Source organism: Nelumbo nucifera, chromosome 1 (assembly GCF_055504915.1).
Source record: "Nelumbo nucifera cultivar China Antique chromosome 1, China Antique-T2T, whole genome shotgun sequence".
Taxonomy (NCBI): domain Eukaryota; kingdom Viridiplantae; phylum Streptophyta; class Magnoliopsida; order Proteales; family Nelumbonaceae; genus Nelumbo; species Nelumbo nucifera.
The window spans coordinates 109,491,231-109,563,319 of NC_142649.1; the positions used below are offsets into that span (position 1 = coordinate 109,491,231).

Sequence of the window (72,089 nt, forward strand, 5' to 3'; positions counted from 1 at the left end):
TTGTGGATATATTTTGTTTGACGATGCTTTAATTGCTGACGAGCTTTGCTGGGTTTTCTCTGTAAAGATCGGAAAACTGGGTACTGAATGACAATATATTATCGGAAGGAGAGGCTTTGAAGATATTTCATACAAGGATTTTCAATAGAAATAGTTTTCTTATTCTTCATTTTCTAACAAAATTTTGCGAGGTTTATTTAGGAATTGAGTGATGCCAACCGCTAGAGCTCTGGTTCGACCTGGGTTCTATCTGGTTTGACAGTCAAGGTGAAAATGATGCAGCAAAAAGGCCTTCTAGTGAACTTCTTCTGAAAAGGATTCCTGATGGAAACTCTCTGAATATATATATCGTAGAACTTGGTTTTGGAGTGTGAGAACCATGGAAAACTGAAATTTCAAGGTGTTGTACTTCACAAGTGGCTATTCAATGGCTTCAGACGAATTGGTTGAGCTCAAATTGAGGCTTTGCAATGGCACTGACATTGGGCCCAACAAGTATAATCCTTCTACCACTGTAGGATCTCTGAAGGAAATTATACTTGCTCAATGGCCTCAAGGTTCGAGATGTTTTCTTCCACTCACTTCATATTATAGGTCCTGATTTAAATTACAACCCTCCGTTTGTTTATTGGAGAGTTACAGGGTTTGGTTCAAGGTTTCAGAACTTTCCATAGCTGAAATTAGGCATCTCGTGTTCATATCTTGGAAAGAATCTTAAGATGGAGTTCTTGTAAGCTGTGATCTTCTGCCTATAAGACAGTAGATGGTTGTTTACTTGTATTGTATAAATTAATTACTTCTCTTGGTGTTTTGCAACAAAAACAGATGTTTTTGTTTTCAGTTCTCTCTTACTTTTGATGGTCGCAACCATGTTCTTTTTTTGTTTCTTTTCTTAAACCTGTGTATGGTTACTAACTCCGTCTACCACCAATGGTTTGTCATTGACATCTATAGATTAAACATAAATATCAAATTCATCATCTAGAAACCAGACCAGTTGATCAATTATTCTGAATTTCCTTTACTGTTATTTAGTCAATAAGATGGGCTATAACCATCTGAATCAAATACTTGGTAACCAAACTTTTCTTGAACAGATTCTTGGAAAGTTAAGTTGCCAATGGGGTTTGCCATTTTAATTCGGCCGGTTGGAACTCTTGTGTTGACAATGCTCTAACTACCATAAACATGCATCAACCCGTCTCAAAATGTTTGGTCGCTTACACTGCTGGGTGTCTGCATAATACTGCTGTTTTCCACGTTCTAGTGCTTGATATGCTATCTAACCACAAAATTAACCGAGCAAAGTTGGTAGGTTCATTTGTGGAATAGGATTCAGGTGTCTGATCCTGATATTCAAGACAAGGCTTAGATGGTGATTATGATTCTAGATTTTAATCTATGTTTAGAAGGAATTTTGTTTCAGACTGTTTGGAGATGAAATTACACTGGTGAAAGCCGCAAATGAGGGAAGTAATCTTCATTTGTTATTATGTCAATTACACTTATCTGTTACTCATGTATAAATGAAGATTCTTGAACTGGTCGTGTGGTTTGTGACACTCATCTATTGTGTTTAGTTTTCCATTTACTTGGTCATTTCATACTCTAACCAAACTCTCTCTGTTTCATAGACAAAGCAAATGGGCCAAAGACAATAAATGATGTGAAGCTCATCAATGCAGGAAGGATACTGGAAAATAGCAAGACCCTTGCTGAGTCTAGGGTACCATTCAGTGGACTTCACGGTGGGATCATCACTATGCATGTTGTTGTGCAGACTCCCTTAACCAAGAAGAAAAATGGTACTTCACAAAATGCAATATGTTTTGTGTTGGCTTAGTTGCATGCATAACATGTGAGGAGACAGATCCACCATAAGAGATCTCCTGGTTTATCATCTGTTGGTGATTATAATACTTAATAAATAATAACCATTCAATCTATTTCATCCTCTTGGATTGCTTTAGCTGATCCAAAAAAAAAAATATGGTAAATTTTGATAAGATGTTCCACAGTTTGCATCTGATAATTGTCAAATCTTGGTATTTTTATTTCAAAATCCCCTGGGTTGAACCCATTTGATCCCTTTGTACAACAAGACTTATGCTCTGCTGTACAGTGACAGTACACAATACAGACTTCTACCAATTCTTATATAATATAATTAGAGTTCTATCCCTTTATTCCAGTTATATTTAATTTGAATATGTTTCTTTGGTTTATATGTAGTATCCTTTTTCTAATATGACTAGGTTTTTTCATAGTTCAATCTACATCATTTTCCCATCTTTTTTCCCCATCATAAAGTACTGGAAGAAAACATCTGATTATCAATTTATACTCACTCAGTTTGGCTTCACATATCAGAGAGGCAAGAAGAATGAAATTGGGAGGTTTAGCCTTGTTTAACATCATTTCACTATTTTGATACATCCTTTTAAGAATATCATTGTACATGTCATGAAACAAATCCTGTAACTGATCTTTTAGCCCTTTTTTGTCATTTGAATAAATGAGCAAAATTTGTTTCCTCATTGAGTTCCTCAAAAAGCTAAAATACATCATTCCTTAGGATCAAATAGGCTGTAAACGTTAAAAATTTACATGTTTCTTCTTTTCACTGATACTCCAAACCATATCCTGATTATTAAAACAAGTTCACTTGGTCAGTTGTTTGACTGACCTCTATTTGTCATCTCGGGAGGCAGACAGACGGAAAATAATCATTCATAGCAAATCAAATATTAGACACATCATGTTTGTCATCATCATCATCATCTGAAACTTGTGACATTTGCTGTAGAGACAACCATTTTCCATCATTCTAGAGAATCACTTGCCACCCTTCAATACTAGCAGGCAGATAATATGTTGGCAAATACACACACAAATTTGTGGAGATCAAATGGGGAATGGAAAGCAGATAGTACCACTGAATAAATACTAGTTGTTTCATGTTGCAGCATTGCAATGCATTTTGACTGTTAAAATTATTTTGTTATATTGGATGATTTTGGGTCATCCAATCTCAGCAATTAAGAATCAACATATCCAATAGAAGGGCCATCTAATACGTATTGGAAACAATATCACATACTAGTGGCATGAAACAGGTTCAAAAGATAAAAATAACTAGATACTTGGATATGCGCTCAAAACTGAAAGCCAGATGCAAAGTCCAACCTAAACTCTCTGTAATACTAACACGGTTTTTTTCTTTGGTACAGAGAGTCTGCTGGTCGATTCCCCAAAGAACAGGTGTTCATGCTCAATACTGTGACTGTTATTACCACGGCAAACTCGTCTTAAGTTGGTTCTTTTATGCATCTGCAGACGTTTCCAGTGGCCTAACTGCTGAGTAATGAGTAGGTGAAGTGGCTCTTCTGAGCATGGGAGAGGGAGATCTCTTTAAAGTTTAAAACTGTGCACAGCCTTGGCTATGAGCTTGTGGTTGCTTAAATTGTGCATGGTGTTCATTCACGTTTGAGATGGAAGTGGAATTTGTTTTATAGATTTAGAATCTAGCTAGGTCAATCAAATGATATCCGCAGAGGAGAATGACAACAAGACGGAATCAAAAGAAAAACATTGTTGGGTGGGGAATCGTTGCAACTTCTGAATACCCTTTAAATGATAGATGAATAAATGATAATTCCTTATTATAACTTTTGTGAGCACATCTATGTTACATTCAGATTATCTTACATGGTAAAAGAGTTAGATTGTAAGTTTTACTTTGCAGCCAGGGGATTGATTGATAGTACATTGTTTTCGGGTTCAACTATGCTATTGGAAAAACTTATAACCAATCAATGATAATCAATCAGTAGTATTCATCAAAATTCATGGGGGGATTTTGATTGGTCAAAGCTGTTTTGCCGGCATCATAGATTTATCCCATTGTTCTACACCGAGTATTATAGGCCCATGTATATTGTATGATTTTTTTTCTATGAAAATCTCACATCTCATTTTATGGAGACGGATTCTCTGAGTGCAATAGCTATTTAGGGGGCGTTCATTTTTTGGGTTTGGAGATGGGGGAAAGTTGATCAAAGGGATTTTGGTTCCCATTGATCAAGAATCATATGTTCTTTTTTCAGCTTTATGTGGGGATCAAGGAAAGTTTACTTTCTTGGGTATCAGTTACCCAGGAAAGTGATACCCATCTCCTAGTTGGATAAATAACTTTCCCACATAGGGGGAAAGTTGCCAACACTTGACTGGGACAAAAATGACTCTTTTAATAATGGATTTCTATGGTTAAAATGGTCATTGCCTTATTTACGTGAGAAATAAAAGAGCATGGGTAGATGCACTTACCTAGGTAAGTGTTTCCCAAGAAAAACTTACCCAAGTAATTGCATTTACCCAGGTAAGTAACTTACCAAAAAGCGAACAGGGCCACAGTGGATTGTGGAACCAATGATAACACCCCACATCAGTGAGAAAATATATAGGGCCTACAATGAGAAATAAATTTTATGGTGAAAATTCAGCTAATCCGATTTCCATTTTACGCGGCTGTAATACACATTAATTCACAATAGATTCCCCATTCATACACAAAAATTGCGTATTGTCTGATTCTGAACTTTGGTATTCTCTGAATATGAAAATATTTCAGAGTAAGTTTTAAGAATCTTCATTCTCCTTAAGAAGATCAAGCTTTGAGTATTTCGTTTTCCTAAATTTGCTGTTTTTCTATGTATAATCCACCCTAAAACCTGTTACGTATTGTATGATAAGGTATGATACATCGATGCTTATTTAAGTTGGATGCATTATGTACATTAATCTGTAATTACAAGCATGTTGACATACTGGCATGTTGCCTTTTAAAATTGTCTTTCCTAACAGTACTGGTATAATAATAATAAAGGGTAAAACCCTGAGTTTTTTAAATGGACTTAAAAGATACTTTTTTTACATTGGTTGTAGAAGTGTTGGGGAGACTAATTTTCAAAGCAGATTCTAGCGATTTAATAAGAGATTGGAGAGTTGGAAGAGAAAACATACCACTCACACACATACAATTTGCAGATGACACTGTAAAGAGACTGGGCCGAATGGGCCCTAACAGCTACTTGTGTGATATCCTTTATTTTTATCATTTATTTTATGTTGATGGACCTCACTTAATGGGCCTGTTATTTGTTCTTTTTTTATTTTTTTTCATGTAATTGCCAAGCTGGCCGCCCACTTAAGGGCATACTTGTCATCATTACTTTTTTAGAGATTAATAAAATAGGGTTAGAGGAGAATGGTGAATTATTTGACTTCTTCTCTTACCTCTTCTCTTCGACATACACAACTCTTGCACTATTATTCAGATCTGATTTGCACTATTAATTACTAATTTTAAACCTAATATTAGAAGATTGATTCACATCTTGGTATCAGAGCGGATTCAGTTCCTCTTTCTTTCTTTTTCTTCGTTCTTGTACACTCTAAAATCAAGAGAGTGTATGGAGAGATAGGTTCTCTATAGTATAGAGAATCACTTGCCTAGTTGGTAGAAGGGTTTGGAGATTTAAGTTCTGGCCGAATTTTGCCAAGAAGTGATGTTGTTTTGCTGTTGCCCGAAACCCTAGCCAACTAGAGATTTTCGAGGTTACTAGGAAAGGTGAAGCTTGGGTGTGGCGCTTTGTGCTTGGAAGGTGTCTTGTGACTGCTAAAGGAGGGCGGTTCAGGTTAAGAAGAGTTTGGGTCAGTCTAGTTGGTGCGGCACCATCTTCTCTCTTCCTCCCATCTGTTGGACGGAGCAAAACCCTAGTTTTTCAAGCACCCTATTTCTGGTTTGACTTCAAGTAAGTTTGCATAGTTAAAATTTCAGTTCTTTGATTTTCGTTTGATTAATGGAGACATACGAAAGTGAGTTCAAGCAGGTGCCAGTTTCTAGACCTGCTCCAGTAGATTCCGTTTTGACTGGTGTTACCATGATTAAGCTAGATGGGACGAACTATCTTGCCTGGGCACAGTCTATAAAAATTTATGTTTGTAGTAGAGGAAAACTCGGGTATCTCATAGGCAGTAAGGTGAAACCCGAAGAGACAGATCCTGAATTTGAGAGATGGATGCAAGAGAACTATACCGTTATAGGATGGTTAGTTAACTCTATGCAACCTCATATAAGCCAGCACTATCTCCGGATGTCGTCTGCTAAGGAGATATGGGACAGTGTAACTGAGACTTATTCACAGAAACTGAATGTAGCCCGAGCGTACAAATTGAAAAGTGATGTGAAGAACCTGAGACAGGGGGAGAATAGTGTAGCAATCTACTACTCTATACTAAAATCCCTATGGCAGGAAATTGATGTTATAGAAACTATGGTATGGGAGAGTAAAAAAGATGCTGAAATGTACAGAAAACTGGTAAAGAGAAATAGGGTGTTCGAGTTTCTCACTGGACTCAACCCTGAGTTTGATATTATCAGACAGAATATTTTGGCCAGAGATGAGGTTACTCTATCACAGGCATATGCCATGATAAGTAGTGAGGAAAGTAGACGACAAGTTCAGTTGCAAAGTCCACCTACATAACACTTTTCACATGCGGGAATGAAATCTAAGGAGCCTACTGAAAAGGGGGAGCAGGTGTGTGAATATTGCAAGAAACCACGGCATACCAAGGACACCTGCTGGAAACTTCACCCTGGACTACTCCCTGAGAGGTTTAAGAACAATCCTAAGAAGGGCAGTCAAGCGGGAAAACTCAAGACTGCTAATGCTGCTACAGTACCTGAAGGGGGAAATAAGGAGTGAGAAAACATCAACCATTGAGCAGTTGGCTACAATGAAATTAGACTTTGAGAAGTATGAGAGGCTCCTAAATCACCTGGAAGCTGTAGTTTCTTCAGCCCACCCTTCCAACAGTACATCCTCTTCATCGGCTTTTGCTCACTTAGGTACATATGCCTCAGCAAATCATGCTTCAGTTTCAGGTAATCATAAACTCCCTTGGATTATAGATTCCGGTGCATCAAACCATATGACCAGCCTATCTAACCTTTTTTGTTCATATCATCTCCTCTCTGGGAAAGAAAAATATCCCTTGCCGATGGGACACTTTCCCCCATCTTTGGTAAAGGAGATATAAAGACCTCTGACACCCTGTTCTTATCTTTTGTTCTCCATGTTCCTAAGCTTAACACAAACCTTTTATCTGTTAGTAGCTTAACAAAGTCCATGAACTGCAGCATAACATTCTTTCCCACTCATTGTGTTTTTCAGGACTTGCAGTCTCTGAGGACGATTGAGAGTGGCCATGAGGCGAACGGAATATACCTGCTGGACACACCAGATCAAGCCTTGGAACCACCTCATGGAGTTGCTTTAGAGTCAGTTGTATCAGAGTCTGTTAACAAAATTTTGTTATGTCATTTTCGGTTTGGTCATTTGTCTTTTTCCACTTTAAGTCATCTGTTCCCAGATATGTTTAAAGGAGTATCTTTATCTAGTCTTCATTGTGAGTCATGTAAGCTAGCAAAACATTGTAGACATTCCTATTCAATCAGTAATAAAAGATCTGTTTCTCCTTTCCATATTGTTCACTCTGATGTGTGGGGGGCCATATCGCATGCCAACCATGGGGGGCTACATGTATTTTATCATTTTTATTGATGATTATTCTCAATATACTTGGATTTATCTCATGAAATCCCGGGATGAAGTACCAATCATTGTGAAAATTTTTCATGAACTCATCCTCACCCAGTTTAATACCCATATCAAAATATTCCACTCTGACAATGATAAGGAGTATTTTGAGAAAACCCTCTCCACCTATCTTGAAACTTTTGGGGTTATTCATCAAAGTTATTGTTCCTACACTCCACAACAAAACGGGGTGGCGAAAAGAAAGAACAGACATGTGGTTGAGGTTGTCAGATCCCTTTTATTTGCATCCCATGTTCCTGTAAGGTTTTGGGGAGATGTTGTTCATACTGCTACCTACCTAATCAACCATATGCCCTCCAGGGTCCTTGGCTTTAAAACCCCCTTTAGTCTTCTCTTCCCGGATGAGGATCTCTTTTCTCTCCCTCTCTGTGTATTTAGGAGTACTTGTTATGTGCATATTCATAGTCACCAAAGACATAAATTTGAACCTAAGACTCATAAGTGTGTGTTTCTGGGATATGCATCTACACAAAAGGGTTATTGTTGTTTTGATCAGTTCGTGGCACTCGCTTTGTATCTCGGGATGTCACCTTTGCCGAGTTGACTCCTTTCTTTAGTATTCCTCCTGAAGGGGAGACATCTGATGAACCCTTTGCTATGTCTCTAGCTGTTCCTCTTCCCATCCCTTGTGAATCTGATCATGGGGTGTCCACCTCTTCCACTGGACCCATCCCTGATCCTCCTCTTGCTTCTGCTCCTACTCTCCAGAGGTGTTACCAAAGGCAGAGATTCAGACATATGCAGGTTGTTTCCACTCCTTCAGAAGAGCATCTTGCCACTCCCATAGTTCCTGAGGAAACAGGTTTGCCCTCTATCGACCCAGCTTCGACCGTCCCTGACCTTGACCTTCCTATTGCTCTTCGCAAGGGCAAACGGAAGTGTACAGCCCATTGCATCTCCAAACATTTATCTTACAACCTTCTCTCTCCTTCCTACTACTCCTTTCTTGCTTCTATTTCTTCACATGTGATACCCAGGTCTGTACCGGAAGCATTATCTCAACCTGAATGGAGGGATGCTATGATGACTGAACTTGAAGCATTATATAAGAACCATACCTGGGATATTGTGGACTTGCCGGAAGGAAGGGAACCAGTGGGGTGTAAATGGGTGTTTACCATTAAATATTACTCTGATGGCTAGGTTGGTTGCCAAGGGTTACACCCAAACGTATGACATTGACTATCTTGAGACCTTTGCTCCTGTAGCTAAGATAACTTCAATTAGGGTCTTGCTTTCTTTAGCAACTACCTTTGACTGATCCCTACACCAGTTTGATGTTAAAAATGCTTTTTTGAATGAAGATTTGCATGAAGAAGTCTATATGTCTCTACCTCCAGGGGTGTATGGGAAAGAAATGAAAGGCAAGGTGTGTAAACTACACAAATCCATTTATGGTCTCAAACAATCTCCTTGGGCTTGGTTTGAGAGATTTTGGGCTGCTCTTGTCTCCTTTGGCTACATTCAAACACAATCTGATCATACATTGTTCTTAAAGAGAAATAACACTCTGGTGACCTTCTTGATTGTTTATGTTGATGATATTGTGGTCACGGGTAATGACATTGAAGAGGCCAGTAAACTAAAAGAATTTCTCAACGCTAAATTTGAAATCAAAGACTTGGGAGATCTTCGGTATTTCTTGGGTATTGAAGTTGCTTGGTCTAATGATGGTATCTTCATATCTCAGCGCAAATATGTCCTTGATCTTCTTACTGAAACTGGTAAACTTGGAGCTAAGCCTATCTCCACTCCCATTGATCCTAATCATAAGCTTTCTGCCACAGATGGTGAACCTTTGTCTGATAAGGGAGTGTTTCAGAGACTGCTTGGGAGGTTGTTATACCTTTGCATGACTCAGCCAGATATTTCCTATGCAGTAAGTGTTATTAGTCAGTTTATGCATTCTCCTAGAGATACTCATCAAGCTGCTGCAGAAAGGGTTTTGTGCTACTTGAAAGGTACTCCAGGGAAATGTATTCTATTTGCTAAGCATGGTCACATGAAGCTGGAAGCCTTTACTGATGCAGATTGGGCAGGATGTATTGATGACAGAAGGTCCACCTCTGGTTATTGTGCTCTGGTTGCTGGGAATATTGTGTCTTGGAGAAGTAAGAAACAATCAGTAGTTGCTAGATCCTCAACTGAAGTAGAATACAAGGCAATGGCTCATGGTGTGTCAGAACTACTATGGCTACGATCCCTTCTAGAGGAATTGGGGGTGGACTACGAGAAACCAATGATGCTCTATTGTGACAACCAAGCTACTATCAACATTGCACATAATCCTGTTCAACATGACAGAACTAAGCACATTGAGGTTGATAGGCATTTCATAAGGGAAAGATTCTCTTCAAGAGAAGTTTGTTTGCCATTTATCACATTAGAAGAGCAACTGGCTAATATCTTGACCAAGGGAGTTCCCAAAGGGAAATTGACACACTATATAAGCAAGCTGGGCATGATTGACATATATGCTCAGCTTGAGGGGGAGTGTAAAGAGATTAGGCCGAGTGAGCCCTAACAGCTGCTTGCGTGATATCCTTTATTTTTATCTTTTATTTTATGTTGATGGGCCTCACTTAATGGGCCTGTTATTTGTTCTTTTTTTTTATTTTCTTTATGTAATTGCCAAGTTGGCCGCCCACTTAAGGGCATACTTGTCATCATTATTTTTTTAGAGATTAATAAAATATGGTTAGAGGAGAAGGGTGAATTATTCGACTTCTTCTTCTCTTACTTCTTCTTTTCGACATACACAGCTCTTGCACTATTATTCAGATCTGATTTGCACTATTAATTACTGATTTTAAACCTGATATTAGAAGACTGATTCACATCTGACACAATTCTGTTTTGTGAAGGAGGGGATATCAATAAGATTAGAAACCTGAAGCTCACTATACAACTTTTTGAGCAAATGTCAAACCTTAGAGTGAACTTTAAGAAAAGTTGTATAGTTGGAATTAATATAGGGGAAGGGGAGGTTAGTGAGTGTGCAGATATTTTGGGGTGTGTAGTATCTAATTGACCCTTAAACTACCTTGGTCTACCATTGGGAGATAATCCTCAGAAAAGTGATTTTCGGGCTTTTGTGGTGGAGAGGTTTGAAAAAAGACTTGCCAATTGGAAGAAAAATTATGTCTCTTGAAGGGAGAATCACTTTGATTAGGTCTATTCTTGCTAACCTTTCTGTCTATTTTTTATCAATCTTTAAGATTCCGGCTAAGATGGCTAGAAGGCTAGAAAAACTAATGAAAGACTTCCTTTGGGAGCCTAGGGAGGAGAAGGTCCATAGGGTAAGGTGGGAGGTGGTGTGTAGGAGCAAGGAGGGAGGCTTGGGAATTGGGAACATAAGAATTAGGAACTTAGCACTACTAGGGAAATGGTTGTGGAGATATACTTTGGAGAAAAAAAGATTGTGGGTTAAGATAGTGGGAAGTATTCATAGGCTGACAGACAATGGATGGGACTCTAGGATCCTAGCATGGGCTACAAGAGCATCTCCATGGAAAGCTATTCAAGCTATCTTGCCCTTGTTCTCCCCATGGATCAGGTATGATTTGCACTCAGGTAATCTTATTAATTTTTTGGAACATGTTTGTGAAGGGATGAGAGATCCATCGTATGCACGCCCAAATCTTGCGGAATAAGGTGGGCGAATTTCAAAAATTTCTCTCCCTTCAACTGGGAATCGCATTCCCTAAATTTAGATAAATCAAAATTTTCAAGGATCAATCTTGAACCATATATCGAACCAGATCTGAACAAAAGCAGTAGGAGAGGATTATACCTGATACGAAGAAATAATATCTCCCAACGAAGGTGTTCATGCCCAAGGAAGGATCCAAAGACTGCTCCTACTGAAGATGGTGCAGTGTAGGATGGAGCAGAATCAACAGTGTTCTCTCCAAGAACCTAATCCTTCGCAAGAAGTAGCAGGATGGCACGTGAGCACAACTTCCTATCAGTCCCTTCACAAGGAATTGATGTCAAGAACGAATCTTGATTTCTCCCACTAAACTGGAGATCGAACTGGCAGGTGAAGCGGCAAGAAAGAATTTCGCAGGGTTGCTTAATTCTTCCTTCTGTGATTTCAACTCTGAAGAGGATGTGAATATGTGTCTTCTAAAGGCTGTCGCCCCCTCCTTCTTTTGTAACCTTAAAGGGATCAGCTCCTAATCACATTAGGAATTGATGATCCAAATCATATTTGGATCAGACATCCCTTTAAGTGATAAGGGTAAACCCTTATCTTATCTGCAGATTGGATCAACCTTTTCCTAATCTCATTAGGAGGTTTCCAGATCACATTCAAATCTGGACTCTCTGAGTGGATAGGGTTACGACCCTATCCTATCTGCCTATCCAATCCTAGAATTCGCCCTTTATTTAACTGATCAAATCAGCCCAGTTCGAAATGGGCTTTAGGCCCATTAAGGTTATGTGTTCACTTAGCCTTCCTAACTGCTGCCCAGTTGGGCTTCCTTGTATGGTGTGGGACCCAAACATTAATCTACACATCAGTCACATGGGTTCAGCCCAGCCTTTGTTACAAGGCCTGGCCGAATACACTGTTATGGACAGTGCACCCCCTAAAGCCCATCGCATGGGCTCTATGGGCCCAACACTTACCCTAAGTGGTCTCTGGGCCAAGCCACCTTGTAACACCCAGGGACTGTGGGCAGATGCAAGATTAGTCCATCAGGTATTATCCTCAATGGTCTTACACTTAACCTCTCAGCCCATAATGATCAAACACTGCCCGACAAGAGAGGACCTCTCCCTCGGCTGCAAGGAACAGTGTTGCACTCTCTTCTTTTATGGATTTCAGGAATTAAAACCTTTTGCAAACATTTTAGAAACCGTAATATATATACTTTTATATCTTATATAAAATATATTTTGCAAAACAAATCTCAACGATTGAAATCGATTGCCAGCAGTCTTGGTTTCCATCAGAGAGTGTGCATCCCCGATCATTACCTTTGTCTGACAAAGGGGCTGATCCTGTCACTATGATCACCCACTCAGATGAATTCTCAGACTGTCCCAATATACCCAGGTTTTGACCCCTGCTAAGGATCTCACTGATTGGTACATCAAAGACAGCCCAATCCGACACCTAGTGCAGTATCATAATCGAATCTAGGGGTCGGGTGTAAATTTCCAGTTTTGCCCATTAATCTCCAAGGTCCAGGGCAATACTGAAAATCTGGTCCGGTTCAAAGATTCAATTAATCCTACACTGCATGTGCCTTGGGTCTCACCTTGGCAGTTGAGACAGGCCACCCCAACCGACTTGGTGGCACATCAATGTCAGCCTTATCAGGATAGGTCTCCCCAGACTAACCCACTGGCTGTGAACATTCTAAACTAACACAAGTCTCATTAAGTGTCCAGTTTAAGGGTATTGCACAGAAACACACCACAGGAACATGAATCAAATATGTACTTTATTCATTTACAATAAACTCATAATGTACATCATTCTGATTGAAGCTAAGGGCATACAAAAACTGTCTAACAGTTTAGGTTGGGGATTCCTCTTTGAAAGATCAATTTCTAGGCATCTTTGCTATTTCTACCCTTAAAAATGAACCAGTTTCCTCTTTCCTTGTATCTTCTAATTCACCTTCTGGTTTCAGCTAGAACCTGGGTTTGAAAAGGGATGTCAAAGATACAGAGTTAGACTGTATTTTAGCCTTATTATCCTTTCTTGAAAGGGTTTTCATTGAGCCATCAAAGACAGACAATAGAATTTGGACACTCACTCCCTCGGGTTCTTACACTTGTGGCTCTTTCTTTAAGGCCTTCTTACCTCCTTCTCCTGTTGGATTGTCATTCCCTGTTAAAGAAGTGTGGTGTCAACCTATACTTCCAAGGGTTGGGAGTTTCTATTGGGAAGCCTTTCTGGAAAGAATTAATACAAGGAATCTACTTCAAAGAAAAGACCAAATAGTTGTTTGTCTCATCACTGGTGTGTCCTCTACAAATCTGATGATGAGTCTAGATACCATTTACTAATTTCTTGTCAATTTGTTAAAGTTATTTGGGAATGGTTTACTTCTTGTTTGGGTGCAGGTGGATTCTCCCTTTAAATGTGCAAAGCTTATTCACTTCCATGCCTAATTGGCCAACCAAAAGGGCCAAGATCATGTGGAGATGTGCAAGGGCTACAATGTGTTGGATTGCTTGGAAGGAGAGAAACTCAAAGACATTCTCAAATAAGGAGAGAAGCATGAAAGTAATCTTGAAGACTATCCAAATAAGGGTGATACATTGGTTGAAAACTTTGGAATTGTTTATAATGTTCTTAATTGATGAGATGATAAGACATTGGAAGGAGATTGCAGGTCCAATTCCAATTAAGAAGACTTTAAGTTCTTGTTGGACACCTCCACCTCATTGGTTTACCAAACTGAACTTTGATAGCAACAACATGGACAATCCAAGGCCTCCGGAGTAGGGGGAGTGATAATAGACGAAAAAGGAAATTTGTTAGCTATGTATTATGGTCCAATTGGGGTGGATGATTCCCCGAGGGCTGAGATTCTAGGAGTTCTTGAAGGGATACAAAAGGTCAAGGAAATGCATGTTAAAAATTTGATCATAGAAGGTGATTCTAAAATTGTGGTGAATTGGCTAAAAGATGACAACTTTATGCTTTGGAAATACAGAAATGAAAAAAGGAAATTCAAGTGGCTCACTAAGGACATGGAAATTTAGTGTACATGGATAAAGAAAAGTGCAAATGCATTGGCAAATGGTCTAACTAGGCAGGGGTGAATAGAAACTCTATCTTTTGAGCTATTTTGTAATGGTTTCATGGTTTGGGTGTACATTGGATAGTAGGGAGTTAAGATTCTTTAGCTCATTCCCTTGTAATTCTGAATTTCTCAATTATTAATAAAATTCATTGTTATTGATAAAAAAAATGATATTCTTTTACCCTTCATTTTCTCTCAAATTTTCAAAAAGAACCAAAAGTATTATAAATCTAAATACGAATGAAGACAATACAGAATATCACTTTTCCCCCTCCAATCATTAGCAAGAATGTAGGTGAGGCTTTAATACAGATCTAAAGATTGCTTAATGAGCCCCACTCAGTTCAAGTTGAATTTTTTCTATACAAATTCCAACGTTGGATGTTTTAAGAAGTGTAGATATTGGCTATACAAATACAAAGCTAAAAAAGATTTGAAATGACAAATCCATATAGTACCAAGGAATGAGAAGCAGATGTATCTTCAAAAGAATAAGATTTAATAATTCAAAGGTTTTGGTCCTATATGAGCTAGAATGTTTAAAGAGCAGCTGCACCGATGTGAGAAAAATGGAGTCTGTTTATGCAGAGACTTCATGACCTGTTCCTCCAACAAATACCATAATATACAATGGATATGCATTGGTTTGCCAGGCTAAGTGTTGACCACTAATTTTTCAAATAAAATAGTGAAGGCCATCCTTATTATAATTCAAATAATAGAATGGGTGAACAGGCAACAAGGTTCATTTGTTAAAGGGAAAAATAGGATTTAAATGAACTTAACATTTCATTGATGGAGGGTATGTTTAAGTCAATTAATGAAAACTCAGGGTATGTTTAAGTCTTTTACCCTAATAATAAAAATAATAACAACAACAAACAACAATCTATTGAGACCCTGCTTGTCATCTTCCCTTTAAATGAAAAAAGATTTGGACATGGCTGAAAGAATTTGATTTACTATACATCAGAATGAATTACACACCCAGTTATGAACAAGTAAGCATGTTACAGGGATCTTAAAACTGATTTTGAAACCAACCATGAAAATTGGTTTTTTTTGGCGGCATTTATTATTTACATAATGAAATTATGAAAGATTGTAACTCTACCTTGACATCTAGAGGTGTGATGTCCTATTTACAGGCGCTCAGAAGCACATTGGTGTATCTCAGAAAAGCAGGGAACATGTGAATATCTCTAGCCAGAAAAAAAGGCAACTTCTGGGGCAAAAGCCAGGAAAAGTGTATACATTGCTAGTACTGGTGTTCCTCAAGACTAGCTGACGTGGAACGGATTAATGGCAATTTCTTCCTGGGAACTCTGTTCTTGAGGGTCATCAATAGTTTTTGTCTCTCTCCTTCCACTTCTGCAAACTGAAGGCTTAGTTGAGAGTAACGGCCATGCATTTCTTTCAATTCAGACTCCACAGATGTGTACCTCCCTTTCAGTTCCAGCATGTCTTTGATCAGCTCGTTTATATCTCTGAAGCTTTTAAATATGGCTTCCTCGTCCCTGTGTTGTTTCAGGAAGGAGCTGAACCACCCAAAATAGGAAATATGTTATCCTCTTTTTCCGTTGCAATGTAAAGGAGTTTCTGTTAGGACTGATAAATATTTAAAGATAAAAAAGAGGTTTAAAATTGGTACTAGTTTGTTGACAAGGACATAAAACTTCAGCTAACTGGATCCATTTAGAAATGGAAACACCAAAGCTCTCTCTTTAGTACCACATTTCTGCAGGCACATATTCAAAGTTCCTGTTGGACTGAAAATAAGGGTTTGTACCACTACTACCACTAGAACTCTCTCATTATACCTTTGCATCTTGAGTTGCCATCATCACATGCCACATCTGGTAAACCAAAGTGATTGCTAACACACCAGGTGGTACAATCATATAATGTGTATGTGTGTGCGTATATGTAACAAGGACCTTACAATTTGCTTTCAAATTGCATGGAAACTATTGGAATTTGCTTTCAATTTCAGATCAATTTTAGTTATTGTAAGTAAAAAATTTTGTTGGCATACATGTAATGGGAACCTTACAATATCAGAAGCCTGACAAAACATATACTAACATATGAAAGAAAAGGATAAGGATTTATTTTATTTTATTTTATTTTTTGCAAGGGCAACAAATACACTTTGAAGCACACATCTGAAACATTGGTCAGTCAAGGCAGGTCCCCTGTCTATGGGTCCTGTACCCAATATTCCAGATGTGTGCTGTAAGATGGATTGCAGGATTTGTATACTTTACAATTTCTTTTTCATATCCTTACCACTTCTCTACATGAAAATACCTAGGACACTTGCTGGAAAGAGAGGGAGGTAACTCGAAACCTCTTCAAATCTTTACATTCCAAATAATTAATTGCCATGGTCTAGAATCACATCTTTCAGAGAACACTTGTAGCATAATTTCACATAGTAAAACCATTGCAATGTTGATCCCTAATAACTACTTTTCTATTCCTACCAAATTAAGCATAACTAGCTAAGGTTTCCACTCACAAGAAAACATTGATAGTCTATTGAACAAGACAAGAAAAGAGAAACCATTAAGTATCAAAAGCTGTAAATTGTGAGCATGCCAAAAAAAGTTCAAGTTCTCTCCCCTGTAGAGATTACTTACCTCTGAAAATGGAGGTTTGATTTCTTCTTTGCCTGTAATGCTTCTGCAAGCTCAATTTCCAGTGCAAGTACTCTTTCTAATGCATTCCCACTGCCGGAAATTTCATTAAATAAAGGGAACATGCTCCCTAATTGTTCATTTGCCTGTGGAAAAACAAGGGGTGTGAATTGCAAGTTTCAATGAAGCACTTAAGCCAAGAAAGTGGTACGAGGCTGGGGAGCATATACTTCTTGTAGTTGCAGTAGTTCTCTTTGTAACCCCTGAAAATCTGGGTCAATATGATCATCTTTTGATAAAGGAGCTAAGTTCTCATTCCTCATCCTTTCCAGCTGCATGAAAACAACATGGCTTTAGACTGGATCTCCCTCTCAAATATGAAAAGAGAATTAATGTTTCTTCCTTATTCATAAATCATGCTTGTAATGGTGAAATCTCTGGCTGGCAAGTGTGAGAAATGGATTGTTGTCTGGGAGCAGTCACTTTGTGCCAAAATTTGCCAAAGATTAGGACCATATCCAGTATGCCCCTCCCAAGACCCCAGATAGCTGGGGCCAAAATTGGGTAATGGCCTTTCTCCTTACTCATAAATCATCCTACATTATATGAAGGAAACCTAGGAAGAAAATGATTTAAAGAGAATATCTCCATTGCATTAACAACACCAAAAAAAAATTACCTCTTTATGTAGGAGATCCATGGTAGACTTTAAACTTTTGGCTTTGAAATGATCGTTTAGAATAGCCAAACCCATTGCACTATTTTGAATCAGGTCCTCTTCATTTACAATTACTTTCCTTGAATGCCCAATCATACTTTTGGAGCCATCCTGTCAAGCAGTAACACATAAATATTTTGGGAGGTGAACTCATTTTATACACAGAAAGAATGATTCAATCATGTTTTAATAGATTCTCAAAATGGTAAATAATATAGAGAAGACTACCTTAATATTTAAATCTCCACTAACAATGGGGGAAACACAGAGAAATCATGCTGGCCTTTATCGAAAGCAGATATCACAAAATCCAGAAGATAATACGACTGGTGGCTAGAATTTCTGAACCTATGGATGGTGCAAACCAATAGGTATGAAGCAGTTCTACAACTATATCTAACAGCTGCAATTGCTAGAAACATGCACGTGTTAAATCACCTTGTATGAAAATTGTTCACTAATGACCAAATGCTTCTTTAATAAACAGTATATCAAATGATTCATTATATCAGGTATATCTATTAATACATAATCATCTTCTTCTTTCTTTTTTGATCAATAACAGTAGCTTTCCATTAATAATAAACAGAATTAATTACAAGGGAGGGGAGATAAACTTTCCATAATCATCTTCTTCTTTCCTTTCTCTCTTTTGTTTTTGATAGATCAGTAAGTGTTGGTTTCTCATAAAAGAGCAAAAGTTGACTAACAAAAAATTGGACAATAAGTGAACCTTTGGAAGATGGACATTTTTTGTAGGTGATACATTTTCTACATGTCTGAAGAAATGATGTTTTTCACTGAGTGGATCTCATACTTCATAGAATTTTCAGGACATGTGTATCTAGGAAATAATATATAAAGTAATTCCACCTTTATACTACCATAAGTTTGTTGTTCTACTTCAAGGTTTTAGATGATCCATTGTTTCCAAACTTTTAACTAATAACAACTAACATGAAAATAACATCCATTAGACCCTAAAGACTTTCATGTAGAATTCAGGGATTATCATCCCTACCCACCTAGGAGATCTCCCATATCATATATTAACCCAAATTGGTTGATCATTATCGTTACATATATTTATCCATCTTGCTCACAAATAAAAGTGTTGAAGCACACAGTTGAAGACAATGTCTGCAAACAAGATGCTTTCATCATATGATTGGACTGTGAGATCACCCAGGTTGGACCAAAAACAAAAGGTTTCTTGGTATCACAGTGGTGTTGTTTACCAGGGGTAACCAAGGCTACCCTTGTTGTACCTGTTCACTTTTCAATTAATTAATAAATTTTATGTTACTGATCAAATAAAAAAAAACAAACAAACAATGTGACAACCCATGAGGCTATAAACCAATTTTCCATGATTCGCAACAATGCTGCCTTAGATGTCCTTAAAGAGGAAGAAGTAAAAAATTTAAAAAAAAAGTAAATAAATACTTAAAAGAACCATCCAAGGCTAGCCAAGGCAATTCATCAACCAAAGAGCCATCATGAAAAATAAGTATTTACCTGAACAGTTGGCAATTTCATCTGCTCACTTGAATGATTACTTTCATCACTGGGAACCGTACATGAATCTTCTACTTGTTCACAAGGAAACAGGCTATTTTTGTCTGAGGATTTTGGGTGATGGCTCCTGGTTTTCTCATTTGCAGGAAACATGTCTATTGCATCCCTCTCATAGCTCAGAATACCTGCAACTGGTGGTTCTTGTTGAAACTTTTCTGTAACTTGCTCAGTGATCATGTGTCTTGGAGTACCTAAACCAAAATTTCCTTCTTGAGCATTTATACAAGAAACAGAATTCTCCATCTGTTCTTTCATTAATCTAAGCTCAACAGCAATTCTAGTTCTTTCCTCGTTACATTCTTGTAAAGAAGCTTCAACCTTTTCTTTTTCTTCTTTGCAACAGTCAAGGCTTATTAATGAGCATTCTAGTTCAGCCTTCATTTCGTCATAAGCCTTGACTTTTTCTCGCTTATCAGAGATTACTATCTTCAACTCAGTCTCCAATTCCAAGATCTTCAGTGACAGCTCCTCATTTCTCTTTATATGAAAGACTTCACTTTTCTTCCGAGTCTCCACCTCATCAAGAGCATCCTGCAATTTCAACAGCATCTCCTCCCCATGCTTTTTGGAAATATAAAGCTGGCTTTTCAGTTCTTGCAGCTTTGTCTCACATTGTTCTCTAATAAAAGCAATTCTCAAGGACTCTTGTGCAGCAATTGAAGATGCTTCAGTTTCTCTTTTTTCACGAGCTTGGAGAGACTCTGTGTCAACCTGATCTTTAAGCTCTTTCAAATGAATTGACAGGTTCTTGAACTCTTCTGCCCTCAAAATTTGTTCAGAGAGCTTATGTGCAAGCTCATTGCATTTGTTCCGTAGCATTGTCACTTCATTACCATATTCCTCAAGTAAGGATATCTGACCATGTTGCTCATCTAATTTGGCTCTAAGTGCAATAATTGCAATTTCGAGTTCATACCTTGAGGCAGTTAGATTATCAATCTCTTCTTCAGAATTCACCAGCATGCATTTCAACTGTTCAACCTCAATCTTATACCAATGGATATCTTCAATATCACTAATTTTTGCAATTGCTGCCTCAGTCTTACACTTCTCAAGTTCAATAAGCAAAGCTCTGTTTTCATCCTTAAGTGTCCTTTTCTCAAAAGCAGAGTCTTCCAACTCAGATTTCATTGAGTTGACAGTTGTCAGCAATCTTGCATTTTCTTCAACACATTGTGCTTCACTAGCAACATGTTTATTCAGAGCAGCAAGCACATCAAAGTGCTTCATAAAAAGCTCCTCATGGCAAGCATCCAAAGACAGAACTTGTTGAGCAAGCTCCTCCATCCTAGTTTGGAACTGATTTCTTGTGAAAATGGATTTGAGATCTGCAGCTAATAAACATTCATGCATCTCTGTCAAGTGGTTTTCCAAATCTATAACTTGGAGTTGAAGCGATGAAGCAAATTCCTCGCTGGTAAATAAACGATGGCAGACTCTTGATTTTTCTAGTTCCAGATCTGATACTAGTTGCTTGATTTGGATCAGCTCAGCTTTCTGCTCATTAAATGAGAACAGCTGGTCATGGTTCTCTTTCAACTGGGAGGTAAGATCCATAACTGTAGCCTCCAATTCAGCTCTGAGGCCTCTCTCAACATGCAATTTATCTTGTACACTTCTTAAACTTTCTTTTACAGTACTAAGCTCAACACCCAGCTTGACACAATCCTCGTTACTAGACTGTAAAGACATGATCAAAGTTTGGTTTTCCTGCTTCAGTTCAGTGATAATCAATTTAGTCCTTTCAAGTTCCTCATTTATGCTCTCCAAAACCAACGCCCTTTGAACAATGCTTCTGTAGTCAGCAGTAACCTGTTGCAGCTCCACTTCCATCATTGCAAATTTTGATAGGAGCTCATTATTCTGTTCCGCAAACTTTTCATCAGCTATTGAGCTAACCTTAAGTTTCTTGGAAATATCTTCTAGTGCTAGCTGAAGCTTTTCTAAATGAGCATCAGACAAACCTAGTTTAGTGACCATATCTTGTACATCAGCTTCAAACTTTTGTCTCATCATAAAAATTTCAGACTCTGCAGTGCTCTCAAAGACCAGGATCTTTCTTGCAAGATTCCTATTTTCACTAGCAACATGTTCCAGCTGAATTTCCAAATCTGCAAATTTTGATAAGAGTTCTCTGCTCTGCTCTGAATATTTTTCTTCCGCTCCTGAATTAATGTTTAGTTTATTAGCAATATGTTCTAGTTGAAGCTGCAGATTTTCAACATGGGCATTAAACATATCTAATTTTGATACCATGTCTTGTACATCAGATTCAAACTTCTGTTTTATTATCAGAATTTCTGAATCTTTGCAGCTTAACAACCCTCGAACAATGTCTCTCTCTTCCTCTGCATCCTTCTCTTGGTTGAGCTGAAAAATCTTTGTTACAAGATTCCTGTTTTCACTTTTAACACATTCCAGCTGAATTTCCAAATCTTCAATTTTTGATACGAGTCCTCTGTTCTGCTCTGCATATTTTTCTTCAGCCACTGAATTGACTTTGAGTTGTCTAGAAGTATCAAGTTCAAGCTGAAGCTCTTCTGCAAGGGCATTAGATAAATGTAGTTTTGATAACATATCTTGTACTTCAAACTCTAACTTCTTTCTCATAATCATAAGTTCAGAATCTTTGGCACTTAGTGACCTTTGAGCAATGTCTCTTCCTTCCTCAGCATCCTTCTTCTCTTGGCTTACCTGAAGAATTTTAGTTTCAAGGTTCCCGTTTTCAGTACTGACATGTTCTAACTGAATTTCCAAACTTTCAATTTTTGATACGAGTCCTCTGTTCTGCTCTGCATATTTTTCTTCAGCCTGAGAACTAATATTGAGTTTGTTAATGGTATCTTCAAGTTCAAGCTGAAGCTTGTCCACATGAGCATTGGACAAATGTAGTTTCATCACCATGTCTTGTACATCAGATCCAAACTTCTTTTTCATATTCAGAATTTCTGACTCTTTGCTGCCTAGTGACTCTCGAGTAATGTCTTTTTCTGCTTCTGCATCTTGCTTCTCTTGGCTAAGCTTAAGAATCTTTGTCACAAGATTCTTGTTTTCAGTAGTAACATGTTCCAGCTGAATTTCCAAATCAGCAATTTTTGATGAAAGGTCCCTGTTCTCTGCAGCATATTTTTCTTCAGATCCTGAACTAACCTCAAGTTTATTAGCAATATCTTTGAATTGAAGCTGAAGATTTTCAACATTGAGATTGGACAAATCTAATTTCGTCACCATGTCCTGGATATCTAATTCAAATTTCTGTTTCATGATCAGGATATCTGAATCTTTCTGGTTTAGTGACCTTTGAGCAATGTCTCTTTCTTCCTCTAGATCCTTCTTATCTTGGATGAGCTGAAGAATTGTTTCGTATGTTTTCTTTTGAAGCTCGTCCAAATGCAAGATAATATTGATGAAGTCATTGTTCTCCAACTCTTGTTGCAGTGATTTACCTTGAATAGTCTGTCCATTAAGCTGTTCATTGTAAGATAACATGGTTGACATCAAACTTCTCAACTTATCTTGCAGAAAATTGATGGTTATCTCCAGATTATCCCTCTCAGAGCCCAGTTTATCAAATTTGGACTTTATGGTTTTCAACTCTGCATGCACAGTGCTAACTTCATTCTGAAGATTATACTTTTCCACGGTTTCCTGTTTCAGTAAATTAGCAAGTTCTGTTTTTTCTGCAGAGCAAGTGATATATTTGTTCTTGTAGCTTCCGTATTCCACCATTAACTTTTCACATTCTGCAATCTTTTCAGAAAGAAGAAAGTTCTCATTGGAAATAGATTCCAGTTTTGCTTCAAGAATGTTATTTTGCAAGCCTAAGTCATCACACTTGGCAATGCAATTTAGCTTGCACTCATTCAGTGATTTCACATCATCCAATGCACTCTGCAGTCTAAGCATCAATAACTCCTTTGATTGAGTTGATTTGTCAAGCTGTTCTGCCAATGCATCCATTCTCTCTTTCATGAGTGTAATGCCACTACATGCTTCATGCAATGCTTCTTGCAGAACTTTTGAGTAGACATCCAAATGTATGTTTGCAACATGCATTTCGTAAAGTTCAAACTCAGCCTTCCGATAGAGCTCTTCTTGCAAGTGAAGTGACCTTCTCAAGTCCTTGAAAAGAATCTCTCCATCCAAGAGTTGTTTCTCTAGCTCTGCATTCTGGTTCTGGCACTGAAAAAGTTCAGCAGAATAAGATTCCTCACAACTAAGCTTGGTCAGAGGATGTTCAGTCTTTGGACAACTGAAGGAATCCAGAGCATCTGAGCTTCTCTGCACCTCTCCAACTATATTAGCATGTAATGAAAAACTCTTCTCGTCTTCCACAAGAACATTGTGAAATGGAGGCACTTGACCCAAAGCCAACTCTTTCTCAGCTTTCTGAGATATATGTACCATTCCTTGACTTCGTTGCACACCTGTTTTATACTGCTCCTGCAATAATGCATTGGCCCGCTGCCCAGTTTCCAGAAACTCCTCAAAACATGGTTGGGAAGATTCTGCAAAAGCTTGACTAATCAGGTTCTCATTAGTCTCAAACATGGATAACACTTGGTAAGAAAGAAGCTCAAGGTCCTTCTGCAATTGATCCACTGCAGTAGAATAACTCCAACGAGCTCTTTTCAGTGCTGTTTCTGAGGTGATAGCCCTTCTCTCAAGTTCCTTATTCAGGGATTCTAAGTTATGCCTGTCCTCAGCAGATCTTAAGAACTGTTCATTCATGTCTTGGTGCATCACTTCCATCTGAGCTTTGCAAGAAGAAATTGTATACAAGCAACTGGCATGCTCATTCCTGAGGCTCTGCAGCTCTCCCAGCATCTGCTTCTGACTCTCCTCAAGCTCCTGGACTAGAGCTTCATAGTAGCATTCCATCTGGTCCATTTTTGTTGTGAGGTTTTCTCTTTCAGCCTTGGATTCTTCCAACTCCCTAAGAAGATCAGAAATTTTGCCTTTCAACACAGGGATGGAATCAATGGTATCATGCTCCTCAGGAAACTCCATTGGCCTTCTTAGGCAACAAGGTATATCTTCAGAACGATACTGATCTAAACCAAAGCCATCCAACTTTTCCCCCGGAACAGATTGTTCATGTTTCTGTATGCTTATTGGTTCAATCTCCTTTACATCAGCTCTTTCACCTGGTACTATACCCAATACAGAAATTACCTCTGTTGTTCCTTGTCTAAGGTCCTGCAAGATGCATTGAAGTGCCTGAAAATCAGAGTGAAGGAACCTGAAGTCCCTCTCATGACATCTGAGGCATGCCTTGTTTTGGAGTTCCCTTACTTTATCCTCCATAATCAAAAGACCCTTCGACCATCTGACCTGTAGGTCCTGGTATAAGCTCTCCCAGTCTTTCTCAATCACTTCCTTCTTTGTAAGATGAGAATCTAATCCAGAATGTTTTAGTTGTTCAAAGTCATCTTTTAACTTCAAACACTCTAATTTCAGAATAGAAACTTCTTTAGCCAACTTTTCTCCTGAAGCAATCTCAGCAGCAAGTTGCTGGGAAAACTTTTGTGTTTCAGCACCAAATTCATCAGCATGACTTTGTAAAGAGGTTATTTCCTGCTTAAGCTCTAAGATAGAAGATTCAGCCACCTTTAGACTTCCTCTGAGTCTATTATTCTCTTCGTAATCATTTGCCAAGTCATTATCCATAGAATAGTCTGGATTCCAGCCATGAACCCAGTTACTGCTCCTCTGTGCCAAGTCTTGATTATCAGATTGGTCCCCTCTCTCAGGCTGAGGGCTTTGATCAAAGGGAGGTCCACATAAATCAGCAGATGTTGTACTCTTTATGTTATCCATTTCATGTGTGCTAGAGGTATCATGCTTTTCAGCATATAAATTTTCTGAAGTATAGGATGAGCCATCAATTCCAATGGCTGAGTCTGCATTCTCTTCATTCAATTCCATCTCCTCTCCAAGGGAAGGAAGCCCTCTGGATTCTGAGTTGAATCCAACTCTTGAGTTAACCTATTTTAAAAGAGAAAAGCAAGTATAAATAAAGCATCTTCACCATCTTTATTAATATGGCATGACAAATTTCCGGTAACCATATCAGAAAAGCAACATCAAAAACAATTCAGTAGCATGCCACTTCTTTAAATTACATCCAATTACTGAATTAAGCATGAAGCGCCTTATGCTAAAAAAATAAATTGAACTTTCCAAAACAAGCTATGGATCTCCAGAACTATGAAGGAAAAAGTTAGAAAGCCTCCTATCAATTGAATGCTAAATTCAGTTAACATCATCTCAAAGTACAGAAATAGCCAAACCAATAAAGCTCATAAGACATGATATTTTCCATGAGTGGAAATGGTTGTAGTCCTCTTCACCATATGATTCTATAACTATAATTACTTCTGGTTTTTACTTCAAAAATTGAATCCAAAGAAGCAATGGCTCATCTATAATGCTCTTGCAAAATATCTAATACCCATTGTAAGGGCATTAATAAAATGCATTCTCATCTGTGTATATCACCATATCTATAATTTCATCTCAAACCAATCAGTGTTTCTTAACTGAACCCCAGATTTTTGTAAGAGTAAGAATGCCATTTTAACAAAGTCTTATAATTATCTTGTTCTTTTTTATTTCTGAAACCCTAATAAAAGGTTCAACCATGTCAAGCCTACAAAGTAAATTTGAGAATATTAGGCTCACTGTCAAAGTTGGAGCTTTCCAAGTCTTCTACAATGTAGCACTTGCATTCATACCCTACTTAAATAAGTAAGCTAAACTCCTAGAAGCTATTGCTAGATACTTCATGGGAATGAGAGAGAACACACATGAGACTGGAGGAAAAGTTCCATTGCTATAGAAGCCATAGATCTTAAAAGCCTGCAATTTTTAGAAATTTCTGTATGCCCCACCTTATGTAAAGAAACTATTATAATGGATGGTCTGGATTAAATTCCTTTGAGGAACAGGAGGTGTTTCAATTCCTTTGAGTAACTCTGGCTTTGATTGGGCATTGCATCTCCAATTGGACTCTAGCGTCCTCAGAGTTTGAAAAGAGCTGATGTTCAGTACAGCATTGGTGGATTGTGTTTGTTCTGCAGATTTGTATTCAGTATTTTGCTTGTCTGTATTGGTGTTTTGTTGGTCTCTTGCTGTTTTCTAGTGTTGAGGTGCCTTCTTGCCACCTCCTACTTGTAACTTTTTTTTTCTTTTAATAATTTTTTTTATTTACTCTTCAAAAAATGATCCAGATAAAACCATGCCTAACAAATCCAGTGGCTAGAAACCAGCTGGAGCCTTCTCCAGATATTCCAGACTAAACCACTTAGGACTTTTCTAGAAGCTTTGAGCCCAGGGACATCTTAGAGACATTCTAGATTTCTATGGTACCGTCTTACCTATAAGATTGATTGTAACATGCATGTAACTGTGCAAGGAGGAGGAGCATAAACTTTTGGTCTGTAATGGCTAACTAACTTCTTTATGACATGAGATGATGGGAATGGAGAACAGATTTCTCAATTCATTACATTTAACATCATTGCACTTGAAGCGTGAAGTTGTTGATTTGGAAGGCCAAGGAGGCAAGTGTTTTTGACAGATGAATGGTATAGTATAGGAGAATAAAGTTGCAAGATGGAGGAGCATAAACATTTAGTGCATAATAGCTAGCTGACTTCATGATATGAAGGAATGGGAGAGGAGAACAGATTTCTCAATCCAAATCATTGTCCTTGAAGCATACAAGGTTCAAAGTGTCAATACACCCCGGCGCAAGGGGTGTATCAGTACTTTGAACCTTGTGCTCATTAATTTTTTTAGCTTTTTTATCAAAAATAGGTCAGGGGGTGTATCGGTACTTGGAAGCATAAAGTTGTTTATTTGGAAAGGCCAAGGAGGCAAGTGCTTTTGACAGCTGAATTGCATGGTATAGAAGACCATTATCACCTCATATGGAAAATCATTTTCACCATAGTAAATAACACCACTATTTTATGCGAAGGTCCATGCTTCCAAGTTAGATATTAAGGTCCAAGTTATATTTTACAAAATTAAAGAAAAGAAAAATGCAGTCTATCACAACTAAACTACAAATAGCACACCTTCTATCCACATTTTGAGATAGGAGTAGTGTCAACGAGTGTCTGACACTCTCATTCATCAAAAAAAAAAACGAGTGTCTGACACTCCAGAAATCTATAAGGAACGATGCCCCACATATTCAAAAAAATAAAATACCATAGATTAGATTGTAAGGGGTTTAGAATTAAAACAACAACAGGTGACCAAATTTAACATAAGAAGATAGAAGTGAATTTTCTGTTCACAAGATATTCTGGAAAGTACTAGGCACGGGAGTTCTGTCAAGACGTGTCTGACATGTCAGAAATCAGGGGTGATATCCCACATATGATAATAGATACTAGAGTTAGATTGTGAGAGGGTTTTGGGGTTGTTGGATTTAATTGTTTTATTTCTGCTGTCAGAATGCTGCCAGCCTAGGCTACTGTCAACATATTCTTTTCTCTTATTTAAGTTTTATTTTTAGGGTGTGCCACCAGGGACCTACTTGTAATTTCGTTATCTTTTATTTCTTACATCATATTATTATAAATTAGAAGCTGGGCACCGCCAGCCCAATCTTTTGAATATCAAACATCTTTCTCCCTCTTCTCTTCTCCTCTCTTCTCTCCTCTCTCTTATCTCTCTCTTCTTGTAAGAAAACATGTTATTAGATCACAACTCTGGGCAATGGGAGTCGTTTTTTCTTCTGAATCGTATCCATTCAACCTAGGCTTCTGATTTCTTGGACAGTGAGGACAAGAAACCCTAATCGGACTAATCAGAACTGTTGGTTCGAGTGGTTAAGTGTTGGTGGGCTTAATTTATCTTTGATGTTTAAGTTCTTTAGTCTGTTATGGGCCTTTAGTTATTGGGCCTAAACCTGTTTTATTTTACTTCTTTATGTCTAGGTGTCCCATCACTAATCAGGGGTATTCTAGCCTATTTCTGTAACTTCTTATTGTAAATATACATAATAGCTTCTAGGGCCGGCTGAGATAGTATTGCCGCCCATTCTCAAACTTCTTTTCTCTTCTCTTCTTCCTCCTCTTCTACTGTTGTACTTCAGCAAACATGGTATCAGAGCTCCATTCGGCCTGACTGATTGCAGCAAGTTTCTTTCTTCTTTCCTTCTTCTCTGTTCCTTTTTTCTTTTCTCTTATCTCTGCTACTGTGAAGAAGCCCTAGGACTGATCGTAGACAACAGAAAGGTCTGTGTCTAGGGTTTCTCTTGGCTGTAGGAACCAAGGGGAGTTTTTCCCAGAAGTTTATGCCCTACTAGTGGTTCTGCAGCAGTTAGTAGCCATTCAGCTACTAGTGGTTCCAAGTAGTTAGTAGCCATTCGCAGGGGGTGGTCACAGCCCAGATTCAACTTCCAGAAGTGGTGTTTTTTGACCTTTGAAACTGCTCTCAGCCCAGTTACAGAGGGTGTTTTCAGCCTAGTAACAGCCCCGGTAAATCTGAAATTTTGTTCCTCTTGTTGAGATTAGAGCTGTGGTTACTGTAAGAGGAAGAATATGTCTTCAATATCAGGAGAAGTGACTTCTAAGGATAATAGGACTGGTGGGAGGTCTTCAAACTTGGAAAACCCAAATCTGCATAGCTTGCAGATCACTAGTGTGTTGTTAGATGAATACAACTTCAGAGAATTGTCCGTTTCAGCCAAACTTTTCATTACTTCTCGGGAACTTATGGGTTATTTAGATGGACAGAAGAAAGAACCTAAAGAGGATGGTGCTGATTACTCAATCTAGCGTAAGGAAAATGCTACTGCTATGTCCTGGCTGCTTGCCTCAGTGACTCCAAGAGTGGCTAGGACTGTTCAACACTTCCCTACTACCTCTAAGATTTGGGAGAAGGTATCTAAAACCTATGGACAGCGAAAGAACAATGCAAGAATTTATAGGCTAACCCAAGATATTGTTGCATTGAGACAAGGGGATATGTTTGTTGCAACTTACTTTGCAACTTTAGAAGGACTATGGGAAGAACTTGACCACCACCTTGTACTTGATTTGGAAAATACAAGAGATAAGGAGAGGCATGATAAACAAATTGAAGAAGGCAGAGCTTTTAAGTTCTTGGTTGGCCTAGACCCGATGTATGAGAGCATAAGATCCCAAATCTTGGGAAGGGGTGAAATTCCAGACTTACATTATGTTTACTATCTTGTAAGGACTGAAGAGTTGACACCCAAGTACAGCCTGTTGAGCATTCAGCCTTGATTTCTTCAACCCAAAAAGGGGGCAAGCATTCAGACAAGAGGCATCTCAAGTGCTCTCATTGAGGAGGTGATAGACATTTGAAAGAGACTTGCTGGATTCTTTATTCATCTGAAACCAGCTGCATTAAGGAAAGACAAGAAGCCTCAGAAGAGTCAAATAGCAAGTGGGAATGTTGTCATAAGTAACAATGGTGAAAGCCCAAAGAACACACCTACAGTTGCACCTCCTCCTATGGGACAAACTACTAATTTCCGCACATCAGGGTCCTTTGATTTCACTGCTGATGAGGTAGAAATCCTTAGCCGAGCCATGGCTCGTCTAAGAAACAATTCCCTTTCCTCCACCTCTCTTGCCAGATCAGGTATTGTCTCTGCTCACAATGTGACTAGTCCTATAGTGTCCAATTCTTGGATTATTGACTCCGGTGCTACTGACCACATGACACACATGTCTTCTTTATTTTCTTCTTATCATTTGATGTTTGGCCAAGAAAAAATGAGAGTTGCTGATGGTTCCCTCTCCACCATCTCTGGGAAAGGGGAGGTTGACCTAAGCAAGGATCTCTCTCTTAAATCTGTTCTACATGTTCCCAATCTTGCTTCCAACCTCTTATATGTTTCTAAGCTTACAAAAAATTTAAATTATAGCATAACATTCTTTCCTACTCACTGTGTCTTTCAGGACAGATTGACGAAGAGAACGATTGGGAGTGGTCATGAGTCTGGACATCTCTATTATTTTGATGCAGACATCAGTTCAGCCTTACAATCATTTGTTGTTAGTGGTCAGGATAATGAGGAGTCAATAGCTAGGTTACATTTGTAGCATGCTAGACTAGGTCATTTACCTTTTCCTTCAATGCAAGGATTGTTTCCTGAGTTGTTCAAGTGTGTTTTGAGTCAGAGTTTGGTTTGCGAAGTGTGTCAGTTATCAAAACAATGTAGAACTCTTTATCCAACTTCTATTAGTGAAATTCAAGCTCCATTTGACTTAGTTCATTCTGACGTATGGGGCCTTCACCTCTTATCTCTATAGATGGCTTTCATGACTTTATCAGTTTTATTGATCACTATTCACGATGCACATGGATCTACTTGTTAAAAGGGCGTGATGAAGTACCACAGATAACCATGGCATTTTGTAAAATGATTAAAACTCAATTTTGCAAGAAAATTAAGCAATTCCGTTCAGATAATGTTGCTGAATATTTTGAAAGCTCCTTGAATCTATTCATGGAGGATGCAAGCATGTTGCATCAGTCATCTTGTGCTAGTACCCCTCAACAGAATGGGGTCGCTGAGCGCAAAAATAGATATTTATTGGAGACAACTCGAGCCTTACTATTTCAGCACAATGTTCCCAAGCACTATTGGTTTCAAGTAGTCCTTACAACATCATATCTAATAAATCGAATGTCATCTAGGGTGTTGGGCATGAGAACTCCTTTCTCTGTCCTTTGTCCTAACCTTCTAGATTTTCCTCTTCCTCCTAGAGTCTTTGGTTCTGTGTGTTTCGTTCATGTCAAGGATCCTAAGAAGACTAAGTTGGATCCTGGGGCTACAAAAGGGGTCTTTCTAGGGTACTCTCCCACACAAAAAGGTTATAAGTGCTATGATCCTGTTACCAAGAAAAAATGTCACCAAGGATGTGTTTTTCGAGTCTCAGTCCTATTTTCAGTTCTCCAAGAATCCTCTTTAAGGGGAGACTAGTAGGATGGAAGAGGATTCTTCTTCTCCCTCCTTCTTTGTGCCTCTTTCAGTCTCAGGTCTTCCATCTTTTCCTCCTAATCCTCCCAGTTTTGGCTGCCCAAGTGAATCTAGTGAGACTTACATTGAACCCGTTACTGCTCTTGACAACCTAGGTGAATCCAGTGGAACTCCCCCTAAACCCATTACTACTCTAGATGTTGAGGATGTGACTGATAACACTAGTAGGCAACAAAAAGATATGAGAATTCCCTACAGAAGAAGAAAAAAAGATCCTCCAACTTATGGCAACAACCAACCAGACTCGGACCAATCTGTCTCAATGGTTCTAGGTAATCCTATCACTCATACTTCTGATTTGGATCTTCCCATTGCTCTTCGTAAGCCTACCCATTCTTGTACTACCCAACACCCCATTGTTGAATACGTTTCTTATTCATATTTATCTCCTCGTTATTATTCTTTTGTGTCTGTTCTTTCTTCTGTTCATGTCCCTGCTAGGTACTCAAAGGCAATGTCTGACCCAAGATGGAGAGAGGCTATGAATGAGGAAATGAAAGCCTTATTGAAGGCCAGGACTTGGGAACTAGTGGATCTACCAAAAGGGAAGAGCACTGTGGGATGTAAGTGGGTGTTCATTGTGAAGCATAAGGAGGATGGGTCCATTGAAAGATTAAGGCCAGGCTAGTGGCAAAAGGGTTTACTCAAAAGGAAGGGATTGACTACAAGGAGACTTTTGCTCCAGTTGTAAAGCTTAACACAATCCGGTTCTACTGTCATTTGCTGCAAATTTCTCATTGGAACTACATCAGTTGGATGTGAAGAACGCTTTCCTGAATGGTGATCTACATGAGGAGGTATTCATGAACCCTCCACCTGGTTATGATTTTGATGGGAAGGTATGTAGGCTAAGGAAAGCATTACATGGACTTAAGCAATCCCCTCAAGCTTGGTTTGAAAGGCTCTGTGGGGCCATGAAGAAAGTGGGATACACTCAGAGTGGTGCAAAACATACCTTGTTCATAAGGAAACAAGATAGCAGGCTTACAACACTTATAGTCTATGTGGATGATATGGTGATTACAGGAGATTATCCAAAAGAGATAAAAAGATTGAAGTTCTTGGCATCTGAATTTGAGATCAAAGATTTAGGCCATCTGAGATACTTCCTTGGAATTGAAGTTGCAAGGTCACAAGAGGGCATTTATATATGTCAAAGGAAGTATGTCCTTGATCTTCTAGAGGAGACAGGTATGATGAGGAGTAGACCAGCAGATACTCCAATAGAGCAGAATCATTGTCTCCAGGAATTGGTTGGAGAGGACTACCCTGATAAAGAAAGATACCAAAAGCTAGTGGGAATTTTGATTTATCTATCTCTTACTCGACCTGATATAGCTTATGCAGTACATGTTGTCAACTAGTTCATGCACTCTCCAAAGATTCCTCGTATGAAAGCAGTGGAAAAGATTCTCAGGTATTTAAAGACATGTCTGGGAAAAGGAATTTTGTTCAAAAAGCACAATAAAATTGAAATTGAGGCATTTACTGATGCAGATTGGGCTAGATCAATTGGAGATAGGAAGTCTACTTCTGGATATTGTACATTTGTTGGGGAGGAATTTGGTTACTTGGCGAAGTAAAAAGCAAAATGTGGCTGCAAGATCTAGTGCAAAAGCTGAATATCAGGCTATGGCACATGGTATTGTAGAACTGTTGTGGTTTAGGACTCTCCTTGGTGAGCTCGGGGTGAAGATTGATGGTCCTCTCAAGATGTATTGTGATAACAAGGCTGCCATCAACATTGCAAATAACCCAGTAAAACATGAAAGGACTAAGCATATTGAGATTGATCGACACTTTGTAAGAGAGAGAATTGTCTCGGGGGAACTTTGCATTCCTTATATTCCCTCTGAGATGCAGGTTGCTAATGTTTTGACAAAAGGACCATCTTCAATGAAGTTCCTAGGCTTACTTGGCAAGCTAAACATGACTGACATCCATGCTTTAACTTGAGGGGGAGTGTTGGTGGGCTTAGTTTATCTTTTATGTTTAAGTTCTTTAGTCGGTTATGGGCCTTTAGTTATTGGGCCTAAACCTGTTTTATTTTACTTCATTATGTCTAGGTGTCCCATCACTAATCAGGGGCATTCTAGTCTATTTCTGTAACTTCTTATTGTAAATATATATAATAGCTTCTAGGGCCTGCTGAGATAGTATTGCCGCCCATTCTCAAACTTCTCTTCTCTTCTCTTCTTCCTCTTCTACTGCTGTACTTCAGCAAATAAGAACTACTTCTTGTCGCTTCTTCTGGGTTCTTCCTTGGTCGTAGCACCAAGGTAACCCTAGCAGGAGGAGGCCGATGCTATGAAGCTTCCTTTTTTTCTCTTTTGGCTGATGTTGTGAAGGCTTAGTCGTGGTTTTGCACCTTCGTACAGGTGCTGTACAAGGGTGTGTTATCCCCTTTGTCATAGGTATGTTCTGTGATTGATTGGTGTGTGAAGTGTATAGTCCAATGGTGACTATTTTTTAGTGTTTCTGGACTGTTTAGTTGCTGCCAGTTGACCTCAGCAGTCGGTACTTTATTTCAGAAGTAGTTTGTGGGGTTTGTGCTCTGAATGTGACTGAGAGGTGGTACTTGTATAAGGACTAGTCTTGTACACCTGCAGCCTTGTTTTTGACTTGTAGACCTACCTTTGCCATTGGCGAATGATGATTCTACCTCATCTGGGGTTATATCAACCCGTAGTACAGCTGGTATGGGGACTGAAAGTATGATATTTCCTATGCCAATTACTCCTTTAAACAGCCTGAACTACCTAGAGTGGACTAAAGGTGCAAAACTTTATGTAACAGCAAAGGAAAAAGCTGGTTACATAAATGGAAGAGTGAAAGAACCCAAGAGTGGGACTGCTGAACATGATCAGTGGGACTAAGAAAACAGTATGGTGATGTCATGGCTTCTTGCAGCCATGGAATCTGATGTGAAGAAGAACTTTATGTGGGCAAACGCTATGAATGAGATAATGGGAACAGACCAAAACCACCTATTCTAAGCAAAGGCATTATGCCAAGATTTACCAGTTACAAGCTGAGTCCTCAACTTGTAAACAGGGGAACCATAGCTTGTCAACCTATTATTAAGATCTTACCTCAATATGGAAGGAATTGGACTACTATCAGGCTATAGAATGGAAACATGATGATGATGCTAGAGCATATAAGAAGCTGGTTTCTCAACAGTGGGTTTTTGCCTTCTTGTTGGGACTAAACCCCGTATATGAACCCCTTAGAATTCAGATTTTAGGAAGTAAAGAGTTGTCTTCAGTCCAAGAGGTGTATGCCCTTGTTCAGTCCAAGGAAAGTAGGCAGAGTATGATGGTTACAACTAAGGGGGAGCAACAGGTAGCATTAGCTACAATGGGTGGTAATAATATGGGAAAGAAAAGTGACTCCAGGAAAGTTGATGATAAGGATAAGTTGTTCTGTACCAACTACAAACGTTTAAGACATACACAAGACACATGTTGGGAGCTCCATGGGAGGCCAAAGTGGGTTGTAAAGAACCAAGAACAGGATAAGGTACAGGGTTAGAAGAAGCCTAATACAACACACAATGCAGCAAATGTGGCAACCCAATAAACTCAGTCTGCTGGAGTGTCAACTCAAACTACTTGGGAGCACTTCATTGGTTTTGACCCCAAGGAAGATATCACGAACTCCTTCCATAGTCATTTGGAATCATATGGTAGGCCCTTGCACCAGATGGACAGTTCAACTTCTAGTAACCCTTTTACTTCATTTGCGTCTACATCAGGTAATGCAGCCTCTGCCTTCCATGTCTCCTCTGCCACTGATTCCCCTTAGATCATTGACTCAGGGGCTTCTAATCACATGACCGGTAAGCCAAACCAATTCTAGTCTTATAACCTCTTGTCAAGAAGGGATAAGGTGAGACTTGCAGATGGACCATTCTCCTCCATTGCAGGCCAAGGATCAATATCTCTTCCTCATGGACTTAACCTGAATAATGTTTTGCATGTCCCTCAGCTTCCCATCAATCTTCTTTCTATTAGTAGCATCACAAACTCATTAAACTGCAGTGTAACCTTTTTTTCTTGATTCATGTGTTTTTCAGGATCTAACTTCTAGGAGGACGATTGGTAGAGGAAGCTTAGTGGATGGTCTTTACACTCTCAACAACAAGGTTGGTTTCTCGGTATCATCCTCAGAGTCACATAGTCAGTCAAATAAGAGTCAATTTTTTTGTGGCATAATCGGTTAGGACATGTGTCTTTTGAAATAGTGAAGTCTTTGTTTCTTTATTTATTTAAGTCCTATTCAATGTCAGATTTCCAATGTCAAATGTGTCAGTTGAGCAAGCAATGTAGAACAGTACTTTATTCAAGTAATAAAAGATCAAGTTGTCATTTCCATATTGATTGTGTATTCTAATGTGTGGGGGCCTACTACCATAACTTCGGAGGGAGGGTATAAGTACTTTATCACATTGATTGATGATTTCTCCTGCTATACATGGGTATTTCCCATGCATAGCAGAGACGAAGTCCCAAAGATCGTGAGAGATTTCCAAAGGATGATGTTTACATAGTTTCATGTTGAAATTCAAATTTTTCAATCAGACAATGCAAAGGAATATTTCCATGGTGAGCTCAATGAGTTCTTTGCTTCACATGGATCCATTCATAGGAGCTTGTGTGCAAGAACACCACAACAAAACAGTGTTGCAAAAAGAAAGAACAGACACCTCCTTGAGGTAGCCCGAGGGATGATGTTACATATGAATCTTCCCAAACGATTTTGGGTTGATGTTGTACTTATTGCTGCTTATGTCATAAACCACATGCCCTCCAAAGTGCTAAACTATAAGGTCCCTCATCAGTTGTTGTTCCCTTCGTCTCCTTTATTTTCCATTCCCATGAGGGTTTTTGGTTGCCGTGCTTTTTGTCCATGATTTATCTTTGTCCCGTGGTAAGTTGGATCCTCGATTTATTCCTTGTATCTTTCTAGGGTATCCCTCCTCGCAAAAGGGTTACTAGTGCTTTGATCCTGTTGGTCATAAGTTCTTTGTATCCATGGATGTCTCATTTTTTGAATCTGAACTGTTCTTCTCTGCTTCTCCTCAAGGGGAGGGTAATGTGGAAGAGGAGAAGCAAGTCCAGGTTTGTCAAGTCTCTCTTCCTTCTATTCTAGATCCTACTCCTTTTCGTGTCTCCCAACGTAAACGTCATAGAGATCAACAATGTGACAAATGTGGAGCCACCAAACACTAAGCAACCAACACCGTCAAATTCCCAGGAGGTAAGTCCAACACCTTCTATTTCACCTGTTGATACCCTGGCTCCCATTTCGGTTGTGGATGACCTTGGCATTCCTATTGCTCATAGAAAGGGAGTTAGGTCATGCATTACCAAACACCCCATTACCCAGTATGTTTCTTATGATCACATTTCTCCCTCTTACTAGGCCTTCCTATCTGCAGTTGATAGCATCCCCATACCCAGAAATGTGGCAGAGGCTTTAAAATATCCTGAATGGACAGATTCTATGAAGGAGGAGATTAATGCCCTCCATAAGAATCAAACATGAGAGTTGGTGGATCTTCCAAAAGGGAAAGACCCTTTGGGGTGTAAGTGGGTGTTTAACAAGGCAAATGGGACAGTTGAAAGATACAAAGCAAGGTTGGTAGCTAAAGAGTACACCCAAGTCTATGGTGTTGACTATGATGAGACATTTGCTCCAATAGCTAAGATGGTTCTTCTATCATTGGCTACAAACCTTAACTGGAAATTGCATCAACTGGATATAAAGAATGCCTTTTTAAATGGTGATCTGGAGGTGTACATGGTTCAACCCCCATGTTTCTGTGCCAAAGGAAGTGAAAATAAGGTGTGCAAGCTAGGAAAGTCCCTCTATGGTTTAAAACAATCTCCTAGAGCATGGTTCAATAAATTTCATATGGCAATTCAGCAAGTAGGGTTCAAACAATGTCAGTCTGATCACACTCTTTTTTTTTATCAATCAGTCTGATCACACTCTCTTTGTGAAGAGATGTCGGGAACAAGTGGTTGTGTTGATAGTGTATGTGGATGATCTCATCATTATAGGAAACTGAAGCACAGAAATACAAAAGTTGATGGAATTCCTAGCCTCTCAATTTGAAATGAAAGATCTAAGTCCCCTAAAGTACTTTCTTGGAATTGAAGTTGCCCGCTCGAAAAGGGGCATCTTCATTTCTCAAAAGAAGTATGTCCTAGATCTGTTATAGGATACAAGCAAGTTACGTGCAAAACCAGTAGATGCCCCTATGGATGTTGATCATAAACTGGGAGATTGTAATGGTGAACCACTGAAAGATGTGAAACAGTTTCAAAGGTTAGTAGGAAGGTTGCTTTATTTGTCCATGACATGTCCAAACATTGCTTACTCAGTTGGGGTCTTGAGCCAATTCATGCATTCCCTTAAGAGACAACACATGGAGGCAGTAGAGATGATCCTTAAGTATTTGAAGAAGTATCCAAGAGCAGGGTTGCTATTCAAGAAACATAATCATCTGAAAGTGGAAGTCTATACAGATGCTGATTGGGCAGGTGTTGTGAATGATAGAAAGTCCACAAGTGGGTACTATATATTTGTAGGAGGAAATCTAGTGACATGGAGAAGTAATAAATAAAGTGTAGTTGCAAGGTCAAGTGCTGAAGCAAAGTATAGGGTTATGGCACATGGGGTGGCTGAAGAACCTTTTAGGGGAACTTGGGGTTACTGCCCACAATCCTATGTCCCTCTACTGTGACAATAAGGCAGTCATTAACATTGCTAGCGATCCTGTCCTACATGATTGGAATAGGACCAAGCACATTGAAGTGGACAAGCATTTCATAAGAGAAAATTTGGAAAAGGGAGAACGAGAAATTTGTACTCCTTATGTCAAATCCAAGGAGCAACTTGTTGATATTCTCACAAGCACAATGAGTTGTGTGACAAATTGGGCATGATAGATATATTCAGCCCAACTTGAGGGAGAGTGTTGTTGGATTTAATTGTTTTATTTCTGCTGTTAGAATGCTGTCAGACTAGGCTGCTGTCAGCATTTTCTTTTCTCTTATTTAAGTTTTATTTTTAGGGTGTGCAACCAGGGACCAACTTGTAATTTCATTATATTTTATTTGTTACATCATATTATTATAAATTAGAAGCTGGGCACCGCCAGCCCAATCTTTTGAATCTCAAACATCTTTCTCCCTCTTCTCTTCTCCTCTCTTCTCTCCTTTCTCTTCTCTCTCTCTTCTTGTAAGAAAACAGTGGTTAATAATGTTAACTTTCTACTCATTGGATATTCTGAAAACTACTTGAAACATCATATGATTTTGAAAGGAACACTAAAAGCTCTGAACTTCGCTGCTGGATTGAAGTACAAAAGCATAGGTTACAAAAGGCCAACAAAGGGGAAAACTAGGACTAATAATTAAAGATTTCTGTCTAGACAAATGGAATATGAAAACTAGAGAATGTTGATCCAAAATAACAACACTCCTTTTCTATCAACAAAAAATAAGTGATGATTTTCAACGGAATAATGCAACTAGCTGGTTCTGTATACATGCACATGCATTAAGATTTTATACACTAATATTGATTTTCTCGTTTTTACCAAAAAGTATTGGTTTTCTCATTGCCTTCAAACAACTAAATGAATATTTAAGGAGCAGAGAACAGAAGCATTCTCCTTTATCAGAAACTCCTATTTCCATCACCATAAGCACATTCTCTAATTACAATTGACAAAATACACTCTTCCAATTGGCTTCCAGCCAACCAAGATATTCTATTCATACACCTCATCAAGAAGACTAAACCTTGACAACATGCTCAATCATTTAGATCAAGATAGTAAGGGTCTAGTTATTAGGGATGATCATTCTTGGCCCGGCCCAGCCCAGCCCGCAATACATACATATATATATATATATATATATATATATATATATATATATATATATATATATATATATATATATGTGTATATATATATATATATGTTTATTATTTTATATTAAATAGAAAAAGTTAAATTTAACGTTAACATATAAATAAATATTTATGGATTGAAATGTGCCAACACATGTGTCAACACCTGAGTCAATTCAAGTATGAAAATTGTCCTCCTAAGCAAAGCCTTATATAGGTGAAGCAGTGAAGCCAAAACCTTCATTCTCATTCCCTAAGCAATGTGGGACTTGGGAAAACATTCAATGGTTGCATTAACTATTTAGTGTTGTTCCAAATCCCACATTGCTCAAGGATGGGAATGAAAGCCTTGCCTTCATCTATAAAAGGATAGGTAACCCAAGCCAAATCAAGTCTAACAATTAAATGAGGCTCATGCCTTGTTTTTTGTGGCATAGGCCTAAAGCCTAGCCAAGCCCAATTTAACTTTGGCTTGTGTAATTTTTTGTATGTATTACATTTACATATTATTTAATTTAAAAATTTTAAATAAATTAAGTTGTATTATTTGATGTCATGGGCCCAAAGTCATTACTTGTTAGGCCCAGAAAGCCCATACGTCTGGCTCGGCCCATGATAACCCCTACTAGTTATTCTAGACCACAATCCTTTTTAAAATTTTGCATCCTCATAGAAATCAAATAAGGATGAAAAAGTCTACAGTACATGCAAACATACAATGCCATTGATTAACATAAAATATAAATTTGAACTACTCCCCAAGAGGATGTTTCAAAGAAGTTACTGGTTAAGAGAATTCCAACCTATCCCAACTACTACTAGAGAAAGGATATGGTTTATCTTGCAATGGAGAACTTTTGAAGGGATCATGTTAGTTTTTGTTTTCTTTCATCAATAAAAGATTTAACTTTTGACAAACTTTTTTTTATCAGCAACACAGAAAAGATTCATTAATTTAAAAAGTCATGTACAACAAGAAGTTGTGGGCGGACAAGCAGTCCATAGTGTCCCACTAAATACACCATTGCCACAAACGACCCTAGTGCCAATCCCTTTAATTACAACACAGCACAAAGGGTAACCCAACATAAAGCTCTGCTAATTAAAACGTAGCCCAAAACATAGATTGTCTTTGAACTCCTTGTTTAGCTAGTCCATCAGCCATGCTAGTAGCTGATCTTCTAATCCACCTTATTTGAATCACCATGTCTTTAGAAGCATGTTTGAAGCGCCTGAGCTCATTCCTTAGTTGCCAACTAATTCCTTCCCGTCTTCAACCAGTTCACCACAGTTTTTGAGTCTCCTTCAACAATCAGCCTCTCAATCCCCATTTCTTTAGCTGTCTCAACTCCAAACACTGCAGCCTTCATTTCAGAAGTCACCACATCACCATGCTGAATAGGACCTGAGAACATGGCAACCAAATTTTCATTCTCATCCCTAATCAAAATTTAGTTTCTTCCACTCAGCATCCGGAGGGGACCAGGATTCAATTACAATAGATTTTCTAGATGCAGTGTTTGCAATTGTTCCCCATGATCTGAAGAAGTCTTCTATCTTAAAATCAGCAAACAATTTTAGTGTTTTCACCCACTACACCACCCTTAGAGTTATCACTTCAATCAGTTTCTTTACTCCTCTCTTTGTCATCAAATATCCTCAGATTTCTTTCTTCCCAAATTGTCCAAGCTACTGCTGCCCTAGTGCATCTTCCCATAATTCTGCCTTTCCTTTTAGAACACCTGAATAAGTGAGAGCTTAAGAAGGATTCCAAATTATTAGGAGTCGCTGCAACCAAACAAAGAGGAAAACCACTCCCAAATGAAGTTAGCAAAAGGACAGGAAATTAAAAGACGAAAGGCAGTCTCACCGTGCAGCTTACACAAGGAGCACCGATTTGGGGACAAGCACCAAGTTGGTCTTTTTCTCTGAAGTAGATCACAGGTATTGATGGAATCATGGAACACTTCCCAACAGACCGTGCTGACTTTAGGAGGGATGGGGCGAGTCCAAATCTCCTTGACAAGGAAAAAAGGGGAGGAATCAGAAGCAACTAGAGAGTTAAATAAGGATTTGCAAGAGAAAGACCCTGACTGATTGAGTGACCAAACTCTAGAGTCTGAACCACTGTCCCCAAAGGTCACAGAGTTCAGCAAATTAACCAAAGCAAAGACACTAGACAATTCAGATTCTCTCAAATTTCTAACAAAACCTAGATTCCAATTCAGTTTTGAAAGTGAGGAGGAAGAGAAAATAAAGTCACTAATGGGTTTTTATTTGAAGTTAGAGAGAACAAAAAGGGAAGGTAACACCTCGAACAAGGGGGAATCCCCAATCCAAATGTCCTCCCAAAATCTGATTTTATGACCCGAAACCAAATCATACCTAACATTTTTTTTTTATTTTTTAACATTTTTTTAATTTTTGTGTCTTGCTTAAAAAGGCGTGTGCCTCACCTTGCGCCTCAGGCGCAAATTGACCCCTTGCGCCTTTTTTGCACCTTGCACTTTTACTCCCCTATTTCACAACCCAACACATCAACCCAAACTCTCAAAGCATCCTCTTCCAAATTGATACCAGCCACTAGATTCTTCGACCAATTGATTTTTAAGTTGGAAATTCTTTCAAAAAGGCTCACAACTAGCTTTAGATTTTCTACACCATCACGGCTTTCTCCCTACTATCCAACCTTTAATCAAAAGCATCGAATTAGCCCTAGAAATTAACTTACTTAAAACCTCAGCCACCAAAATAAAGAGGAAAGGAGAGAGTGGATCTCCTATCTCAATCCTCTTATCCCTTCAATGAAATCAACTGCAGTACCATTCACTAAGACTAAAAAAAGACTTGTTTGCAAACAACCTCTGATCCACTTGCACCACAAATCCCCAAATCCACACCTTCTCATGATATCAATCAAGAAATCCTAGCCAACAAGATCGTAAGCCTTCTCCAAATCCAATTTAATTACTACCCCCTTCCTCTTTAGTCTTTTTTGAGCCTCCACACATTCACTTGCAACTAGAATTTGATTGATGTTTTGTCTATCTTGGACAAAGGCTCCTTAGTAAAGCGAAATGATAGAAGAAAGAACTTTTTTAAGCCTTAGAGATAGCACCTTAGCAATTATCTTGTAGATACTAGTCACTAAGCTTATAGGTCTAAAATCTCCTGGTTGGGTGGTAGCTTGCTTCTTTGGGATCAAAGCTATGAAGGTTCAATTCATCCCAAGGCTAATTACTCCCCTCCTATGGAACTCCCTAAACACTTTCATCAAATCAAATTTTATTATCTCCCAGCAATCTTGATAGAAAGCCAATGTGAAACCATCAGGCCCAAGAGCCTTATATCTATCCATAGAGAATATGGCATCTTTAACTTCAGCCTCCTCAAAGTTCCTTTCCAATGAATGTACTTGATTCTCATCCAAACACTCCCAATCCAATCCATCCAAAGTCCACCTCTCAGAAATTGGCCTACAAAAAAAAGAACTGAAATGATTTGCAAAGGCTTTAGTTATTTCCTCTTGACTTGTGATCTCAGCCCCTTCCACTATTAAAGAGGAAATATAGCTCTTCCTTTTCCTACCATTGGCTAAAGCATGGAAAAACTGTGTTGACATCACCTTCCTGAATCCATTTCTCTCTTTGACTTTTTCTTCCAACTAATCTCCTCTCTCAACAAAAGATCCTCTAACTCCTTTAGAGACCATCTTCTTTCTCTTTCATACCCTTCTAAAACACCTGGCACTTCTTTCCTATCAAGCTCCTCAATTTGAGCAAACAAACTACTCTTTTTCTCTTCCAATCTCCCAAACTCCACTCTTTAATCTCCCCTTTCAGCTTTTGTAATTTCCTCGAAAACTTTTGTCAACTCCTTAACCTTTTTGTTAAAGTTCGGGTGGGTGAGCCACATGTACTCAAACCTAAAAGGAATAGGGCCCCCCTCACTAGACCTCTAAAACAAACAAATTAGCCAATGATACGATGTGATTCTAGATAGAGACTTCCCCCTGAGACCAACCTAATGTTCTTCGTAGTACAAAGACAAAAGAAATCTATCAAGTCCGGAACAAATAGGATTAGCCTAGAGATGGACCAAGTAAAACAAGACTGCCCTAGTGGGATATCTCTTAACTCAAAAGGCCCCAATAAAATTGTTAAATTTCCTCATACTTGAAGTGACCCTCTGTCTTCCTCCACTTGATTCACCCACAAATCTGATCACATTAAAGTCACCTCCTAAACACCAAGGGCCATCCCATAAGCCTCTAATATCTGATAGTTCTTCCCACATCACATTCCTTTCTCTATAAGAATTTGGTCCATAAACATTGTTAAGGACCCAATAAAACCCATCCTGATTGTTTTTCAGCTTTACCAAGACAGAAAAACTTCCCACTAGCTCTTCAGAACAATAAAACATATCTTCCTTCCAGACTGTTATTATTCCCCCTGCACCCCAGGCTGGTGCAAAACTCCACTAACATCTTCTTTCTCCCCAAAAACTCCTAATCCACTTCCTATTGACCTCCTGAACCTTTGATTCCTGAATCATAACTATGTCTGCTTTTCTTTCTTCAACAGTTCCCTAATCATTCTTCTTTTCATAGCACTTCCTAGACCCCTGACATTCCGGCTAATAATCTTCATTGACACTTTAAAAACCCCGAAGCCCCCTTTTCCTAAAGACCTCCCTTTCTTCTCCCCCCTCTAGCACTGAATTTTTTGTCCCCTTCAACATTATTAATTAGTTTTTCCACTTCATCCAATTTTTTCTTTCTTTTTCCACCCCCAGTTTTCCTTGTACTTTTTTTAATTGGTATCTCCTTGGAATTCTCAATGTTAAGCCCCAACTTGTTAGCCATGTTCTTCACTTGATCCTCTTCCACCTGTTGTTGTCCTCCTATAGGTTCTCCTTCAATCCTGCAGATTACTTCTTTGTCTTCCATCAAATCAGGTTTATCCTTCTCCAAACCTATTTTTTCCTTATCCTTCTCTCCCTCTTTACTAAGTTTGACATCCCTCACACTTTCCCCCAAGTGTGCTGCCTCCCTCCCATAATCAGACTTTGGCTCCTCAATTGGATATTCCCCCACCACAATACTACAGTTGTTCAAGTCCATGGGCCTGTTCTCAGCAAGATCGGGGATTGGGCTATCTACAACAGAGCAAGAAGAAACTTTTGATAAACTATCATACAAACATGTAACTCAAAAAATGTTAGTTGTGAAAAATCTGAAAATCATTATAACAAGATGGTAGCACTTTTTTAATGGATTAGAAGACAGTAACACTTAATAAGTTTTCTCTTTATACTTCAATAGTTGAACCTGTAAAGTCCCCAAAGGATGGCATATTATAATATGTACTGGGAAGGACAGTTATCAATAAAGAAAAGTCATTTAAATAATGATCTATCTTAATATTCATCAACCAAATAAAAGTATCGTCGAAAGCTAACCTTCAATAAAAGGCACAGACATTAAAGATGTTGAATATCAACAGGTATATAATCAGTCATCGTGACAAAATTATAGAGGAGTGAAACATAAAAGCAATGTCAAACCTTATCTATCTGATCATTTGCCATCTCTACGGATGCAGGTAACTTTTGAGCAGGTTTCTCATGAATAGTCTGGTTGCTAGTCAGCTGCAACCCCTTCTCTCTTAGCTCCCTCTCCTGCTCAAATTCTCTGAGGGCCAATTGAATCAACTATGAGTTGGTTTGCACAACAACATCAATAAGATGCACGTAATTTTATGGGTTATATGCAGTACCTGAACCCAGTTTTGGAAGTGAGCAGCTGGACTGTAACCTGGAGTCAAATAGTAAAATCACCAAGACAAGAACAGGGAATATTGTGATGATGCTAGTACAAATAGCAAAAAAAATGGCTTGTAGTATGCAAGAAAATCACAAAGCCCAAATCCAAGATGGAATTCCTCTTATTTTCTAGAAAGCAAACACAAAGCTAAAAACAAAAGGTCCATCTTGTGAAGGCTATATGCAAATAAAATCCTTTATAGGCATGAACACCATAAAGAACTTTAAACTTTATTGAAGGTGAATCTTTGTCTTGTAAAGGTTACATAAAAAAGTATAACAAACTATGAAAGTACACTAGGACTGGAATCTTCAGAAGAACAAAGAAATACTTACATGCAAAACAGTTCCATGGCTGCACCCTTGAAGAGGCAATGCAACAGTAGAAGGCTTGGATGCATCTGCAAAATCAGCAAGGTTGATGTAAGCCTCACCAAGGAGGCTAGATCGAGAAGACCCCTAACATCAATGAAATTCGTGTCAATATAATTATTAGTCTTATCTAGGAAAACATTAAATAAATTGGCACATCCCATTGCAGGATAAACAACAAAAAATGAGAAAACATAAATAAGAGATATAGAAAAAATCTGCACTGCAGTCTGTTGGTGTGAAAATTTTAATAAATTCTCATGCAACATAGTTCACTCAATCAAGTGATTGAGTTTTCATTATTTTGGGTAAGGCCCATTCAGGGAATCATACGGATTGTTCCCCTTAATTACATCTCCACAAGAAAGTAGAAAACACCTTTTGATTCTGACTTGGAGAAATGAACGCATAGAACAAAAGAAAAGAACAATAGGGTACTTAAAAAGAACTTTTCATTTGCTTTTCTTTTACAACAAGTGTACAAGAATGAGAAGAAAGAAAAAGAAAATACAATTGAAAAACTATACACCAATACATTTCTCTTTTCTTTCTAATACAAAGAAAATTTCCTTCTCACTCCTTTCTTCACAATAAGCTGTAGTCAATCATATGAAACTCTGATTGTAGACAGCCTTAATCTTTGGAATTTTGCATACAAAAAGGGAACCATAGTCAATAGAAGAAAAACAGTCTTTTGAAAAAAAAGGACTGTTCAAAAAGTTGCAGAAAATCAAAAGGAAGTAACAAAAATCAAGTTTCAAGAAGAGAGAAGAAGAAGAAAAAGGTGGCGGCAACTAGGGTTCAGAGAGAGAGATTTTCGAACATAACCTTCTCTCTTACACCCCTAATTCTATTTCATTAAGTTAAACCTTAATAATTTACAGAGAGGCCCCTAGTTGGGCAAAAAATTAAAAAACATAACACAAGAAAGAATAAAGCCCAGATTAAGGCCCATTACAGCAAAGAACATAAAAAATAAAAAAGGATAAACAGCCTATGGGCCATTTGGCCCATCTTCTCTACACTCCCCCTCAAGCTGAGCATAGATGTCAATCATGCCAAGCTTGCCAGTATCATGCTGAAGTTTAGCCTTGGGAATGCCCTTGGTGAGAAAATCAACTAACTATCCTTCAGAAGTGATGAAAGGTAGACACACCTCTCTAGAAGCCACTCTTTCTTGAATGAAGTGTCTATCAACTTCAATATGTTTAGTTCTGTCATGTTATACTGAATTGTGAGCAATGTTGATGGCAACCTGATTATCACAGTATAACTTCATTAGCTTATCATGCTCAATACCCAGTTCCTCCATCAAGGATCTAAGCCACAGTAGTTCAGAAACTCCATGAGCCATGGCTCTGTATTTAGTTTCAGTTGAAGATCGGACAACAACTGATTGTTTCTTGCTTCTCCAAGAGATAATATTACCTGCCACCAAGCTATAGTACCTAGATGTAGATCTTTTGTCATCAATGTTTTCGGCCCAATCAGCATCTGTGTAGGCTTCAAGTTTCATATGGCCATGCTTAGCAAATGGAATTCCCTTTCCAAGGGAACCCTTCAAATAACACAGAATCCGCTCTGTTGCTACCATGTGAGTATCCCTGGGAACATGCATGAACTGACTAATGCAGCTGATAGCATATGCAATGTTTGGCTGAGTCATGCATAGATAGAGAAGTTTTCCAAGTAGTCTCTGGAAGACTCCCTTATCTTTCAACAATATTCCATCTAAAGCAGAGAGTTTATGACTCATATCAATAAGAGTAGCAACTGGTCTAGCACCAATCTTCCCTGTTTCAGAAAGCAAATCAAGTACATACTTTCTCTGAGAGATAAGGATCCCATCCTTAGATCTAACAACTTCTATGCCAAGAAAGTATTTCAATTCCCCCAGATCTTTGATCTCAAACTCTGTATGAAGGAAAGATTTGAGATCATTAATCCCTGATACATCATTACCAGTCACAACAATATTATCAACATACACAATCAAGTAAACAACCAAGGATCCTCTCCTCTTCACAAAGAGGGTATGATCAGACTGTGTCTGTACATAGCCAAAGCTAACAAGAGCAGCCTTAAACCTTTCAAACCATGCTCTAAGGGACTGTTTAAATTCATAAAGAGATTTCTTCAGCCTGCAGACCTTCCCTTTCATATCTGTTTCATACATCCCTGAAGGAAGAAACATATAGACCTCCTCATGTAACTTTCCATTCAGAAATGCATTCTTTACATCTAGCTGATAAAGTGGCCAGTCTAAGTGTGCAGCCAGAGATAGCAAAACTCTCACAGAAGTCATCTTTGCAACAGAAGCAAAGGTCTCCAAATAATCAATCCCATATGTTTGTGTATAACCTTTTGCAACCAACTTAGCCTTGTACCTTTCAATGGTGCCATCAGCATGATATTTGATAGTAAAAACCCACTTACAGCCTACTGGATCCTTCCCTTCAGGCAAATCAACCACTTCCCAAGTGTCATTCTTGTGTAGGGCATCAAAGGGGTTGTGTATTAGAAGAAAGGTAGGCAAAATATGAAGGAGAGAGCAAACTATAAGAAAGGTGTTTGGAAATGCAATGTGTAGTACATTTCCTTTTTCCTTTCCTAATAGCAATAGGGATATCAAGGTCTGGGTAGGATGACTCCAATGGGGCTGTGTATCAGTACCTGTTGTCTCTTCTGTGACTGGAAGTGAAGAAGGCTCATGTGCTATAGGGGAAACAATCTGCTCACTTCTGGTTCTCTGTCGTTGGGACAACCTAGGATTAAAAAAATGATGAGGTAAAGGAGGAGGGATAGGAACACTAGAATGAGAATGAAAAGACTGATCCTCCCTTGACTCATTTGAAGGAGGAAGAGTCTCAATAGAAGACTCAACTGAGACAGGAAGGGGAAGAGCAAATAACTGTGACAAATTCTCCCCCTTTGGACAATGCCTCTCCTGAGAAGAATCATAAAAGGAAGAGAACTCATCAAAGGTGACATCCATTGAGACATACCAAGTGCTAGTCTTCGGATCAAAACATCAATAACACTTTTGTGTGGGGGAATAACCAAGGAAGATACACTTGTGGGCTTTTGGTTCAAATTTATGTCTTTGGACACTTGGGATATGTACATAACAAATGCAGCCAAAGACACGAAAAGGAATAGGAAAAAGATCCTTGCTCAGATGAAGAAGATTGAAGGGAGACTTAAACCCCAAAACCCTAGATGGCATACGGTTAATTAGGTAGGTTGCATTGAGAACAGCATCACCCCAAAATTTTGTAGGGACATGTGAGGCAAATAAAATACTTCTTGCAACTTCAATAATATGCCGATTTTTTCTTTCAGTAACTCCATTCTGTTCTGGGGTCCTAACACAGGAGCTTTGCTGAATAACCCCCAAGCCAGTGAGATAACAGGTCAGGTTTTTCTCATATTCTTTTGCATTGTCTGATCTGAAAATTTTAATTCTGGTATCAAACTGGGTTAGGACAAATTCATGGAATTGCCTCACAAGTCTGGGAACTTCATCACGGGACTTCATCAAAAATATCCAAGTGAACCGAGAAAAGTCATCAATGAACAAGATAAAATATTTGTAACCACCCATAGAAGGTAAGTGGTAAGGCCACCACACATCAGAGTGCACAATATGAAATGGAGAAGAAGATCTTTTATTACTCAGAGGATAACTGCTTCTACAATGTTTTGACAATTCACACAACTCACAATGAAGACTAAACAGACTAATTCCCTTAAACAGTTCTGGGAATAAATGACTTTATGCAGAAAAAGAAAGATGACCCAAACGAAAATGACATAACATGACTCGACTGATGGACTCTGTAGATGTAGGCCCAAAAGAAGCTTTTTCAGGTTGTCCATGGCTCTACCCAGGAGTGTCCAGCATATATATTCCATTCACCTCATGGCCCCTCCCAATCACTTTCTAAGACTCCAGATCCTGAAAAACACAGTAGGAAGGAAAGAAGGTTACACAACAGTTCAATGACTTAGTTAGGCTACTTACAGATAACAAATTAGTATTTAGCTTGGGTACATGAAGAGCAGAGGGAAGTACCAAGGAATCTGTAGCCTTGATGGTTCCCTTGCCGGAGATAGGGGCAAGGGAGCCATCGGCTAGGGTGATTTTGTCACGGCCAATAAGTAAATCATAAGAAACAAACAAAGTGGAAAGGTTGGTCATATGATCAGAAGCACCAGAATCAATAATCCAAGGGATCCTACGATTACCTGAAATAGTTGCATGATTGGTAGAAGCCCGTATACCTGAATGAGCAAATGCAAAAGAGGTTGAATTTCCTAGAGAGTTGGAAGAAGAGGCCACACCCTCTAGGTGATTGATCATCCTTCCAAACTTCTCATATTCTGCCTTCATAGCCGCTAACTGCTAACTAGCAGTCATTTCTTCAATTTGATATCTGTCACTATTTGGACCAGCAGCAATATTGGCACTCCCTGCCTTCATATTATCAGACTTCTTTTGAAACCAAAGAGAAAGAAGCTCAGGATGCAATTTCCAACACTTGTCTTTAGTGTGTTTTGGCTTCTTGCAATACTCACAAATAATTTCTTTCTTCCCTGAGCTACTTGGAGTCCCAGCAACTCCCTTGGGTTTCACTCCCATATTAGCAAGGTGATCATTTAGACCAACCCCTTGAACCTGGACAAGTCTCATGCTTTCTTCACTGCTTACCAAGGCATAGGCTTGAGACAGTGAAACACTATCCTTGGATAAAATATTTTGTTTTGTGATATCATACTCTAGATTCAATCTTGTCAAAAACTCAAACACCTTGTTTCTCTCAACAAGTTTCCTGTAGGTCTCAACATCATTAGTGGTGTCTCAGGCTATAGCTTCTATCGAATCAATTTCTTGCCATAAAGACTTCAGTATTGAGAAATAAATAGCTAACAATTTATCCCCTGTCTCAAATTCTTCACATCACTTCTCAGCTTGTAAACCTTGGCCACATTTAATTTCTAGGAATAGGTTTCAACAACACTATCCCAAATTTCCTTTGCTGAATTCATCCACAAATAGTGCTGACTAATCTGCGATTGCATTGAGTTCACAAGCCATCCAATAACAGTATAATTTTCTTACATCCATTTTTCATATGATGGATCATCTTCCGAAGGAGCCTTCTTGCTCCCAGAGATAAAACCCCATTTGCTTCTACTGCAGATATGAATTTTTACTGATTGTGACCAAACCAGATAATTAGTTCCATCCAGCTTGACTGTGGTCACAGCCAATAGAGAGTCTACAGAGGCTCCCAGAACCTGTTCAGATTCAGCAACATGCTTGTTTTCAACTTCTAAAGGGTTCATCTTCTTAAATACTTCGAAAATAACTTCTAACAACTTCGAATAACAACAAATGAAGACAACAAAAACTGTATTGTGAGCCAACCTCTATGCAGCCATACCAGCTACTTATGTCACACCTGGAAGTCAGGAGAAACAGAGAAATCTCAGTCCTCCTTGTAGACTTCACAGAACACCAATCCACTTGATTCGATCTTCAAGATGAAGGGTGAGAAGACTTTCAGTCACTGAGCGCCCAGGTCAAACTCCCTATGGGGCCCATAATCAGATTTATCCAGAAAATTAGGGTTTCAGGCAACACACTTGAATCTGTCAGGAGGACGACAAAACCAATCCCCTTCTCTCCAGAAACCACTAACAACTAGGCTAAAATAAGTTTCTTTAACTATTCATATGATTCAGTTCTCCATACACACTGTGTATGAAAAAAAAGAAGTGAAAAAAGAGAAAAGTCGAGCCTGCTCTGATACCAAGAAGAAAAACAACCTTTTGAAAATAAAGGACTGTTCAAAAGGTTGCAGAAAATCAAAAGGAAGTAGCAGAAATCAGGTTTCAAGAAGAGAGAAGAAGAAGAAGAAGGTGGCGGCAACTAGGGTTCAAAGAGAAAGATTTTCTAACATAACTTTCTCTCTTACACCCCTAATTCTATTTCATTAAGTTAAACTTTAATAATTTACAGAGAGGCCCCTAGTTGGCAAAAAATTAAAAAACATAACACAAGAAAGAATAAAGCCCAGATTAAGGCCCATTACAGCAAAGAACATAAAAAATAATAAATAGCCTATGGGCCATTCAGCTCATCTTCTCTACAATCAAATTAAATATTTGATTGTAGACGATTTTCATCCCTCTGCTCTTCATTTTCATTTGAAGGGAACCATAATCAGGCTTCGAAAATTAGACTTTAGATGGTTTAATCCCTAACTTTGTCTTGAAAGATGGACCATAATCAACCAAGTAGAGGCACATGGTTGTAGATGGTTTATTTCCCTCTATTTCCTTTCTCAAAAGTGAAAATAAAAGAGAGAGGAAGAAGGATACAAAGCAAAAGACATATATAGGAAGTATTCACAAAGAGGAATTTCTTTTTTCTACCTGTATTAGTGAGACTTTTCCTTAGCACTTTTCTTTTCTTCTCTCCTTATCTTTTCTTTTCTTAAGAATCTCTTGTGAAAATTTTCTCCAAAGAGTCTCTCCATCTGTCCTTCTAGCTTCCCCTTAAGAAGCTTAAATAGGGAGTGGGGTAGTAATGTAACTACCTCCTCCTCCTAGGTGACATCTGTCCCTCCCACTTAAAGAGAGGGAACTCCCATACAGGATACTTTTTTATAATTTTAATGATTTGGCTAGCAGACTAGCTAACCCACTTATTACATATTATTTGAATAAAAAAATGACTTCAACACAGTCAAGATGATTGAATGATTAAAAATGAAATATAGTTAGGAAGGGTCAGTACCATAGCCATGACAAGCTTATACATCTTTTCATCATACTGTTTGGTTTTGGCATCTTGGAGAAGTCTTGTAGTCTCATAAATGGGATCTGCCCATTTGCAAGTCCCATTTCTGACATTTGCTTTAGTTGTCTTCGCTGTTGCCTTCCCAGAGTCAGCAGGAATGAAAGAGATAAACAATTTATCCCATCCAGTTTGCGGGATCTGAAATAAACCAAAAGAGATATTAAATATTTTAGCTATCACTGGAGAGATTGAAAAAAAATGGTTACACAGAACATCATTTTCCAAGATTGCAGAAGATATGCAGTTTGGTCTATCATTCCTAAATTCTGAAGAGAGCATTATGATGCTAATTATTATCATCTTGAAATAAAATGTATGGATTTGATTGAAAAACCCTCTAGAAGCCCCAGACACAGATATATCTAAAAATCAGTAACTTTGCAATATACTACCCTGATATTCCTTGAAATCTATCCTGACCATTTCTCCATTTTGTTTTACAATTGATGTTTTCTTTTTTTTTTTTTTGTTTACAATTTGTACAAGAATTAGGCTAGCATCAGCTACTTAATACCAAATTACATTGGCATCCCCTACATTATTACTCCCCAATATAGACTTCCCCTATTGACTCATTGTCTTGCAAATGTGTCTGCAACATTTTTAGCAGTTCTATTAGAACAGTTCATGTCCACACCCAGCACTCTAGCCAGCTGTCTAGTTTCTCTCTGTGTATCTATTTAGATAAAAGAAGATGAAAATCAAAATGAAAAAAATAACTATGTGAGCAACTGGATTAAAAATGGGACAGGATGTGAAGGAGTTTGGAGGAATGAGGATGCAATGTTATGCCAGTTATGGTTGCAAGACCTCAATTATTAAGAAACAACATGGTGAATCCAAATGGGGGAAAGGTCAAAGAAAAGAAAGTCACTTACTACTGATGGTAACCTAGTAGGATAAACCACAATCAGTGAAAGAATTAAATCTCTTAAAATACAAAAAACAAAAAGGTTTCATCTTTCAACTTTGTTTTTAGCTCAAAACATGGAAGTAGAGAAACTGCATTGTTTGTGTAGAAACATTTTGAAAAGTGGAATATTGCAAGGAGCCTGTGCTTAAATAAATAAAGTCATTTGTGGAAAAGCATTTCATCTTTCTTTCTTCTTCTTTCTTTTTTTGGAAAAAGAAGAAGGTCATGAATCATATTCAATTATGTTCATCCCCGAATTTGGTGTTAAGCGGGCAAAGATAACAATTCATAAGGTGGATATGTTTGCAACTAGGGCTAAAAAGGTCCCGCACTCTTGGGATCACTGATGAACTCTTTCTACAACTTAACATTGCATGAGTTATATCATATCATCTATTCCCAGAATGCAGAATCCATGGTTCAACATGTTGGCACAGAAGTTCTGCCTTCATCCCTTTTCTGATGACAATATGTAACTTTAGGAAATCCAAACAAGACTAGTTGAATGTAGCGCTGATCATGGGCCTAGCCAGGCTGGGCTTAGCATCTATAATAATGGTTATAGTCTAGGGCCAGCCCAGAACCTGGGCCTAAAATATAAGCCTGGGCTCGGGTCTATATGGGCCCAAGCCCGGGCCAGGCTTTGGGCCTATGGCATCTAATAACAAAAATTAAATTAAATTATGTATAATACATTAAAAAAGTATTGTACAAGCCCAAGCTAGGTCAGGCTTGGGCCGCTTGGCTACGCTTTGGGCCTATGGCACAAAAAATAAGGCATGCCTTGCCTAGGAAGACAACTCTCATACTTGAGTTGACTCATGTGTTAACTGATGTGTCAACTCATGATGTGTATATATTAAAGTTTTTATATTTTATATAAAATATTTAATATAAAATAAAATATACTTGCATATATATAACATTTAAAATGTATATAATATAGATATAACATAATATAATGTTAAGTGTATATATAATTTGTTATATATAATACATAATATAATATATTATAATATAAAAGTTATATATATATATATATGCCCTGGCCCAGAAATTTGTAGGCTGGGCCAGGCCAAGAATGCTGAATGCTTCTAGAGTTTTAAAAATCTAGAAGAAATAATAACTAGAATTGCATATATAAAATGAAATATTTAAAATGTATATAATATAGATATAACATAATATAATGTTAAGTATATATAATTTGTTGTATATAATACATAATTACATATTATAATATATTATAATATAAGAGTATTATATATATATATATTTGCCCCGGACCAGAAATTTGTAGGCTGGGCCAGGTCAAGAATGCTGAATGCTTCTAGAGTTCTAAAAATCTAGAAGAAATAATGTCTAGAATTGCTTAATTAGTAGGAGTGCAAATTCGGTTGGCCTGAGTTAACATTTTACACTACTTTGGGCTCAGGCCCATTCAAACCAACCTAAACCTGCCCAAGTTGCAACCTTATTAATTAGCAACCCCCAAAAGCAAGCTAGACATACTAAATCCCAATAAATTTGAAAAGCTATTTACGAGAGTGGTGTCCAAAAACCAGATTTGAACTAGATTATGAACCCCAAATTGCTTTTGCATAGGCTCCCTTTTGAACTGGGGATTTTTTGAGAAATCCTAGATACATTTGCACCAGTTTCTCCGTCCAAGTTGCACAGAGACAAGTCCAAAACACATCTTATTAGATCATCAACATGTCAGCACAACAGACATATGAACATTGGAAAATATCTAATTCCAATATAACTTTGGCCACAGAAGAATCACAAAACATGAAATTCATATTGCATCTGGAAGGTGACACTGAAATTGGGGGAAAAAGATAACCATCAAGAACTTACATGTGTGGCATGGAATTGTAGCCGGAAAACCACTTTTACTTTTGTCTTCTCAAGCTTCCACTTAGCAATTCTTGACATTATTAAAAAATCAACTGCTCACCAACTGCAAAGTGCAAACCATCAGTTTTCTTATATCACTTCCCTGATCAATCAATCAAAATCAATGACAACAGCTAAAATTATATCTCCACATCTAAGATAATTCAAAAGTTCACAACAAAAATTGAAAAAAAAAATATCAAAGAGGAAAACAACAATGCCCGATTCCAAGACCAAGGGAAAGGAAAACGTTCTACAAAACTTGATTCAGAAACCCAAATTAAAAAAAAAAAAAAAAAAAAAAAAAGAGCAAACAAACAAAACAAAACAAAAAGAGGAACGGCTCCAAAAATTTTAATACCATTTTCAGAGCCCTATCAATGCCCTATATGTGATTTACAGAAGATTAACAAGTGATAATAATAAGGCTTAGTATTTGACAAAAATGCATTTTGTTGCAGAAAGAGAGTAATTCAGATGGTGGAACCAAGAACTCAAATTTCAGAAAGAAACAATATAGAAGAATGGCTACAAACAGTGTGTACATTTGTATGCATGTGTGGGATGACTTTGAAAAATAGTGTTCAATTTTGAAAGAAGAATATAATAAGATGTAGATCAAAAATAGTGTTCATCCTATTCATCTGAACTTAGATGCCTCATTTAAAAACAATAAAATGGCAGATATCTAATCAAGTCAAAGCCAGCCACAATTGAATCATGGTGCCGGTAGTCATTGCTAGGCTAGAGTGCAAAACAACATTCAGAGGCAGACTAGGACAAAGACAATAGAGTGCCACCTTGGAAACAAATTCCTATTACAGACAACTCAACTACTCAGCCTTAATCCCAAATATTTGGAGTTGGTAACAAAAAGCCCTGTCCTGCTATTTTGATCCATCAAGCACCATGTTTTTTATTAAGCCACGCTTTATCTAACCTTTATATCATTTCTTGAATCATTTTTACCCACACTAGACACTGTACTTCAAATATTATTCGATGCCAATTTAGGAGCATTCAAAAAGAAGAAAGTATTATGAAAAAATAAATAAATATCAACATCAATGTTAGATTCTCTTGGTGAACAAATGAAAAAATTGGTTATGCTTGGGAAAAAATTGACTGTAAAAAGAAAGTATGTTGCATACACAGATGATTTTGCCAGTGTACACCAAAGCCTGGATTTCATATTCACAAGCATATAAAAGAAGATATAGACCCCAATTGTGTCCATGGATATAAATGGCAGAGACAATCAGAAGGATTTGGGATTCTAAAGGTCTAGAAACGCAATGTAATTCTGAAGTACTAGAAAAGAACTCGAGCACAGAGTCATATCCAAATGTAAAAGTTAAAAAATAAAAAATACTGACAACGATCTTCTAGAAAACTCTCAAATCCATGTAAAAAATCTGGAGCTGCCGAGACAGAACTTGCATCAAAATTCCCAGCTATATCAGGAAAATCGACTGCTTAAGCAATAAAACTGCACATCTATTCTTCAACATCTCAGATCTAGGACTCACACCAGGGCGACAAACGAAATACGAAAGAAAAAAGAATCTCAAAGGAATTTCCAAATTCCTCAAACTCAAACAGTGGTGCCGTCTGATATCAACTAAACAGAATCGGAAAATATAGATCAAGCTAAATCCAGCAGGCAGCTTCTTGAGCAGTATAGATAATAGAACATTAAAAACTTGAATCACTTCTGTGACAAAAACCTCGATTTTACGATGCCATTATAAGCCAAACTCAAGCCTACAAAATCAGATAAATTACCGACCTCATAACTTATTAAATCAATAAAAGTTCTTCGCATTCTAGATGCATTCAGCGAACAGCTCTTACTAACAAGTAACAACGCCATTTCCATCAAAAAAGTACATATCTCGAACTTCCAACTAAAACTTACCAAGAGATGAGAAAACCAAACAAACACTCCCCGACTATCTCTCAGATTCAATCACTATAACCAAAGCAAAGCAACTTTGGGGACTGGAATACGGTGGAAGGACAATCCAAAAGGAAATGCCACGTTTAATCTAGTAAATATAGTCCAGTAAAGTAGAAAAGAAAAGCTAAAGTAGTATGCTCCTCCAGAAAAGGTCAAAACTCCCAAATCTAACCAGATTCCACCTCAGAAACTTCCAAATGCAGAATATCGTACAGCAAGATCAGTAAATTTTGCCAGTTCGAACTGTAAATGCAGACCAAGACTGATATGAAAACTAGAAAAAAAAATGAAAAAGAAGGAAAAAATGAAACTGAAAGCGAAAAAAAAAAAAACATTTAGGAAAGGACGACGTAGAGTCATCTCCCACCTAATTCCGCATCCGCAAGTGCTTAGACTGCAAGAAAAACCGAGGCACCTGCCGATGGAAGCTTCGGCTCTGCTGAAATGACAGATCGCGAGAGCTCCGCCTTGGATCTTCGAGCTCTTATTGGCGTAAACAAGCAATAAATCTAGGGCTCTCGCCATTGAAGATGACGGGAAAATGAATCGAAGATGAAATATTATCAGCTATTGTAACAGTGATTAAAAAATTATAAAAAAAAAATGAAGCGATACCCGCCAAAGGCTGTTATTGTCATTAACAAAACGGAATAGAAGGGGGATTAAAAAATAATTAATTTTTTATTTAACAAGGAATGATTCGAATAACTAAAATACCCCCCTTCTTTTGACTAGAGTCACAATGCGACATCCCTCATGTGTCTGCTTGATAACTGTAACAAAAACCAACCACTCCACTGATCCACTCACAGTTTTCCAGCTTCTGAATTGACCAAATTGTCCTTATGGAAGCCGGCTTCCGCAGTTGTGCTGTCCGATGAGACTGACCTCTCCGGTCTTTCGGAAACGAGTCGAGTTTAGTCGAGTCGACTCTCCAGGTTCAGTCGCTATCTAGATCCAAGTCATCCAACGTTGCTGTAAAAGTCTACCAAAAATATAGAGAACACGTGTTATTACCTTAGAAAATACTTAAATTGACAAAACTATCCTTAGATGGATATGTGGAGAATAATGGTTCATGACTCATCCCAGGTCCCAGCCGAAGCAAGAACAAGAAGACATGAACTGTCGCACATAATCAGTGGGCTGGGTAAGGAGTGATTAGTCCCCACATTTCTTCTGTTTGGTACAGAATGAGTCATAACTCGTAATCCTCCTGAGTCATGACAAATCGATGAACGAGTCCCCACTTGAAATAACTCTGATGGATGCTTTGATTTTTTGTTTTATAGGATGATAATTCGTACTTCTGTCTCACTTGCGAGCGAAAAATTGACAGTCCAAAATATCAGAGTAAGATGGGACGGCCAAGATGCTCCGATTATATAGAAATCCAAAACAATTTAAAATTAGCGGAAGGGGCCTGCACGCAGGGTTCGCTCATAAATTATCGAGCTCGATTCAAATTAAAGATTTGAATTATTAAGCCCATGCCCAGCCCTAAAATTTGCGGGCCTCATGTGGGTCCGTGCCCGGGCCGAGCCTAAACACAAAACCTAGGCCCAAGCCTAGAATTTTCGGGTTGGGCTTGTGCAAGTCAGGCTGAAATGATCACCCCTAGTGATTCGGGCTGTGCTTGTGCACGTCGGGCTGAAATGATCACCCCTAGTGTCGAGCTGAGGTCTCCTTTAGTTGACAAGGTGTCGTGTTGAGGTCTCCCTCATCAGTTATCGAGGTGCTAAGCCGAGACCTCCCTCAATGACCAAGGTGTCGAGCCGAGGTGACACCCTATGTACACACTTGATTAGGTTCATGAGACCTTTGATTTGCAGGTCTCCCTAGCAGCTGAGGTGACGAGCCAAGGTCTCCCTCAGCTGCTGAAGTGTCGAGTTGAGGTTTCCCTATCAGGCGATGTGTCAAGCTAATGTCTCCCGTAGTTGACGAGGTGTCGAACTGAGGTCTCCATCAGTTGGAGAGAGAGTGGCATTCTTGTAATCTATAAGAGGAGAGAGAGAGAGATGGCAAGAGAGATAATAACATTCTTGTAATTTATAAGGAGAGAGAGATAGTTGATAGGAGAGAGTGACATTCTTTTAATTTGTAAGGAAAAAGAGAGAGTTGGTAGGAGAGAGTGGCATTCTTGTAATTTATAAGGAAAAAAAACAAAAGAGTGAGAGTGGCATTCTTGTAATTTGTAAGACAGAGAAAGAGAGAGAATTAGTAGGAGAGAGAGTGACATTCTTGTAATTTGAAAAATAAAAAAAAAAAAACAAAAGAGAGAAAGTTAGTAATTTGAAATGAAAAATAAGCAAAATCTACTATTAGATTTCATTTCTTAGCTTCTCAGGCCTTCTTTCGTACACATTCTAACTTAATGTATTTATATTGATAATTTAGTTTAGTTTGTGTTTGGTTTGAAAGAAAGGTCCTTGGTTCGAGGGTAAGTTTGTGGGAAAAGTTGGTCAATGAGAAAATTGACCAATTTTCAACTTTTTCATGTTCCTTTAGGGTCTATTTGTTTATTGAGAAAGGGATCAGAAAAGGGAATGTTCTCGAATGATTATCCCTTTTCTATGTTTGTTTGTTGGTAAATAGTGTTTTGGGATTAGAAACGAGAGGGATGCGGGATCCCAAAATGAAGTGAGCGGGATCGCACCAAAATAGTGTGACCCCGGTGGGAAAAGAAAAGTTTAAGACTTTGAGAAAGTTTATCGAGCTTTGTCATAATAGGAGATCGACAGTCTTGTCTCCTTTGCAAGTAGCACCCTAACAGTCATATCTCCGTTGGCTTTTCCAGACATCTCTTTGGAAGGTAAGACAAGATCCATGAACAGCTTGATTTGGCGATTATATTTTACCCATTTTTGTTTTTTTAGCCCATTATTCCTTCTTTTCTATCCCCGTGTTTTTTCCCTCATTACTTGGAAGCTCAGTTGGTGTCTCCATTGTTTCCGGTAGAGGTTTTGTTGGAAATGAAACTGCATCCATCACGAGCATGCATTTATTCCCTTTTTTTTCAATTTTTCTTCTCATTTTAACCCAACAGTGAGATCTGGTCACACTACGGTTTTCCTTCATGAGTATGCATCTATTCTTTGTAAAATGTCTAAATACAAATGGGTTTTCCATATATGATATTTTCACCTCATTTGTGCAGATCTATGCCAAATCCAAGAATGTATTTGTTCCCAAGCTTGAGGTAACACCCCTGCTCACACTCCCATTGTTTCCCATATATCTTCATTCTATTTTGGTTGTTCTTTTCTCTATTTTTGTTTTTATTCCCTACAATATCTACAAAATCATAAATAATATTTGCAAGGTTAAATATAATCTCTCTTTTTTTTTGCTTTTATTCCCTCTAATCTCTACAAAATCAATAATAATGCTTGCAAGGTTAAATATAACATCTATTTTTTGCTTTTATTCCCTCTAATCTCTACAAAATCGATAATAATGCTTGCAAGGTTAAATATAACATCTATTTTTTGCTTTTATTCCCTCTAATCTCTGCAAAATCAGTAATAATGCTTGCACAGGTTAAACAAAACCTCTGTTTTTGTTTTTATTCCTTCCATTCTCTGCAAAATCAATAATAATGTTTGCATGGGTTAAATATAATCTCTGTTTTTTTCCTCTTGTAATAATACTTGCACATGGTAAGCACAATCTTTGTTTTTGTTTGTATTTCCTCCAATCTTTGCAAAATCTGTAATTTTGTTTTCGCCTATTTCCCTATAGCTAGTTTGGTTTATATGGGAATCAAAATAAGATTCCATTTGCTGTTTTTTGACTCATTTGGAAGCTGGAACTGAAATTAGCCAAAATTTCAAATTTTCCCTTGATAAAAATTCAAATGTTGTTTTTTTCTAAATAGATACATAACTTGAAAATGATAAAGAGATAAAGAAAATTATCTTATATATCATCTACAAACTATCCTTTTATATATAAAATATAACAAAAATTAGAAGAAAACCAGGGGGTTATAAATTATTAATTGGGCCTGAATTGGTTATGAATAGCAAGAACTGGTCTTGACCCAACTCTTAATCAAGGATTCAAGATAAAACAACACAACCAAACAAATTGACATTATCATGATTCCTTCTCTCTGTCCAGCCTTTGCATCATCATGTTGTTTTATCTATTCTTACTAAATTTCAACACCTAGGACTTGGAACAAACCTTGATTTTCTAATACAAAACATATTGACATCAGTCTTGAGACTTAAACATTGAACATTATTAACTGATGGAAAGCCCATTGCTTCTCCTACTCAATATCTCCACCAAGTTTGAACTGGTAAGATTTCTACCATCAATAGTTGAGATAATACTTGGACAAGCACAACAGTAGTTTGTAATGGCTTATGTCTTCCTTTGTTGAGGGAGAAGAGGAGGTTCAATTCAATGTGGTGTACTCATCAACAAATTACAAAACCAGGACAACCATGTCCTCAGTTTTTTTATCCTTTATAAAGATTTTATGGTTTATCTTGTTGATGTTTCTGAGTGGGGATTCTGCTCCCCTTTTTCTATTTTCTTTTGATGTAGTTTTTTCTTATTATCAATAAGAAGCCTTGCAAAAAGGTTGATGATTCAACTAACAAGAGATTATAACATCAAAGTAGTAGAGACATATTTTCATATGAAACAAATTGTACTGGTATGTCTACCTTTTTGAGTTTCCTGAATTTGTTATGTTAAGCCTAACACCTTGTATAAGTGTCAATGTCCTCAATTCCTCATCATATAGCCCTATGTCATCATATTATATCACTATAAATATATAGGTTAAAACGAACTCTGAATTTATTTTGGTGTTTGTTTTGCTACTAGTTTTCAGTTTTTGACATGCACATAGTAAAAAATAAACAAATAAATGAAATAAAATAAAGTCTTAAGAAGCAACTTAGAAATTCCTTACGTGTAGTAATGGTCCATATACATCATTGCTTATAGTAATTTGGCTATATAATTGCTCATTCATGCTTCTGAGGATCTAGGAGATAATCTGCTGCATAGAAGGCCAAAAACCTCTAGAATCTTGGTAGCAAGGTATGTTGCAGTATGACACCCATCCACTCCCTAATGGCTAAACTTATGTTACCCGGATGTGGCAAGGATATGGCACGATACAGTATCAAATATGGAACTTACAATAAAAGTATTTGACATGATACAACTCCTTCGTACAAGTATCTAGGTATCATACTACATCACTTGAATGGCTTTTTGTTAAATTTTACACTTTACTAGGGTTACCTGTAAGAGGTCCTTGATTCTAAATTCAGTTGTTGCATTTGTTGCTGAATCCTGGAGAAAATCAAGATCTTACCAAGAAAAGAGAATAAAATTTGGACTAAAATGGGCTGTATAGCTAGTTTATGTCATGTATCGAACATTAGTTGTTGGGGTTTTATTTTTGTTCTTTTTTTCTTAATTGTCAAAATTAGTATGTCATATGTAGACATGTAGTTAATAATTTTGATTATTAACTCAGCTTTATAGGTAAAATGGATTTATACAAATGTTTTATCAAGTTATGGTTTTTGTACATTCTCTCTTTGGTTACAAATAACCAAAGCCAATTGCTGTATTGGACATTTTGTCCTACTTCTCTAAAGATTGTTGGAGAGTGATATTTGTGATTCATTTGCTTTATCAATCAAATAAATTAGATCATTTGTTATTGATTATATAAAAAGAGAAATCCTTCTTCAAGCTCTCTGTTTTAATGGTATGGCATGATGGCACCCAAATCTTGATTCATGGTCATTATGATTCCTTTTGTTGTTTAGCAAGGAGGTTAGACTTACTAAGTATCTTTCTTTGCTTCTTAGAACTTAGGTTCTTGTCTCAATTCCTATTTTTTGAATTCTTGATTGAAGTTGTTGAACCTTGAACATACCTACAGGAGACATATATCATTAGAAGCCTGATTCTAAAGATTGCTATCCTTAGATCTAACATATCCTACAGAATATATATATATATATATATATATATATATATATATATATATATATATCATTAGAATCCAATAATACATGGTTTGTAACTCCTTATCTGTCATTGTCGTATGCCAATCCCACCTAGGGATGTCAATGGACCAGATATTGGTCCAATCCGATCTGGTCCAATATGAGCCCATTACAGATGGACCAGACCCAATCTAATCCATTGAATACTTTGGACCATTTTGGATTGGTCTAATTTAATATTTGGACCACCCAGCCTGTCCAAATTGGTTTTAATTTAGATTCGGTTCAACCTAAACCTGGTCCATTGACACCAATGCTCTTATCTTATGTCAATGGACCCAATATTGGTTCAATCCAACCTAGTCCCATATAAATCCATTATAAATGGACCAGGTCCAACTAATATGTCTTATTGGTCCACCTAAACCTAGTCCATTGACAATGCTAATCCCACCTAATTATTATTATTAAGTTTCATACCCATCCTCTAGCATGGTAGCACTAGTGTGGTAGTTGTAACTGTTCAAGATAAAGAATAATGAATCACTTAAACAATTTTGGCTTTGAGAGTTGAGCACTTGATGCAGAAGCAAGCAACTTAAAATTGGAAATTTCTGATTTTTATGTACTTTTTTTATTTTTAGATAGTAGCGGTAAGTATGTTAATAATTTTACTACAAAAATCATTTTATATGGTTGCTCTTTTTATTTTCCTTGGCTACTTTTCCAACATGTAAACTATATAGGCATTCTAGAATGATTTCCCCAATTTATTTATTTATTTTCTATAAATAGATGGAGCAAAATTTGCTCTATGCAATTGTTGGGGCTGCAACTTCTACGGTTGTAGTTACATTTTCAATGTTGCAAGAATATGTGGATTAAATTGATAGGGAACCATCTGTGAACCGGGATTTAGAATGAAGGGATTTATTGGATAGATTATATGGACAAAAAGAAATAGATTGTTATAACCAATTGAGAATGGGGAAAGCAGACTTTGCAAGGCTATGCAAGATTATTCGTGAGACAGGAAGACTACATGATAGGGAACACGATGGTGTTTCCCAAACTGACACGACTCACAATCCAAAACAGAAAGCTGACTCAAAGACGAAACCAAAGACTTTAAGACTTTTAGCGATGGATGACCAAATCGGCAGTACCACTGGAGAGGAGAAAGGGATGACTGGAGAGTTGTTGAAGTTCTACCACCACTACCGTCAAGATAATACAGTCCACTAGCTTCATGCCCTCCACCAATCTTCATTCCCGTCTTGAGATCTTGAAAAACACACATAGAAGGATAAAAGGTAATGGAGCAGTTAGGTGATTTGGTCAGCTTACTGACAGACATAAGATTAAAAGGCAATTTAGGAACATACAAAACTGAGGAGAGGGATACAGGATCTAGGTCAACATTACCAACACAACAAATTAAGGATGTGGAAACATTAGCAAGGGTGACAGATTGTGATGTTGAGCAATGAGATAAGGAAGAAAACACACCTGGAGTTCCAGTCATGTGATCGGAGGCTCCAGAGTCAATGATCCAAGGATTGGGTGTGGATGCCAAACAAGCCATACCTGAGTGAGCAAAAGTCATCGTGTTCTGCTGTGATTGGATAAACCTCTCATATTCATCACGGGGAACACTCACCATCTCCTTCACGGGACCATCTATGGGTGTAGGAGGTATCTGATCAGATGAATGATTCTCCTGTCTAAAGCTGGAGCTTGAGTCATTGATCGCAGCATGATTGGCCCAGGTTGAGGGTGGACCATGTAGATCATAACAATAGTTAACGGTATGTCCATCCATACCACAATGAGTGCACTTCCTCGGGCCTGAGCCACGTCCTCTACCACGGGCTCCCCCTGAATCTCTGCCCCCAGTACGACCACCACCACGATTATAAGTAGGCCCACCATTGCCACTTCGGCCATACACGAAACCACTACCACCACCACGGCCAGACTGAGCTCCCCTAGCTCCATCTCGACTCTCGAGTATCACAACCTCTCGATACAACAAAGGCAAATCTATCTGAGATATTAGAGTTCTCAGTAGATCCAATAGAAATCCTCCGGAGTCGAGAAAATACCTCTTCCAATGAGGGAAGAGTTGATCCTCCTAATATCTGAGCCCGTATTGGTTCATATTCAGACTTCAGTCCCACAAAAAATCTAGTCACATCAAGCTGTTCTCTCTATTGCTACTGAATCTTGACATCAGAAGTGAGAGGGTGATAGACATTCAACTCATTACTTATGTTTCTCATGTTGGCATAGTACTTCTCAAGACTCTGATTGCCCTGTTGCAAGTTAAAGTACTCTTGATACAACTGATACAATCTGGTTGTATTGTCCTGACCCGAATACAATTTTTTCGCATGATCCCACACATCTTTGGCAGTGTCAAGAAACATGAAGTTTACACTAATCCTGGGTTCCATACTATTCCACAACCATGTGATGATCTGAGCATCCTCTTGCTCCCAGTCTTCATACTCGTGAGAGTCAGTGGATGGTTTCTCCTCTCTTATGTGTTTTACCTTCTTCTTTGCCTTTAGAAAGACTTCGACAGATTTAGCCCAAGGCACATAATTCTCTCCATTTAGTTTAATGGAGGTCATCTGAACATTCAGGTAATCTGTAGGCACCATCACACTAGGTTTACAATCACTGTTATCTCCCATTATGTTATCACCGATTCTGCACACTTGCTGAATTTTATTACCACTGAATTCTGCACACTGCACACAACTAGATCACACCTGTCACACTAGTTTCAGCACTTGTTGTTGCTGAAAAGTGTGCTCTTTACACCACAAACCCTACTCCTACGACCAGCTGAAATCTCACCACTAGCACATTACTGTCTGAAGCCCTAGCATATGGTCTAAAACACACTTCCTATTTGATCCATAACATATATCATGCACTGAGATCTCTTACCTTATCATTGAAGTAACAACCACATGAGCAGGAAATCAGTCCATACACGACAGCCATTGCACCACACAGATCGGCCCTCTATTCTTCATCGATTAGGGGAGGACAATCTTACAGCAACCAACCACACACGACCTGACTAGAGGCATAGAAACCTCCAAGGGAAGAGAGCGATCACTCCTTTTTAGCCCTTTCCCTTATCTCCAGTCGAATGCAGAAAAAAAAAGGAGAAACCCTAGATAGGATGCGCAGAGAATAGAAATCTAGGCAGATTCAATCAGCTCTGATACCATGTTATGATTCGGCCTGCCTTAGAATTCTATCTATCTGAGATCGGTTAGGTAGAAAGAGGTAGAAAGGTGGAAGAAAGAGAGAAAGAGAGAAGGGGAAATTCTGGTTCGAACTGGAAGTGTCAACATAACCTTCTCCCAGTCGGCCAGACAAAACTTATATTATTAAAACTGATTGAAAAGACATATGTGCCCTTATTTAAGTTAGGAGCATTGGTTCCAACACAACATTACAGATCAACAACATTAATCTAGGTAAAAAGATAGAAATACCTCTACGCTAACAATATTGAATGCATTATTGAGCTTGGAGGATAGGTACTTGATTCAACCAAGTGGTACTGAAACACCTCCGGAAATTAGAAACTGACATGATTTTTTGCCATATTTCAAGGTAATTAAGTGATAAAGTCTTCTTTATGACATATACACTCATAAAAATGAATAATAAAAAACTTAAATCTACTGGCAGGATTGTGTTAGGGTAATCGATGGCTCACACCTCCCTGTGAAAGTCCCTTCTATTGATGTTGTTAGGTTTTGAGGTCGTAAATCTTATCCCACACAAAACATCTTTACTGCATGCACTTTTAATTTGCGGTTCACATATGTATTACCTGGTTGGGAGGGTGTCGCAACGGACTCTCACATGCTTAACAATGCTCTGAGGAAAGAGCATAAATTAGAAGTCCCTCAAGGTAGTAATAAACTTGCACAAGAGACATTTTTATTTAATAGGTAAGTATATACGTGTTTTCTAACTTTTTATATTTTAAATAGACAAATATTATCTTGTACATGTTGGATTTTCATTAAAGACTGGGTTCATTACACCATATCGAAGCACACGATACCATCTAAAGGAATGTGGTGCACATCAACTTGAGAACCCAAAAGAATTGTTCAACCTTCAACACTCATCACTTAGAAATGTCGTTGAACGGATATTTGGGGTATTGAAGAAATGCTTTCCAATTTTGGTATCTCAGCAACATTACCCTTTTAAGTCACAGGTGAAGATTGTGCCTGCATGTTGCATCTTATACAATCATGTCATGGGTGTGGATCCATATGATTTTGTCATGTGTCAGTATGATCAAGAAGCAGTTGATACTGAGGATGATGCAGGAATTGATGATTTAAATGATGATAGAGCAGACAATACACAACCCATCCAACTATCTCAACGAGCTAGTAGAAATGAACAATCAAGAAAATGAATTCGTCTCAGAGAAGAAATAGCTACACAAATGTGGGCTGATTATGTCTTGTATCAATCTAGGGCTCGACATTAATTTCTTCCTATTGTTTAAATCTTTCTTTCTAATATAACTTTTGTTGTATAACTTTTTTCTGTGTGCACTCACTTTTTTAACTAATTATGATGTTTGACTTTATTAATTGCCTATTGCTATTTATACAAAAATACCTTGTGTTAATTGGTGTTATGGATATATATTGTTGATTTGCATTATTCATTTGATTGGCATGAAACAGAAATGGACTCTTTTAGCTCTCAGCCTGAAAACAAGAATGGAAAGACAAATATGAGTTGGACACAAGACATGGATAATTTACTCATTGACACACTTGATGAGCAGGTCAACCTTGGAAACAATGTTGACAAAAGTTTCAAATCACCGGCTTACACTGCAGTGGCACGTGCTATTAGCACCAAGTTTTCAGTTGAATGTACTCAAGGACACATACGAAATAGGCTGAAAACAATCAAGCGGAATTTTGCAATATTAAAAAACCTTTTGAATCAAAGTGGCTTTGCGTGAAATGATTCAACCAAGACAATAGATGCAACACTTGATGTTTGGGCTACATATATTGAGGTAAAATAGATTAACAACACTTACTTTAAACACTTGGTTTACAAATTAGTATGAAATATGACTCATTAGTATGAAAGGTGACTTATTATGGAACTCCCATGGTAAATGAGTAAGCACATCCAGAGGCAAAGCAGTTCAGACGAAAAAGCATTCCAAACTATGACCAATTGGCATTGGTATGTGGAAATGATAAAGTAATTGGGAATTATGCCTTTACAACAAAGGATTTGAATAAGCAAAATGCAATTTCTGCAACTGCCACTAGTGCAACACCGAATGTTGAGCATGTGTTTGTTGACATTGATGAGGCTGAAAATTTTGGAGATCCTAACCTTCAAGCAAGGCCAGTGGAGGCAAGTAGTTCTGTAGAAGGAAGAGTTTTAGGAAAACGGAAGTCATATGCTTAAATTGTTGATGAACAAGTGCAAGACATTGTTACCCATATTGGGAAATTTGCATCTGTAGTTGAGAGAGGGTTTAGTTTATTTAGTAAGGAAAAGGTGTATGCCGATGTTATGAGCCTAGAAGAATGTTTAGTGCCATTTTTTATGAAAGCATATGACTTATTAACTGAATCTGAAAGTCGAGTTATGACATTTTACGGAGTGGAGCCACATCTGAGGAAGGTGTGGCTTCAAATGAAGTTAGGGCCTCCATATTGAAGGGATGGGTAAAAGACCTAAACTATTATAGCTCACATTTATTAACAAACTAGGTACTAATTATATATGACAAAAACTTGTTTTGATGGTTGAGCCTTTGCATCCATTTTGTATATTTTTTGGGGATGCATTGGCAATTTGATGGTTGTCCCCTTTTTTTTTTTTGCAATGGTCAATCTACTTGTATTAGGTGGAATGAATGGTTATATTTTATCACAATGGATTTATTGGTATATGATGATTATGACTACATGGAATGAATAGGTTGAACTATTGGCATTAATGAACTAATTACACGTTAAAGACAAATTCAAATGATCTATTGATGTATGTATGACTTTTTGGATGAAATAGGTTATTGAATGCAACTTCTTTGATGTACTAACAGGTCCAAATAATGGAACAATTTTAGTTCTTAGTAGTTTCTTTTATGAATGCACGCACATGTTTTTTATGGAAAGTTTAATTACACTATAGTGCCACGTGGCAAGTTTAATCGCACGTATCATATATTTGGAGGGTGCAAGTTGTCATAAAAATAAATTACATGCATTTTTATAGTTGAGCATGATTTTTATCATATAAATTTTCTTGCAAAACAAACACTGGAAAGTGGATTTTCTCACAAAAATGTTATCAACAAATAAACACATTATAACTAATTGAGAAAATAATTTTTCCTCTTCTCATCCCAACCTTTCTCAGCCCAATTTTCCCAGCAATCAAACAGACCCTTACTAATGAAGTATGAGTCCAATAAAAATAAAACTTTCCCTTAGGCTCCGTTTGGTTTATGGGATGGGGAAGAGAAAATGGAATATTCCAAAAAATTCCTTTTTCTCTTATTTGTTTTGAGGGAAATAGGGGGATGGGATGGGATGAGAAAAACATGGGATGCAGGATCCCAAAATCGTGTAATCGGGACCGCACCAAAACAGTGCGACCTTAGTGGGAAAACTCGAAAAAATATTTTGGGCCTTCTTCTTCAACCTCTATCTATCCCAATGGTCACACCAAAACAATCCCCCTTTCTTTCGACAAAGGTGATGAACCAACGACGGTCCCTTCCCCTTGGCCTCTCTCTCTCTCTCTCTTCCTCTCTTCTTCTCCTTCATTTTCGTTTTTGCTCCCCTGTTACCATTGAACCAAACACTGTTCATTGCCTTCCCCATTCGAACAGAGGAGGCGGCAGTGGCAAGAGAACCAGTGCAAGGGGCGCATCAAAACACAATCTCCCGCTATGAAAATCCGTAAAATCTCTAAAACTCTCTCTCTCTCTCTCCCACTCTCTATCTTCCTCTCTTTCTCTCTTCTTCTCATTCGTTTTCGTTTTTGCTCCCCTATTACCATCAAAGGACATTGTTCATTGCCTTCCCCGTTCGAACAGAGGAGGCGGCAGTGGCAAGAGAGCTAGTGCAAGGGGCGCATCAAAACATAATCTCCCATTACGAAAATCCGTAAAATCTCTAAAACACAATCTTCCTCTCTTCGAACAGGGGTGGCAGAGGAACAACGATCTCCTCTCCTGATCTATTCTCCATCTCTCTGTTTCTCCCCCCATCTTCCTCTTATCTCTTCTCCCTTACCTTCTTCTTCTTCCTATTCTTCCCATCTTCCTCCCCCTTTGAATTTCTTTCTTTCTCTGATCGCCACTGCCGATCTTTCTTAGCATTCCCATCTCTCTCATCCCCTCATTTTCCCCCCCTCTCTCTCTCTCTCTTGGTGTGCTTTTTGTTTCATCGTTAGGCCATTGCAACTCCTCTCTTTGTTGACGATAACAGGGGAGTTGCAGTCATGGAGCTTTGTTCTTCATCTTACATGAATCCGACGAAGAATCAAGTCATGGCGGTACTTTTCCTACTATTTTCCCATATAAAACAAAACAATGGAAAGTTAAATTTTTACACCTTCCCATCCCACCCAAATCTTCCCACAAACCAAACAGAGCCAAGGCTTGGTGGTTTTCTCTTTGACCATTTACTTGGGTAAATTTACTTACACGCATAAGTATTTCTTGGGAAACATTTGCCCAAATAAGTGAATTTCTTATATTTTTTTACTATCCCATCAAGTGAGACAATGACCATTTTACCTTGAAAAAATAGTGAATTAGAAGGGACAATATTGTCCCATAAAGTTGAGAGATACCCAAGCAAAGTGGCTTTTTTTGTGGATCCCACGTGAATCCGTGAAAATGAACATGGGAAAATCGGTCAATAGAAACCACAATCCATTGACTAGCTTCCCCCCCACCCCTTGAGAATCTAGGAAATGAATGGGCTAAATAAATTTTTGGTAACTTAAATATTAAAGTTTTACCGACTCAAGAGGGGGGAAATTGACTAAACTATGTAAGACTAAAATGTCCTTACCAAAAAAATTAAAGGATCCTTGAGGAAATTCACTTATTTATCCATCTGCCAAAAAAAATATGGATAAATGTACTTTAATAACATTTACCCATATAACACTTGCTTGAGTAAATGCATTTACCTAAATAAATAATTTACCACTAAGAAGGGCCAAAAGATAAAGTAAAAGTAAGAAAAAAAGGAAAATGTAGGGAACATATACAATTATTTCTTAGAGCTAGGTTGCATTTAAATAGATAGTTTTCAATATAAACGTTCAAATAGCCTCCGAATGAATGTACACCATAAGATAATATTTCTTTCTTAGAGCCCATTTGTATCGTAGTCGGAATTGGAATCACAGTGATCTATTCCGTATTTGTTTGGTTTAGATGGGAATTGGAATTGGAATTGGCTGAAATGGGATTTTTCATTCCCAATGAGGAGGGGAGGGAATGACCATTCCCCTCAAATGGAAAAGTGTCATTCCAGTAGAAAATATAAATCAGATTCCAGTTCCACTCAATCAAATGATTGGAAACAATTTCTAAATCCCTGTTTCCGTGAACCAAACAGATCCTTAAAGTTATTAGTTAATAAACCATGGGGAAAATTGATACCATACATATTGTGCAACGTTACATTTAAGGGACTTTTGTCACAAGGGATAAGAGGTTCCTTTGAGTTGCCACCTGTACAAGTCTAGATTATCAGCTAGACTGAAATCAAGATGACTGGATGATAATATAATTTAGGGTAAATTGCATATTAGTACCCTATACTTTGGGCCTAGTCTCACTTTGGTACCC

At 37.9% G+C, this 72,089-nt stretch overlaps 2 protein-coding genes across 7 annotated transcripts in view; one reads left to right on the top strand and one right to left on the bottom strand.

Annotated features, from left to right (window-relative positions):
• The window catches only part of LOC104605902 (membrane-anchored ubiquitin-fold protein 3-like), a 4,443-nt gene extending 292 nt beyond the window's left edge, over positions 1-4,151 (top strand). The window contains exons 1-3 of the mRNA XM_010270852.3: positions 1-557; positions 1,635-1,805; positions 3,231-4,151. The exon at positions 1-557 is cut by the window's left edge and continues 292 nt beyond it. Of these exons, the coding sequence (XP_010269154.1) occupies positions 428-557; positions 1,635-1,805; positions 3,231-3,283 (354 nt within the window). The 5' untranslated portion in view covers positions 1-427 and the 3' untranslated portion in view covers positions 3,284-4,151. The remainder of the gene's footprint in view (positions 558-1,634; positions 1,806-3,230) is intronic.
• Positions 4,152-15,396: 11,245 nt separating this feature from the next.
• LOC104605900 (uncharacterized) lies at positions 15,397-57,966 on the bottom strand. Of its 6 annotated transcripts, none has more exons than XR_016078822.1 (12): positions 57,153-57,457; positions 55,196-55,298; positions 52,357-52,557; positions 45,516-45,638; positions 45,134-45,171; positions 44,922-45,048; positions 19,331-25,378; positions 18,041-18,160; positions 17,774-17,923; positions 17,325-17,426; positions 17,098-17,240; positions 15,397-15,993 (listed from the first exon to the last, which is right to left on the bottom strand). XR_016078822.1 is itself a non-coding variant. In XM_010270849.3 (11 exons), exons 2-11 carry the CDS (start codon positions 55,271-55,273, stop codon positions 15,714-15,716), a joined length of 7,290 nt encoding a protein of 2,429 aa, XP_010269151.1. In that variant the 5' UTR covers positions 55,274-55,298; positions 57,562-57,966; the 3' UTR covers positions 15,397-15,713. The 6 variants fall into 6 exon arrangements, 4 of the variants coding, with proteins under 4 accessions (XP_010269151.1, XP_010269150.1, XP_010269152.1 ...); XR_016078821.1 differs by having other exon boundaries at positions 18,041-18,215; XM_010270849.3 differs by lacking the exons at positions 18,041-18,160; positions 57,153-57,457 and adding an exon at positions 57,562-57,966.
• Between the last annotated feature and the right edge of the window lie 14,123 nt (positions 57,967-72,089).

Excerpts from the sequence above, each read along its gene's own strand:
- LOC104605900 (XM_010270849.3), bottom strand. The coding sequence starts at position 55,273 with ATGTCAAGAATTGCTAAGTGGAAGCTTGAGAAGACAAAAGTAAAAGTG. Across the intron at positions 17,427-17,773 it reads TGGATCTCCTACATAAAGAG|CTGGAAAGGATGAGGAATGA; the intron begins GTAATTTTTTTT and ends GTTTTCATGCAG. Across the intron at positions 15,994-17,097 it reads TCAAACCTCCATTTTCAGAG|CTCCTTCCTGAAACAACACA; the intron begins GTAAGTAATCTC and ends TGGGTGGTTCAG.